The sequence below is a fragment of the Tasmannia lanceolata genome, unplaced genomic scaffold (assembly GCF_043159265.1).
Source record: "Tasmannia lanceolata isolate RefF3 unplaced genomic scaffold, GAP_Taslan_0.1 ptg000015l, whole genome shotgun sequence".
Taxonomy (NCBI): Eukaryota; Viridiplantae; Streptophyta; class Magnoliopsida; order Canellales; family Winteraceae; genus Tasmannia; species Tasmannia lanceolata.
The window spans coordinates 11,414,317-11,486,405 of record NW_027518692.1 but is presented as its reverse complement, the minus strand read 5'-3'; the positions used below and the strand labels follow the sequence as shown (position 1 = coordinate 11,486,405).

Here is a 72,089-nt window from a genome sequence, read left to right as displayed (position 1 = left end):
CATTTTTTTTATATTTTGAATGGTGAAGTAAAAAAACCTTTATTTCATGGGGTATTTTGGATATGCAAATTCGTCATCTTATCTGAATAGTGAGGGACATGAACATGATTGATCCATGCAATAGGTAGTATTGAAACTTGAAGTTTTATTTTCCACTTTGTATAAGTAGCCATCGACCGTATATCACATGGTCTTGCGAATTCCATTTCTATCCCTTCTTTATATGCACTATTGAATGAGGGCAAGAAGTGAAAAAACCTAATTGTGGACTGGACATTATACGTGAATAATCAGGGACATGGTCATCAGGTTTACCCTTTTTCTATAGAGTTTTAAATGATGTTTAATTAGACATCTGTATATACTCTCAGCATTACAAAATCATCATCATTATGAATATGATACAAACCTCAAGTAGTGATGCATTTAGAGTTAACGACATAAACCATTTCGTGTGGAATTGATCTTCATATTTGTTTTTCTTTTGTGCATACATTGCAGATATTGAAGAATACTACAAGGAGGGAACACTAGTGCTAATGAAGGGTTGATGTAAGAGAGAAATAAGAAATCCCAGTTCAGCCTTGTAAAGCTTGAGACAGAGAAAGCAACCTTATATCAAACCTCATCAAATAGATAACCATGTTAACCTTTCTCATGTTAATGGTTTTGTTTAGCTTTAGGTATCCTTTCTAATTGGTACAATTACTCTTACCTCTGGATTCCTTTCGTTTCTCGTGGGGAAGAGAAGGAATGCGGCTTTGGAGCCAGTGGATTGATGGTGGCTTAATCAAACTTAAATTTGATGGATCTTCTATAGATTAGGGGAAGCAAGTGCACGGATAGCATCACCAATCAATTCTCTGTTGGTCTGAAGTTATGAAATTGCAAACCTCAATTTGGTTGGCATACTATCTCGGGTTTTGTGTGATTTTTGGCTTCCATGTCAAATACCGTCTTTGGTTGCATGTTCACTTTCAAAGTACTAGGTCACTTGGCTTATCTCCTTGTGTACATGTTTGGTGACGCTGCATATCAGCAAACTGCTAAGCAAAATTTGGGCAATGCTAGTAAAATCTTGAGAATGATGCTTTTTTCTGTCATTTCTCTCTTTTTTCTTTTCCCTCTATGGGTAATGACACCCCCTGCTACTACTCTAGGAGGTTGACAACCGTACATTACTTACCACTACTCTACGAGGTAACTATGAGGTGACTATTGGCTTGTCTACTCCATGTTGACCACTTAAGTTTTAATTAACCACTACTCTATGTGGTAATCACCAGCAATTACACTGACCACAAAGCAGTATACATGGAAGGAAGGAAAACGTTGTGAACGTGTCTGGTTTATCATCGTCAAGAAATTGGATTTGAGGTGTGAAAAACAGTACCCTAAAACAGAATCTCCATCTTCTTCGTCTCTAGAATTTCATCATCTATATCTTTGATAACCACTTGGAGCACATGTTGAGTAGGTGGATGGATTGATTTGGTTGGGCAGCACTTGTTGGGACAGACCTTGACCAAATGATGCATACCCCTTCCCCTAGAGTGAAAATCATTGGCTTCTGTTTTTCACCATGGATTGTTTGCAAGCCTTCATCCCATCAACAACATTTGTTTGGATTGAGATAAATGAGAAATTATATGATGAACGGGCATACAAACACGTAAGAAGTGGTGCCGCCTTTGATATTTGATCCAACAGCATCTCTCTTTTTTTGAAACGGCTGTTGGATCAAATGTCAACGGCGGTACTTCCATTGTATAACCTTTTAAGTATTTGTAATTATTTTGATTGCCAAACCACGTCTTCTAATCCCTTCTAGACTCCATTAATCTTAGATCAGCTTCGGGAGTAGTTACGCAACAAATAGTTTATGACTGGAAACCAACGGCTTGCAATAAGTGTAAAGATTTCAGCCACAGGGCATAGATTATGCAGGTACTTTGCAGATCAGAAACCTCCTTTAACAAACAAAGAATGGAGGCCAGTTATGAGAAGTGAGGAGGCAGATAACCTTCAAATCATTATGACTGCGACACCCCAATGAGAGCTTACTCAAGGGAATACAAGTCTCACAGAGGGTGGGAAACAGGAAATCATCATGGCAAATCGTTTTTCGGTTCTTGAAAATTTTGAGGATGAACCGAACCGAACCTCAATGAGGGAAGCTTCCAAAATCGGCAAAAAATTATATCAATTGATTCGGAAAAGAGTCCACCTTATTCCATTGACGTAGGCGATGGTTCATGAGAAAAGATCCAAAGGAAAAAGGGGAAATGCGCCCCCCACCCCCGACCACCCCCGCGCTCTTTTTCCTATCCTCAATGGCGTGTGGGCTTCCTTCCTTCTCGATGTTTTCCTCCATGGATAAAAGTAGTAAAGGTGTAGATAACAAAGATCAAAGCAACAAAGCTTTGATGCCCGTTGCTGAAAAACCAAGATCAAAGCAAGAAAAAAAAAACCATACACAAACCAAGAAGGAGAATGAGAGAGAAAATTCTCTTTGAATTTTAATCAAAGGCACACAACCGTACAACCACTTCTCTTCTCTTCAATGTGTACACACATCTCACATTCACCACCTCTCTCTCTACTAAATCAATGAAAGACCTTTCATAAAAATGAAACAAAAGCTATATTATGTCCCTTTCCTACTCTAAAGTACTGCTATTAGAAATTAAAACTCTCAAAGTGGGTTTGTTGCTAAAGTTGCTCTCTTGGCGAAATAGAGACCAGCAACTTCTCAGCCTCTTTACACGTCCACTATGGAAATTTCCCATATGTTATCTGATTGAGAATAGCCGCAACAACTTATACCCTTATTAGAAACTAATCTTACTACAAAATTGACAATTCCTAGTTTAACTAGGAATCATCCGTGTGTGGGCCCACACTGGTCCGCGACATGTCCGCATCGGCCCGTCCCCTCTGGTGTCGTGGAGAGTCGGCGATGACTCTCAACACTCCCCCTTAGCGCTTACTCTCTATAGGTCACGCCAAGCTCCTTTGCAACCTTCTTCAAAGTTGTCGAATCTGCAATACCGACTTCACCATCTAATGTTTTTGCATATGCCGCATTCGCGAACTTTGGATTTAGCTTCCGTATCCATGAGGATTTTCTAGGCTTGATTGCTTCAACATCAGATTCTTCTAGCTGAGACGGTCTCATCTCTTCAGCTATTCTTGTCTCATGAACACCTATTTTCCATGGACTCTGTTGCTTTGGACTTTTAATGCTCTCTTGTCTAGGCATTACCTCCTCATGAGGTTTTGTCGATTCGGCACCATCTCCACTTGGAACATCAGCTTTAAATTTCTCTTGCAGATTAGTCTCTAGCTCTAAACTATCTGGAAGAATAACTCAATCGGATGAACACCATGATAAAGCTTTATCAAACACCATGTTTCTTGAAACGTGCACCCAACCAGTTTCTAGGTTCACACATCTCCAACCATTCGTTCCAGAATCATACCTAGTAAAGACACATCGAATTGCCTTTTTATCAAACTTGCTACGTAGATGGTCAGGCACAGACACATAGCAAACTGAACCAAAAAGTCTGAAATGACTTATAGCAGGTTTTGTCCCGTACAACTTTTCATATGATGAGATAAACCCAAGCTTCGGTTAGGGGAGACGATTCGTCATATAAGTAGCAGTTCTCACACACTCGGCCCAAAGCCGAGATGGTATATTCTTTGTATGGATCATACTCCGCAAAACTTCTACCAAGTGCCAATTCTTTCTCTTGGCCACCCCATTCTACTCAGGTGTGTCAGGACACATGAGCTGCCTACGAATCCCATACTTACGAAAGGAATTTGTGAATTCGTTCGATGTGTACTCGCCACTATTATTTGTTCATAGACATTCGATCTTGTAACCAAGATCACTCTCCACTTGTTCTTGGAACTCTTTGAACTTTTTAAAAACTTTTGATTTTTCTTTTAGAAAATAAACCCACACATAATGCGAAAAATCATCAATGAATGTCACTTAATAATTCATACCTCCAATGGATGGTATTCTCACTTTCCCAAAGACGTTAGAGTGCACTAGCTCAAGCAGCTTATTTGCTTGAAACGTTGAATCAGTGTAAGGAAGTTGATGCGCCTTTTCATATTGACATTCTGCATACACCATGTCATGCCGAATTTTTTATTTTGATTGACTGAATATTCAGGAGCTAAGACCATTCCAGTGCTCCTTTTCGCCATGCATAAACTTAACCAACAATTGGGATAAGCATGAAAATCAAAGCTTCTATAAATACAGATACACCCAATACATTGAAACTCATTGCCTGTGGATAAAGAAAGACCGTTTCAACATAAAAACACTCTAATCAGGAAGTCCCTTCACTAATTGCTTTTTCATCATCGACTTGAGCATTGCGTATCCAAAATATGCCTATCTTGCTTGCCACAAATCAATAGTTTCATTCTTTTGGGTTCTTTGTACATACGCTTCCTGAGCTGACATTACGTAGATCGAGTCTACTCTTTTTCCCTCCATAAGAGGAGTACCTGAAATATGTAACTCCTTATAGATCTTCACATCGTTGGGGCCAAAGAGAACATAATTTTCTACTCTCGTAAACAGAGATATAGACATTAAGTTCATCTTCATGTCTAGAACATGGTAGATGTCCTTCAATAAATCGAGCTCTCTACTAGATCTAGAAACATTGCCTATGTAGGTAATAGGCAATTTCGCATTATTCGTCGTTACCACCATCTGAATGCCTTTGTATTCGGTCTTTGTCACAAACTTTTTCCCATTCCCCGTCTATGGTGGCCCATTTCGAACAGCCACGTCACGCCGCTGTGGGCACGTGCGTGTGGGGGTGTTAGTGTGTGTCTTCGTTTTCTGTGAACTTAGGATTGGGATCCGAATTTCACAGAAGAGAGAATCTCAGAGTCACCATCTAGGTTAGGGTTTAGAATCCGTAATTTACTCTATTTTTAGGCGTGGTCTTGACAGAAATTTGAGTAAGGGATATGATTACATTCGGGAAGGTGTTAGGCACCCCTCATGCTCTGGTAAACCCGGTCTCTTGACTTGACTTGGCATTTTAAAAAAACTTCAGCAAAAACCTTAACTTTTTGGCCTTTATTATGATTAAACTTATCCCTGTTTTGAATTTAAAAATGAAATAATGAGGGAAAATCGGTTAGTATTACTCGAAATAGGGATGATTACTACATGATTTGGGTCCTCTAGGGATTAATCCCGAATCATATAGCGATCGCCTCAATCTGGATAATACGATAATTGTAACAAAAAAGGGATTTTAGTTCCCTCCGTTTGTCCAACACCGTCGGAGTACTAGGCTCTCACCTCTAACTCTTTTGTCTGTGGGTGGACTAGAGGTAGAGTGGTAGGATAAGGAGAGGGAACGAAATCATATTTACAAGAAGGTAGGGATTTATGCTATAGGGTTCAGGGCAAAAGGATCCCCAAACCCTATAGCTACCTACTAAAGAGTTTTATAATCGAAATACAGAAAGCTGGAAATTAATGTAAATATACCTAGTAAGTGGGTATTGTAGCTTCCTGAAATTCAGCGAATGCCCAGAGATGGCAAGCTCCTCGAGTATTTGTCTCTCTACTTCCTGTCTTTGGTGAAAATATTTTCTGGGGAAGACAAAAGCTAGAAGATCCATAGGGTTATGGTTGTTTTCTGATTCTGGTTAATTTATGATCTGGTTTCTGATCTTCTGATCTGATTCTGGTTATTTTGAGCTTTTCTTGTACTTTTTGGTCATGTTAGTTCTAGTAAGGGTAGGTTAGTCTTTTTACATGATTGGGCTGCCTATAAAAGGTCATAATCCCTCTCATTTGTAATGAGTTGTAGAGATTTGAATTGGAGATTGCATAGAGAGAGAGATTTTCTCTTCTATCTTTGTCTTTTCTATTGAAATTGGAAACTGAGAATAGGTTCTTCTAATCTTTGATCTACTTTCTTCATTTTCATCTTGTTTAATGTCAGACTTCTATCAATTTTGAGTGTTCTTGCATCCCTTTGCAACAATTGATATTTTTCCACTTGAGATCTGAATTTTCTGACGAATCCAACGGCGCTTCCACGGCCACCTGTATCAAGTGGTATCAGAGCTTAGGCTGCTGAAATTTCTTAATTTCAGCCGGTCTAGGAAGGGGAGATAAAAGATCTGATGCAAAATGAACACAGTTCTGTCCCGAAACATTACCTGTGGCAAACAAGAAGTTCTCAAGGTTTTGATTATGCATTTCTTCCTAATTTCATCAACAATGTAAGTGATTTTCTGTTCGGATTTGTTTTCATTTAGTTTTTCTCAAAATTGTTTAAGAATTTTCGAGAGAAAACCTTCAGATCTCCACTCTCGTCTGAATCTGGTTCAAGAGTTAAGGAATTTTAAGATCTGAACTATTTTGTGAGTTGAGAACATGAAAATTCAAAGAAAATCTTTGAGAGTGCAAGATCTATCAACATGGATGAATGACAAGATCTCTCATTTTATTCTTCATTTCTATAATGGATCTACCTTAATTTGGATACCTCGTTTTATTCTTCATTTCTGTAATGGATCTACCTTAAATTTGGTGGTCCACCCCTACGAAGCTTCATATTATAATATTTGAGCTCTCTACCATTACATTACTCTGTTTGAAGCTAATTCCATACCTCCAGATTGTATGCATTCACCTGAATTTTAAAATGCAATGAGTCTGAGCAGTTGCCTATTCTCGGCTTATGAAGGAAAATGATTGAATTGGACAGTAGATCTAGAATTATCTTTTTCTGAGATTTTACATCTCTCAAATCGATTTAGGATAATTGGATTTGTGCGTTTACACAGGTGTTTGAAATTGATCTTGTTACAGAAAATTCCCATGTTTCTGATTTGGAATTCCCGCCCATCTTACATGATCCGGCATTAAAGAGTAATTCTTGAATTCATTTGAAGCTCTTCTCCCATTCCTCAAAGTGATATTCTTTAAGAAGTCAAAATCTCTTGAGTCGTCTTTAGCACAATTTCCATAAATGGCATGATTTCTTTATTTTTTGTTGTGGAATGTCTATAAAGAGGCTTTTCTCTCTCTTGCGTGTTAGTTGTATGCTATTACATGTTTGATCTAGAGAATGTCAATGTCAAAACTTGAACGGTTCAAGGTAGACTTGTGCTCAGGTTGAAGAATTGCAAGAGAGAACAATCCACATATATTGGTTCATCTGGTTGTTTCTGCAACAAGCTGTTGATCATGTGGTTGTTCTTCATTGCTTTTGGCTCTATTCAACTTGAGTAGATTAAGGAGATTACATATAGAAACCTTGAACTTAAAACATTTCCTGCATGCTCTTGACGGCCATTTGTATTTAATGGGCAAAGCAAAGTGACACTTGTCATTGTTTTACATATTGCCAAAGCTAATTGACAAGTGTTGGATCAACCTTCTCACTTGGTTAAATTCATTTGTAGCATGTGTAACTTCTAAGTTTAGTGTCTCTGTTTTTGGAACCTACTACTTAAGAATTTTGTTTACAAGCTTTGTTGTTGAACTTCATATAGTTCCAACAATCCATTTGTTATCCTGTCGTGATTCTTTCACCATTAGAATCTTGGTTGCTAAATTTTCTCAATACTCCACATTTTGAAGACTTCCTTGTGGATCTCAAGGCTTGAAACATTGGCTATGATTGCGCATGTTTCTTGGTCATTTGCAAGCTCCAGTTAGCTTAAATATCCCACACTATTTTCTCATATGAGTTCTCTCCAAAATTGATATGAACCACAACCCTTAGAACTCAAATCTCTTGTATTTGGGCTGGGATCTTTTGAAGATAGAAACCGAGAGCGAAGAGTATGGTTACTATTAATGAATTGTTCCTATCAAATTGAGCTAGATCAGCGGCCGACTTTCTTTAAGAGTTTTGTAATTGAGCACATGCAGATTTAATGACATTTCATTTGCACAACCAAGAAAGACGAATACAAGCCTTCAGGAGTTCAGGCCTTCATGATTGTAAGGAGTTTTAGCGAAGTTCAGGTCTTCATTATTGATTAGACACTAATAGGCCAGCACTAAACTCTCTTGTCGAAATGTGAAATCCCAAAGGGCAACACACAAGAGGGGGTGAATTGGGTGTTTTAAAAATTTTCTACTTACAAAGCTAGGGCTTGTGAAATTAACCTAGTTAGTTCTAACCCTTGTTCAAGATTATATTCAAATAGAAAAAGGAAAGAGATTACCAATCACACCATAAGAGAGGAGAGGGAGCAAGGAGACTACACGATGATTTTCTATAGTGGTTCGGTCACAACTTGACCTATTCCACTACCCAAGTACTTGGTCTTTCCTTGGGATTTTCTCCACTACGGTACGGCTCCTCAACGCCGCCTCACAAAGCGTCACAAGCATACTCCACCTCCACAAGGGGACACGCCCTTGTATTACAATCTTCCTCCGAGGATGTTCTTCTTCGTTGCACCACCATCTTGAAGAAAGAAACACCTCTTTGCAACTCCAAATACAAGAAATAAAAGAAAATAATGAATGAAAAGCTCTCAAGCCTCTTTAAGGCATATACAACTCTCAAGCTCACAATATTCTCCCAATGATTGAAACTAAATGCTTAGGGGAGATTCTCTTGGCAAGAAGTGAATGCAAGTTTAAATACTCAAGAGATTTTGAAGAAGAATCCTTTTGATTTCAAAGAAAAAAGCTCTAGGGTTTGATAAATGTTCAAAATGTGTGAACTAAGGTCTTTGATGAGGTTTAAATAGCCCTAGTTCATTTGGGATCCTTCAAGGGCAAAACCGTAATAAAATTAGGTAGGTGCACCTACCCACTGCAGGCTCCAATGGCTCTTTCGCTGAACCGGCGCGGTAGACCGGGCCACGGCGGTCGCTCGCCCTTATCGAGCGCCCTTGTTTTATTTTTAAAATTCAAACCACCACGGTCGACCGGGGCATCTGCCGTTTGAACAATTTTGGCTCGAAAAATAAGGTGCGGTTGACCGGCTCATCGTGGTCGCCCTCCAAGGGCAATCTGTTTGAAAAAATTATTTTGCCTTTAAAACATTCCAGGGGGGTTGCAGTCGTCCGCCGAGACCAACCTGGATGTTTTCTGGATTTCCAGAAAACTGATCCGCGTCTACCGGATTGGCCTGGTCGACCGGCCCGCAAAAATTTGAGATGTCCTGGATTTTCATGTACCATCCCGCGGTCGCCCGGCATAGCCCGGTCGACTGGCCTTGCTTTAAAAAACTGTTTTAAAATATTTTGTGCAAGGGACTTTGGGCCTTGGGCTTTGGGCTTTAAACATGTGTTTTTAAATACATTAATACACTTAGAAAAATAGTTTTAAAGATTATTTGAAAACATGCAAATACTAAATGCCAAAAGGACTCCTATGCATTCTAAAAATATGAACCTTGAGTCTTCTTGATCTTCAATCTTCTTGGGTGCTTGCATGAGCTTCTCCTTGTCTTGAGATAGTCTTCAAATACGTTATTGCGCTTGTGGTTCCCTTGATTCTTCGATACACCATACGACTTGAAGGATGACCACCAAGATTTGACTTTCTCCAAGACTAGCTCTTGTTCTTCTAGCTTCAAGTGTTGACATGAATGAAACATATCTAAATCACAACACTAGAGAAGCCATTAACAAACTACCATCAATTTGGGTTTGTTGATCATCAAAACAAGAGAGGGATGTACCCTTGGGCTTACAAAATGCTTGCTGCTCTTTTCTTGTAATAACAATTATTTCTGTATTGTTGCTGAGACTGAAAGCATCACTAGTTGAGAAGGAAATCTGTCACTTAAGACTTCCTCCAAATAAAGTGAGAAGATCAGAGTCACACCATCAACCATTGCGACAACTCTTAAACTTCACAATATCAATTGGAGGCAAGGATTTGGGTAACTCGGTAAGGACAAAACTTGGCAATTACAAAGTTCATTTGAAGGGACATTTTGCTTGGTATTCTTATTTGGCTGATCCCAGAGGTTTAGTGAGTCGTATTTGAAGTTGTTTCAAAGGAAGCTTGGTATTGAAATACAAAGTATGAGGCGATGCCAAGAGCAACTTGATTCAAAGAACAACAAGTCCCTTCCCTTACGCACACTAGTTTTTCAAGAAGGTTAGTGGATTGGTTATGGAGAGGATGACTTTGATCGTGATTTTACATACAGATTAGTCCCTAGACACTCTTTGCATGCGTATGGTGATAGACGGATGGAGATCCCGGAGTTCTATTGGGCAATGGAAGATGTGGAGATCTTTGACTGGATGAACATTGTTGAGGAAGTTTTACAAGTCCAGGGAGTTCATCTAGATCATCAGGTACCTTTGGCCGCTTCCAGATTATGAGGCGAGGCTCGTACATGGTGGCGTTTCTTGTTACATTGTCGACGAGAGATTGAAAATCCTCCGATCTAGACACGGGAGGAGATGCGGAAGGTACTTGAGCTCGAGTTGATTCCATACTACTATCCGCGTTTGAGGCGACAGAGGTCTGGGATGCGGGAGTCTATTCCATCTCCATCACCACCAGTTCAGCATGCTGTCATTCCATCTACTACTATCAGAACACCAGTGAGATGTATTTAGTGTGGTATGCTTGGCCATGATATGTGGAGATTTCTGACTCGATGTAAACCTCCACATATTACTACTACTCCTGTTGATGACGATGACAGACAGACAGAGTATCAAGATACAGTGGAGGAGATTGTTATCTTAGAGCCAGAGACAGATGATATTGAGCTTAGTGCTGGCGAAGATGATGATGCTAGTGCATCCGCCTATTGATGGTGATGATGGACTGACAGTGGTACTTATATTTTGGTTATGTCAGAGCATACTTAGTCTGAGCCTATTGTTGAGATTGGAGATACATAGTCTATAGAGTTGACATAGATTTCCATGATATGTGATACATATGAGATGCCTGTGATATGTGATGCAAATGAGATGCCAATAGTTGCAGATGTTACACACGAGGGGCATGAGGATGTAGATGTTACATATGGCGATACAATTACTGAGGAGACATTGGGAGATGTAGTTCATGTTGAGATGATCCTGTCGGTAATCATTGTAGACGAGACCGTTGATGCGCATGTCACTACTTCTCCGCCATTGTCAACCGATCTTTGATTTGATATGGGATACTACTCTTCCATTCTACCACACTAGCCGGGATATGTCAGTTTTGCTTAGTTGCGCATGGCGGATTGACTTTGATGGCCTTCTCCTACTACGAAAGTGGGTCATTTACGTATTTGACCCAGGCGGACTACTGTGACACTAAGGCTGATGGAGAACTCGAGGACGATTTCTTTCAAGAAGGGGATTTTGATGCAGGAGCATCCCCTAGGATTTTCTATATCAGCTCTTGCTCGCTCACTTGGGAGGTTTAGTGTGGATTTTATTGTCTTCTTCGTTACTTGTATGTAGGGGTAGTTTGGTTATTTTGAGCTTTTCTTGTACTTTTTGGTCATTTTAGTTCTAGTAAGGGTAGGTTAGTCTTTTTACATGATTGTGCTGCCTATAAAAGGTCATCTTCCCTTTCATTTGTGATGAGTTTTAGAGATTTGGATCGAAGATTGTAGAGATTTCTCCTTGGGAGAAATTAGAGAGAGATTTTCTCTTCTTTTCTATCTTTGTCATTTATATTGAAATTGGAAATTGAGATTATGTTTTTCTAATCTTTGATCATCTTTCTTCTTTTTCATCTTGTTTAATGCAAGATTTCTATCAATTTTGAGTGTTCTTGCATCACCTTGCAAGAATTGATATTTTCCTCTGGAGATCCGAATTTTCCGATGAATCCAACGGTGCTTCCGCGGCCACTTGCATCAAACCCGACCCGACCCAACCCGAGTTTTTAAGCTTACAAAAAAAATTTGATAAAAAATGTCGGGTTTCACTCGGATCGGGTTGCCCAAACCCTCAACCCGAACCCGTCCTCATCTCAACCTGGGTTGGAAAAACTCGACCCGAACCCGAACCTGACCCGAGTTGCACCCTTATATCTCATTTTCGAACATTTGTAGTCTTGCGTTAATTGTTTTCTAAAACAAAGTGGCAAAGACGTCTCATGCTTCCTTCGGACTCTTGGCCTCCCGAATATAATCGAGAAAATCTCTCTGAGTGGTAGCCTTCAACACGAACATGGCTTTACTGACTTTGATCTTCCACTTTCTCAAAACCTTCGTGTTTTCAGCACCTCCGTTAGGAGAAGTGGTTTCCAAACCATTCACTTTCTCTCATAAATCTTGCCCTTAAAGATACGATTCTATGCAAGATTTCCAATACTAATACTTTGTGTTGTTTAGCTTCTCAATCCCGTTGATCGAATTAGCAAAATCCACCTCCTTGATCGAAGCTTTTGACAAGTGACAAACTTGAAGTCGGATCCTGGATCTACAACTTCGACGTTTGATCCCTAAGCACAGACGTGTGAGATCCAAAGATCAAAGCAGCGAAGCTTTGATACTGGTTGTTGAAAAACCAAGATCAAATATAGAAGAAGAAGAAAAAAAAACCAAGCACACTAACCAAGAAGGAGAATAAGAGAGAAAATTCTCTTTGAATTTTACTCAAAGGCACACAACCGTACAACCACTTCTCTTATCTTCAATGCGGACACACATCTCACGTTCACTACTTCTCTCTCTTTTAAATCAATGAAAGACCTTTACAAAAAGCAAACAAAAGCTATATCATATTCTTTTCCTAATCTAAAGTACTACAGTTAGAAATCAAATCTCTCAAAGTGGGTTTTGTTGCTAAAAACAAAACTGTCTAGAAAGGAAATATTGTGAAGCTTCATGTCCAAAAATGTTGTCTCTAGCCAAAATCGAAACCATCAGCTTCTCAGCCTCTTTACACGTCCACTACGGAAATTTTCCATATGCTATCCGATTGAGAATAGCAGCAACAACTTATACCCATATTAGAAACTAATCTTACTACAAAATTGACAATTCCCACTTTAACTAGGAATCATCCGTACGTGGGCCCGCACCGGCGTGCGTGTATTTGCGTCGTGTCCGCACTGGCCCATCCCCTCCGCTATCGAGAGTCGGCGATGACTCTCAACAGAAGGAAGTTAGTGAGTTCAGTTTGTGTCTTGGAGGATGTCCTGTTGGGTTTGTCATTGGTTGTTTCCTTTGTGCCCCCTATCTCTATCTCAAGATAGGGCTTGTTTCTTGATCTTCATGAAATACTTTTCCATTTTACTTTTAATCAAGGATTTAAATTTCGACCGAAATCCTAAATTTCGGACCGAAATTTAGGGGATTTCGTTCAACACCGAAATCGAAATACATGTTAATAGAAACGTTACATTATTTTGATTGAAATTTTGAAATTTCTTTTTCCTAAATTTTGGTCCAAATTTTAAGGGATTTTGCCAAAAAATATGGAATTTATTCTTTATCTAATATCTTCCCGAAATTTCAGCCGGAATTACCCACATTTCTTAATTCGGCCGAAATTTAAGGGGGGACAAAATAATACATTTTTATTTAGTGGGTGTTAAGCCTAAAATCGGTAACAGATATGACAGTGACGTAAGAGGACCCGAGAAACCGAGGTGAGGGAGCTGAGTAGCTGAGCCCTGCGTAAAGAGCAAACGAGGACAGAATGACCAACCCGGAGTGTTACTCTGGACAGGCCCTTCGACACTCAAGTCAGTATGAGCAGGAGTGCAGAGCGAGTTTAAGAGTGGTGGGTGAGAAGTTATTACCCTTTTATGAGCTTTGGAAGCCCTTTTATAGAGGGAAAACTGGGGTAGTTGGGGAGCTATTACTCCAGGACAGGTGTCGGCCAGCTATAGGTTCGAGCTCACCTACTCTGCTGTAATTACCAAACTACCCCTGCTGACACGGGGTCTGCGGTGGGCCATCCTCGGGCCACGTGTCGACAGCTAATAGGCTGCTGTTTTTATACCCCATCAGTTGCCCCCCAGTTCTCCAAGTCATTATGGTGACTTAGGGAAGTGTGGTGAGTTACATCTCTGATCGGTGGGAGTCTGTCCAGCCTGGGAATCAGTCCGAAAATTTGTCAGTCCGGCCTGGGAATCAGTCCGGAAATTTGTCAGTCCGGCCTGTGAGTCAGTCCTGCAATTTGTCAGTCCGGCCTGTGAGTCAGTCCAGAATTTTGTCAGTCCGGCCTGGGAATTAGTCCGGAAATTTGTCAATCCGGCCTGGGAGTCAGTCCGAAAATTGTCAGTCCGGCCTGTGAGTCAGTCCGGAAATTTGTCAGTCCGGCCTGGGAATCAGTCCGGAAACTTGTCAGTCCGGCCTGGGAATCAGTCCGGAAACTTGTAAGTCCGGCCTATTAATCAGTCCGAAAACTTGTAAGTCCGGCCTATGAATCAGTCCGAAAATTTGTCAGTCTGGCCTGGGAATCAGTCCGGAAATTTGTCAGTCCGGCTTGGGAATCAGTCCGGAAACTTGTCAGTCCAGCCTGGGAATCAGTCCGGAAACTTGTAAGTCCGGCCTATGAATCAGTCCGGAAACTTGTAAGTCCGGCCTATGAATCAGTCCGGAAATTTGTCAGTCCGGCCTGTGAGTCAGTCCGGAAATTTGTCAGTCCGGCCTGGGAATCAGTCCGGAAATTTGTCAGTCCGGCCTGGGAATCAGTTCGGAACTTGTAAGTCCGGCCTATGAATCAGTCCGGAAATTTGTCAGTCCGGCCTGGGAATCAGTCCGAAAATTTGTCAGACTGGCCTGTGAGTCAGTCCGGCTTGAATTTTGTCATGTAGCGAGACGCATGATATCCAGTCCGGCTTGAGATTGCCTGAATTTTATCCTGTAGCGCATTGCGCTATATCCAGGTCGGCTTCAGATGAACTGAATTTTGTCCTGTAGCGCATTGCGCTATATCCAGTTCGGCTTGAGATGACCTGAATTTTGTCCTGTAGCGCATTGTGCTATATCCAGGTTGGCTTCAGATGAACTGAATTTTGTCCTGTAGCGCTTTGCGCTATATCCAGTTCGACTTGAGATGAACTGAATTTTGTCCTGTAGCGCATTGCGATATATCCAGTTCGGCTTGAGATGACCTGAATATAGCGCAATCTGCTAAAAGACGAAATTGAATTTTGTCTTGTAGCGAATCACACCGAGTCCTGGTCGGGTTTAGATGACCAGAGTTTTGTCCTGTAGCGCACTGCGCTATATCCTGGTCGGCTGGAGATGACGGATGAACCTTCTTCAGGTTAAGTTTTTACCCACGCTTTATATCCAGTCTGGCTGGAGATGTTCTGAACGGCTTAGGATGACCAAGTTTTATTGAACTTGGGTTTTTGCAAGGGTTTGGTTTTCTGCCCGGGCCCGTTCCTGACTAGGAGTGCGCTCCCACTCTTGGTGGAGACGAGCCGTGGCGAACCAAGCAGCGAGTACCCAGTTTTAGCGAACTGGGTTTCCAAATAGCAAGTACCCGAGTTTTAGTGAACTGGGTTTCCAGAGTACCCGAGTTTTAGTGAACTGGGTTTCCAAGCGGCGTTGGTTTTTGCATCCGGACTGGTTCCGGACCAGGAGTGCGCTCCCGGTCTTTGCGGAGACAAGCCGTGGCGAACCAAGCGTCGAGTACCCTAGTTTTAGCGAACTGGGTTTCCAAATAGCAAGTACCCGAGTTTTAGTGAACTGGGTTTCCAGAGTACCCGATTTTTAGTAAACTGGGTTTCCAATTTGATGAGTACCCAAGTTTTAGCGAACTGGGTTTCCGAGGAGCTTTGGTTTTTGCATCCGGACTGGTTCCGGACCAGGAGTGCGCTCCCGGTCTTTGCGGAGACGAGCCGTGGCGAACCAAGCGTCGAGTACCCTAGTTTTAGTGAACTGTGTTTCCAATTTGATGAGTACCCAAGTTTTAGCGAACTGGGTTTCCGAGGAGCTTTGGTTTTTGCATTCGGACTGGTTCCGGACCAGGAGTGAGCTCCCGGTCTTTGCAGAGAGGAGCCGTGGCGAACCAAGCGTCGAGTACCCTAGTTTTAACGAACTGGGTTTCCAAATAGCAAGTACCTGAGTTTTAGTGAACTGGGTATCCAGAGTACCCAAGTTTTAGTGAACTGGGTTTCCAATTTGATGAGTACCCAAGTTTTAGCGAACTGGGTTTCCGAGGAGCTTTGGTTTTTACATCCGGACTGGTTCCGGACCAGGAGGGCGCTCCCGGTCTTTGCGGAGACGAGCCGTGGCGAACCAAGAGTCGAGTACCCTAGTTTTAGTGAACTGGGTTTCCAATTTGATGAGTACCCAAGTTTTAGCGAACTGGGTTTTCGAGGAGCTTTGGTTTTTGCATCCGGACTGGTTCCGGACCAGGAGTGCGCTCCCGGTCTTTGCGGAGTCGAGCCGTGGCGAACCAACCGTCGAGTACCCTAGTTTTAGTGAACTGGGTTTCCAATTTGATGAGTACCCAAGTTTTAGCGAACTGGATTTTCGAGGAGCTTTGGTTTTTACATCCGAACTGGTTTCGAACCAGGAGTGCGCTCCCGGTCTTTGCGGAGACGAGCCGTGGCGAACCAAGCGTCGAGTACCCTAGTTTCAGTAAACTGGGTTTCCAATTTGATGAGTACCCAAGTTTTAGCGAACTGGGTATCCGAGGAGCTTTGGTTTTTGCATCCAGACTGGTTCCGGACCAGGAGTGCGCTCCCGGTCTTTGCGGAGACGAGCCGTCGCGAACCAAGCGTCGAGTACCCTAGTTTTAGTGAACTGGGTTTCCAAGGAGTACGAAGAGATTTGCAAAAGAGCTTCTTTCATTCACATTCAGCAAATATTTACAAAGTCGCTTTCACGCCGGGTGGTCTACTTCTGATAGTATTCTCTGAGGTCTTCAGCGGGTTCAGTCACCTGTGCTTCGTCTCTCAGATCAAGTAGTTCAATCGGCAAGGATTCTGATGCATCTTTGCCTTTTGAGTGCCATGGCATAGCACTCCCTGGACTGCGGTTGATCTCCTCTGACCTCACCCACGCCGTTGGCGTTATGAACTTCATTTTCTGGTGACAAGCTGAAGCGACTGCGCGGATTAAGTTCTGCCCGGGTCATCCCAAGATAGCGTTATAGACCGAAGTGGCCCTCACTACCTGGAAGTTGACCATCGCGAAGGCTTGATAGGGCGGCTCTCTGACGAGGACTGAGAGTTCAATCTGTCCTTCCATTTTCACAACTTCCCCCGAGAAACCGAACAGATCAGAGTTTGCCGGCCTCAAACGGTCGTCTCCTATCATCATTTTCTGGAAAGCATGATAGTACAGGATATCTGCCGAACTCCCGCTGTCGACGATGATCTTCTTTACTTCCCAGTTCGCGACTAGCATGGTTATGACCAGGGCGTCGTCGTGAGGCAGTATCAGGTTGTCGAGATCCGCATATGAGAAGGAGATCTCATTCTTTGTCTTCATCTTCTTGCTGCATGTGTGCACAGCGTTGACTCCGCGTGCGTACGCTTTTCGAGCAGCAGACGATGTGCCCCCAGCGGCTGGTCCGCCCATAATTGTGCCAATGACTCCCCTTGGCTGGGATCGGTGTGCCTCTGGTTGCAGACTAGATGGCGGAGGGGATTGTCCCCTGGCAGGGCGCGGCTGCGACGGTCGAGAGCTCCGGCCCTGGGGACTCTTCTCTCTGCGCTCTCTTGAGTGGCCATCACCTCGGAGATATTTTTTCAAATAACCTCGGCCAATCAACAGCTCGATTTCTTCTTTGAGCTGCCAGCACTCGTCTGTGTCATGACCGTAGTCCCTGTGGAACCGACAGTACTTCGACTTGTCTCTCTTATTTCCCTTGGAGATCATTCTGGTTGGCCATCTTATGAATTCTTCTCCCTCGATTGCGGCCAGTATGCTTCTCCTTGATGTGTTGAGAGGGGTGAAGTTCTCTTCCCTCCTCTGGGGGGATTTCTCTCTTCTGGCGATCTTCTCATCCCTACGCTGTTTAGTAGGGTTCTTATCTTCAGAGGTTCTCCTCCGATTTGAGTCCAGGGCAGCCAGTGTCTCTTCCACTGATATATATTCCTCTGCCTCGGCCATTAGATCTGCTAGAGAGTGCGGATTCCGGCGGGCCACTACTCGGCGGAAATCATTAGATCTAGCACCTGCGAGAAGCACGTTTGTAGCGGCCGAGGGATCTAGATTTGGCACTTAGAGTGCCTCCCTGTTGAAGCGGCTGACGAAGGCTTTCAGAGGTTCATTATCCTCCTGCCGCAAGGCCATCAAGGATGCTGTTGTTTTCCTTGGCCTGCGGATGCTCATGAATTGGCGGACCAGATCGTCCCCGAAGTCGTCGAAGTTGCTGATGGAGTTCGGCTTTATCCTCGAGTACCAGTCACGGGCCGCACCAGTCAGTGTGGTCGGGAATGCTCTACAAAGGAAGCCGTCTGACGCGCCGTGGAGGAGCATCATTGGCCTGAATGTCTCCAAGTGGTCTACAGGGTCAGTGGTCCCGTCATGTTGCAGGACGGTTGGCATTTTAAATCCTCTGGGTGCTGGGGCACCCATAACGTCGTCGGTGAACGGCGTTCTGCTTGAGAATGCTCTTGAAGCAGGCCGGCTCTGATCCTTTGCCAGCTCTTCTATTCGGTGATCCATCTCTTCCATCCTCCGTAGCATCGGATCGGCTCTATGGTCTGGTCGGTCCAGTGACCTATTTCTCTCCACGGATTGGCTCGCCGCGGAGCCGGACTGGCTTTCCGGACTCCTACGATGAGGTCGGAGTTTTTCTTGTGGCGCGCGGTCTTCCTGGGCTCGATGCTTTCGTGCCGAGCGGGACCGTGATCTCCGGCGGTGGTGAGGTTCTGTGTGGGCGTGCCGGGCTCTGGAGTGCTGGACTTGTCTCGTGGAGTGGTGAGTTTGGTCCTTACCGTGGCGCGCTGACTCTCCCCGGTGGACATTTGACCTTTCCCGGACAGGTCATGGAGTCTCTGGAGGATGTTGGGGAGGCGCTTGGATCAACTGCTGGTACTGACCAACAAGGGTGGTCATCTGTTGGAAAAGAGCTCGCACCTGATCCGGAATAGGAGTAGGGTTGAGGTGGTCCGAACGAGCCGGGCTCTGTTCGGCTGTAGCGGAAGCAGCCACCACCTGTGAGGCGATTCGCTCACCCCGGGTCCTACGAGGTAGCACGGTGCGGGTAGACCGTGCAGTTGATACTCGAGCATTCCTCCGTCCTGCCATTTTGTATATAGGGGATTCGAACAGCCTTTAGTCCGTAGTCCCACGGATGGCGCCAATCTGTTAAGCCTAAAATCGGTAACAGATATGACAGTGACGTAAGAGCCGAGCTGGAGGACCCGAGAAACCGAGGTGAGGGAGCTGAGTAGCTGGGCGCCCGGTCTTCCTGGGCTCGATGCTTTCATGTAGAGCGGGACCGTGATCTCCGGCGGTGGTGAGGTTCTGTGTGGGCGTGCCGGGCTCTGGAGTGCTGGACTTGTCTCGTGGAGTGGTGAGTTTGGTCCTCACCGTGGCGCACTGACTCTCCCTGGTGGACATTTGACCTTTCCCGGACAGGTTGTGGAGTCTCTGGAGGATGTTGGGGAGGCCTTGGATCAACTGCTGGTACTGACCAACAAGGGTAGTCATCTGTTGGAAAAGAGTTTGCACCTGATCCGGAGTAGGAGTAGGGTTGAGGTGGTCCGAACGAGCCGGGCTCTGTTCGGCTGTAGCGGAAGCAACCACCACCTGTGAGGCGATTCGCTCACTCCGGGTCCTGCGAGGTAGCACGGCGCGGATAGTCCATGCAGTTGGTACTCGAGCATTCCTCCGTCCTGCCATTTTGTATATAGGGGATTCAAACAGCCTTTAGTCCATGGTCCCACGGATGGCGCCAATCTGTTAAGCCTAAAATCGGTAACAGATATGACAGTGACGTAAGAGCCGAGCTGGAGGACCCGAGAAACCAAGGTGAGGGAGCTGAGTAGCTGAGCCCTGCGTAAAGAGCAAACGAGGTCAAAATGACCAACCCGGAGTGTTACTCCGGACAGGCCCTTCGACACTCAAGTCAGTATGAGCAGGAGTGCAGAGCGAGTTTAAGAGTGGTGGGTGAGAAGTTATTATCCTTTTTATGAGCTTTGGAAGCCCTTTTATAGAGGGAAAATTGTGGTAGTTGGGGAGTTATTACTCCAGGACAGGTGTCGGCCAGCTATAGGTTCGAGCTCACCTACTCTGCTGTAATTACCAAACTACCCCTGCTAACGCGGGGTCTGCGGTGGGCCATCCTCGGGCCACGTGTCGACAGCTAATAGGCTGCTGTTTTTACACCCCATCAGTGGGGTTTCGAACCAAATTTTGAAATTTCGGCAAAAATTTCGATTTCGGTGAGTACTGAAAAGCATTCCGAGACCGAAATTTAAAACCTTGCTTTTAATAAACAGGTAGGGTTCCCTGCCAAACCCCAGCTTACCTACCAAAAAAACATATAAATAAATAAGTTCAATGGCATATATGAAAAGCAAATCTCATCTATAATATCCTTTCACAAAGCTATCTCTCTCAGCCTAAATTACAATTTTAATAGAATCATAGCTAAATTGTTAAGTATATAGGTAAACTTTCAAAAGGAATATAAGATATTGCTTCCCTTGGCATCACTCCTCCCATCAGTTTTTTTGGGTCTAGTGGGTTGTCACTAGTCTGTTCCATTTCCTTTCATTACACCATATTTGGATGATAACCTTGTATCACCGGGCAACACAATGTTACTCATCTTTGTTTGTAACAGTTTGTTGTTATCTTGTATGGCAGTCGAATATCATTTCCCTTCATAACTTTTTTTCACTGTGTATCATTCATGTGCATGTGGGTGTGGTTTTCATCTTGTGGGTCAACATGATACCGACTAAACTGGTTGATGTTTAACAGCACCGACGATAAATGGGACATGTATATGATTAGAAAAAGTGGAACTAAAATTATAAACTCATTAATGAACTCAGCAGCTAAAAAATTTCACCACAAAAATTCCTCTTTGATCATTACTTAGATTAAACTTAGCGCGCAAATTAATTAATTAATTAGCTTACCTGTCATTTGTGTCTTAGTCAAGTTTCATGAGGAGAGCATGCTAAGGCTGGAAAAAGCCTGTCATCAAAGGTGGGACATGTCTCTCATCCCATGTGAGGATTTTGAAGAAAAAAAAACAAACATCTCTCTCACACCGACACTCATCTAGAGAGGACTTAGCTCGCAATGCTAGCAAATTGACAATTTTAAAAACCTCACCCAACAATATTCAACTACCAGCTTCAAAAAGTCTCTTGAAATAATATAACAAGAAAAGAAAAGAATCCCATGAAAACAGAAAAGGCCTCTACTTTGCAAAAATTTACTAAAATATCCTTATTCACAATCCCTTAATATATATGAGAAGATATGATCAACACCTTTAAAAGGTCATAGAGCAACGTTGATGTGTTTAGGAAACTGTAGAAAATTGACGGGCCCAATCCAATCAATCAGGTGTAAAAGAAAAAAGAAAACAAGAATTTGCACAATTTTACCAGACAATTTGGTTTCATTGTGTGGAATTTTGGTTTCTGATTGTTGCTTCTGCTTCATCCAAAGGAATGCCTATCTTATGTAACAACATTGCCCTATTTTTCGAAGAGACCCATGTCCCACCAATTTAGATTTGGATTCGGAGAATCCGTCCTCTTGTTCCATTCCAGGGTCCTTGCCATGGTCGTGGCAATAACCGAGCCAACATGGGGTCTATTTGGTTGCACCATACCCCAAGTTTTGTAGGAGTTTTGTCTAGTTTTTGGCTTCCATGTGAGCAAAATACCCTCTTTTTTTTTGGTGAGTTAGTTTACGATGATCGGTACATGCTGCTTTTCAATGTCATCCTTACCTCAGTGCCTGTCATATCTTTGGGTGTCTTTGAGCAAGATGTTTCTTCCGAAGTTTGCTTACAGGTTTTCCTATACCCTTTATTTCTTCAGTCTCTGTTTCTTTAGACGCAAAATGGGCATAAACAAATTTTACGACCATTTTAAGTGGGAAAACAGGCATAAAACAAATTTTACGACCCTTTTAAGTGGGAAAATGAGCGTAAAACAAACTTTTCTCCCATTATTAAAGGGAAAAAATGGGTGTTAAATTTGTTTTATATCCATTTTACGTACAATGAAACAGAGCCTCACCCCACGTTTGGCAACCATGATATTTTTTTTTTCATGGAATATTAGCTTATCACCAGAACGACATCCCTCGGGGTCCCTTCCCAAGTCAGGTATCATATCTAACTTCAGATGACCCTCTCGGCTGTTGGAAACAATCTTCACCCAAGACTCGTTCTAATATTAGTATTTTCAAAAGCCCAAAAAACCGTCAGCGAGAGGTTTCCACTCAAGGACCTTTCAACAAGATTCTTCCGTGAAGGCTATACACCTAAGGACCTGATGTGAATCTTGCAAACCTATCATTAGTCCCCAGTAACAAAATTTGTTGTCTCCTTAATTTGGCATTCAGGCGCCTTGCACCCTCTACCAAAGAGGGGCATATGTAGACACCCAATTTTGTTAAGGTGGAAGTAATGATAGGTTGTCGCGAGCAAAAGTCTCATGACAAGTCCCAGAGCACCTGTAGTCTTTTTCTCAATCTCTCTAAGTTATGAAACTACAAAATTTTTTCAAAAAAGAACTTTAGCCCAGAGGTGTAACAAAAGCTCGTCTTTACACGGTATTCTGTCTTTTACGGCACGGCCAAAAAGCCCGTTTTCACACGGCCTTTCAACCAAGAAGTTAATTTTGAGTCGAAAACATCATTTTTTAATGCAAAAACACTTCGCAGTTCGAAAAACATCGATATTAGGTTCATTGGAATCTACTCAGAACGAGAAATCCAACGGATCTGATCGCGTGCGATTCGGAGTCCAAATGGAGGAGTTCCGGTCCGCCGAAACTCCCCGAAAATCCATCAAAAGAGACGAAAAATCACATTTTTAGAGACCAGAAAAGACGAATATGGGGGGGGGGGGGTAAGAGTAAAATCAGATTTTATAACTCTCTGAATTAGATTTTTAACTTTCTGGTTTTTAGTTTTTAATTTCCAGAGTTATTTTCAGAGGATTTCCTTCTGGTTTTCCTTTCTGAATATCAAAAAATCCTAGTTTCTTTACTGTAGAAGAGAGCAAGTAGAGAAACCCTTAAGTAGCTCAGACTGGGCGTGGACACTTTGCCGAATTTCCAAAGACTCGGAACGAGATCACCAGTTCTTGTGCTGTTGTCCATGAAATCTTCGAAGCTTGAACAAAATACTTAGTTTAGTGGCATGTAGAGTTTCATAGTATTAGAAACCACTTGGTTTGTCTCCACCTTGTTTGGTGAGAAGTCATCCCAACAAATTACTAGCAAAATCCTTGCAAAAGGTGGTTTTTTGCTAGAAGAATGGGGTTGATCCTGTCAGTCTATATATTTTTTGATAATGACACCCCCAACCACTACTTTACGATGTTGACTACTTTTAAAGTTTAAAGTCACCACTTATTCTACAAGTTAAATGCCTGTAACCAAACTGACTGGGTAACCGACTTAACCGGTAAAAGATTTGGAAATATAGAAAATGATAAAATGACAAGGTGGGGAGGAAACCTATTGAGATGACATCAAATGGGAGATTTCTGAAGAAGGAGAAATTCAGAAATCTTCCAGTGAGGAGGTGATTGTGTGATTTTTTCAGCATCTCTTCATAAAAAAAACAAAGAAAAATAAAGGTCTTAGTTTTGAAGGCATGGAGGCAAATGCCGGAATGGTGGCCGGTTCTCACCAGAGGAACGAGTTCGTCATGATTCGACACGAAGGGGAACAACTCGGGGTCTGTTTTTTCTCTTTTAAGATCTGATTGCATTTTTTTGGAGTGTTTAATGCCTGATAGTGGGAGATTGTTGTGTTTCATTATCGTGTTCTTTTGGATCTTCTTATCTTATCAGCTTTAGATAGATCAGCAAATTTTTTGAATGTTCATGTATAATTGCTGGTTTCTGTTTGTTTTTCCTTGTTCAAGCTGAGATTTTGCTACTGGGTGGATCTGTGGTTAACATGTTTTTTTCGGCCTAGATCTACTCGTAGTTGGTGCCTTTCTAGGGTTTTTATCTGAGATCTACTTGCTTTTGGTGCCGATCTGCACACACATGTTCACTACTTGTTTTCAGTGTTTGGGGATTTTTGCGTATCCTGGCTGGGCGTTGTGTGTGGAGTATTGTGTATGGTAAAATTGAGGGTTTTTTTTATGATTTCTGCTGAGATCTACTTGCAGTTGCTGTGATTGTCGGAGCTCTATTTTCTGCTTCTATAATTTGAGATGTAGTCGCATTTCATTATGTTGGATTTGACAATTTTCGCATTGATTTTCAGATTGTCTATGAAATTTGGTCCTTGTATATGATTTGAATTTTTCTGATGTCCTTCATCTCCCACTGTTTTAGTTGTTAGTGTGATTGAGCGATCTTGAGTCAGTTTGGTTTCTTGGAATTCAATTGCATTCTCTTGAGATGCGATGAATTACATCTGTTTAGTCCTTTCATCATTGGTCAGAGAATTACCTAGCTGGTTGTTTTTGGATGCACTGCTCATCTTTTTTGGAAACCTCGTTGCCTTATATTTATTTCTCACGGGTTTTGTTTCTGTGGACAATGCAGCCTAAGACCCTGAAACATTTGAATGGACAAGTTTGCCAGATCTGTGGAGATACTGTTGGGCTTACGGCTACAGGTGATACCTTTGTTGCTTGCAATGAGTGTGCCTTCCCAGTCTGTCGGCCTTGTTATGAATATGAGCGGAAAGATGGGAACCGGTCTTGTCCTCAGTGCAAGACTAGGTACAAAAGGCACAAAGGTAAGCTTATTGGGGTATTGGCTCTTTTGAATTCTACTGCTTTTACCATTCATAATATAGTGAGACTCCTGTTTACATCTGATTTAATTAGGCAGTTATCAGATTTGAAACAGAATAGCTATAAACCAAGTTAACTATGTAAAAAATTTCAGGGAGTCCTCGGGTGGAGGGAGATGATGAAGAGGATGATGTTGATGACCTGGAAAATGAGTTCAATTGCACACATGTCAATGGAAAGGAAGCACGTCAGTGGCAAGCACAAGGGCAGGGAGAAGATGTTGATCTGTCTTCTTCCTCTAGACACGACCCAATTCCACTTCTGACCAATGGGCAGCCGGTAGGATTGATCAATAATAAGAAAAATTTGAGTGTTATTTTTTGAAACCTTAATGTTTGAGTTCTCATCATCCCTTTTTAAAACCTATATGCACGAGTAGTGTGACTTCTCTACTTCAAATGATTGGATGCTGAAATGGAAGCCCCATATTTTGTTGGCTATATCAAACTCTAGAATGAATTTTGATATCCATCAGTTGCAGTATGCTTTACATATTGTATTTTTTGCATCCAGCTTTAAGCCTTTATGTCCAGGCTCTTTTTGTTTTCATTTTACCCTAGAATACCCTGCTCTCTTCTTTACTTAACCTGTTAGGAATACCTTTCCCTAGAATAAACACTGAAATAGGCAATAATCACCACAATTCTTTTTCTCTTTGCTTGAAAGATTTAAAGAAAGTGTTAGGACAAATTTGGGTTTCAAATTGCCTCTGTTTTTGGAGATCTATGCCAAAATCTGTCAGTGTTGTTAATGTCTTTGTAGGTGAATAGATTTTTGGAATATACTTCACCGTACCTTCTGATAATTGGAATTTCAGAATCTATGTTAATGGTGTCATACTCGGTGTTATGAATATGGGTGTACCAATGGTAAAAAATTCACTTACTGGCTTTGAAACTGTGTCTATTAATGGTGGCTCAGCTGATTTTGTTTTTCATTGACTTCCAATAGCCAAGTCAAACTCGGCAAGTGAAGATTGATTTTGAATCAGATCGTTGTTCTTGAAAAATTGATCATGAATTTTGATGATAGAGAAAACCGATAAAATTAAGGCTTTTCTCAGTAGTTCCCATTCACTAAAAGGCATTTATGATAGAAACTGGTCCTATTTTTAGGAAATGTTGACCTAGCATTCGTTATCAAGTTATTACCAACAGCAAATGTCAGACACATAGTTTTTCTTGAAGGAACGGTTTCACATTGGGTATGTTAAATGTAACGGTATAACACCAGGTCGTGCATTAGTTTGGCTTCATGAGTCATATACCATCTTTAAGCTACCGAGTTATCTTCTTCAACGATATTAAAACATCTGCTCAGAAGTCAAATTGTGATATTTCATGGCAATATTGCCTGTGATGCATGGTGATTCACACAAGGAAAAATGGCCAGTGGTTTTGCTTCAAAACACCTATCTTTGTCTAGTTTTGCTTATCAATTTCCATCCTTATCTCTAAATCCAACCTTTTCAGGTATCTGCGGAATTGCCTGATGCAACACCTGATCATCAGTCTATACGTACTCACCCTTTGGGGTCTGGTGAAAAACGTATGCAGTCACTTCCATACGTTGATCCAAGCCTGCCAGGTATCATGCAACTTGTATTTTCTCACACAATTTTTTTAATAGAAACTTACTTTCGAACCAGTTTGGCTTCTTTAACCTATCTTTTGAGTGTGCTCATGGTGATATGGTAACAGTTCCAGTGAGGATTGTGGATCCTTCAAAAGACTTGAATTCTTACGGGCTTGGAAATGTTGACTGGAAGGAAAGAGTTGAAGGATGGAAACTCAAACAGGAGAAAGATATGATGCAAATGACCAGCAGATATACTGATGGTAAAGGAGATTTGGAAGGAACTGGTTCGAATGGCGAAGAACTGCAAATGTAATGCACTGTCACATCCCATTTAAATTGTCTAGGCAGCTCGTCTGCCATGCTTAGCTTTACTTATCTTCCCTCAGTATTAATTGTTTAGGCTTGCTGATCCAGTGGGGAAAAATGTTGCTGGCTGAGTTGATTCAGTTTCAAACAGCTCTCCTTACTCAGTCCAATCAGCTTGGTTTTCTTCTCTTGAAATCTTAGCAAGTTCTTCACTGGTTTGGCTGAGTCAAAAATTTTCAAGATAGTTTGAATCAGATTTCTTAGATGTTGGAATGAACACTAAAAGACTAGTTTATGACATGAAAAGCATCCTAATGATATCAACTGTTTTCTAGTGTTACGTTCATTGTCTTTGTGGCAGGGATGTTGATGCTCGTCAACCTATGAGCCGAATTGTGCCTATTTCTTCTTCCCACCTCACCCCTTATCGTGTTGTGATCATACTTCGGCTTATTATATTAGGCTTCTTCCTCCAGTACCGTATTACCCACCCAGTGACTGACGCATATCCCTTGTGGCTAACATCCGTCATATGCGAGATCTGGTTTGCTTTGTCTTGGCTTCTGGATCAGTTCCCAAAATGGTACCCTATCAACCGTGAAACTTACCTTGACAGGCTTGCACTGAGGTTAGTTATATTTTATCCTTACCCCATTTCTGTTCCCGAATAATCGCATTTCTTTCTGTTGAGATTTATGAGGACTTCTTCATACTATTTTAATTGAAGTTTTCATTGCACAGATATGACAGGGAAGGAGAGCCTTCACAGTTAGCTCCTGTTGATGTCTTTGTTAGTACAGTGGATCCTCTCAAAGAGCCTCCTCTTGTGACAGCCAACACTGTGTTGTCCATCCTCGCTGTGGATTACCCCGTCGACAAAGTTTCATGCTATGTTTCAGATGATGGGTCGGCGATGTTAACCTTTGAGGCCCTCTCAGAGACTTCAGAGTTTGCAAGGAAATGGGTGCCCTTTTGCAAGAAGCACAATATTGAACCTAGGGCTCCAGAATTTTACTTTGCTCAAAAGATAGATTACTTGAAGGACAAAATACAACCATCTTTTGTGAAAGAACGCAGGGCAATGAAGGTATGTGATTTAAGAAGATTTTATTCAATAAAACTGCCGAGTTGATTTAGCTCCATCACGTCCTAGGTCAAGCGGGTAACATGGTTTCTGTAAAGCCTGTAAAAAATTCAGTTGAGCATTCAGAACTTGAAGAACTTGGGGTAATGCATAAATAATGTAGCACAAATCTACGATTGATGCTCTTTTACCAAATAATGTAGCTTATAACAGAACTACGATCGAAGAGTCAATGTACTGAATTCAAATATTCATAATATAATTCAAATCTGGAATCAACAAAGAAGTAAATTACTGATGAAAATCGCAGCAAGTCACCTTTCATCTGATAATAAACCTAATGAATAAAATTTGCAGTCAAAATAGATTAAATCAAGGTTGATTACAACTGTAGATCAATTGCTTCGAAAACCTTAAAGAAATCTGCAGCAAATGATCTTCAGAAATTGCAGTTTCTTCATGAAAACCCTATGAACAGAATGTGCAGAAAATTCTGAACGCAATCTCCCTTCTATGTTCTTCACGAAGTTCAAAAAAAAAAAGAAAAACTGCTTCAAAGAACCCTTCCAATTACATGTATGCTCGCCACATAATGGTCATCCAATTAGAGTTCTAATAAGATTCCACTTCTACTAAAAAAAAAAGATCGAAGAACATAAAAGACTAGCTAAAAAACGACACTTTTAAACACTAACAGTCATAATACATTTAAACAGAAATAAATCAACTTTAGTTCCAAACTAACTTTATGAATAGTGACATCAGACATGAACAATATCGTGAACAGTGATGTGAGCAATGACGTGAATAGTGTCGTGAGAGTGTAGTGTGTCCTCTTTTATATTAATTCACTTAAGTGACATTTTTTTTTGAATGCCAATTCACTTGAGTGACATAAGTAACTCTTTCTTGATTCTTGTAAAGGATGGACCCCATCGGCATCAAGCTGTATTGAAGTGGGTTCCATTTGCATTAGAAATGGGCTCCAATCTTGGGTCACAAATAGTAGTTTTTCCACTTATTTGGCTCATCCTTTGGCTCCAATCCTGATTCAAAATCTAGGTAAAAATTTAGGCTCCGATCAGTCTTCTTCTGCGATGAAAATCTAGCTGCAAAGTTGTACTATGCCAATAAGCTTTATAAACTTGAAAGATTGAGTGCTGGATTCAAATATTAAAAAAAAAATTAAAAAAGTCCTGGCTTGGGATTTGAGTTTTTAAACCTTGGAAAATATATGTGATATAACATCCTTCTTCCTCTTCTATTTCATAAATATTAAGGTGGTAATTGTTTGGTTTGTCAGAGAGAATATGAAGAATTTAAAGTACGAATCAATGCTCTTGTTGCCAAAGCACAAAAAACCCCTGAAGAAGGCTGGACGATGCAGGATGGAACTCCATGGCCTGGAAATAATCCTAGAGATCATCCTGGCATGATCCAGGTAACATACAACCTTTCCAGTGCACCTACATGCCATTATTCTGCTCATTATTTTTCTTTACTTTTTATTGTCTATCCTTTCTTTCTTCTTATGTGGTTTGAAATACAGGTGTTCTTAGGTCACAGTGGAGGGCTCGATACGGATGGCAATGAGCTACCTCGACTTGTTTATGTTTCCCGTGAGAAGCGACCAGGTTTCCAACACCATAAGAAAGCAGGGGCAATGAACGCATTGGTTTGTCATCCTCTGAATTTTTTTGTTATTCAATTTTCAGTATTGATTAAACCTATTCCAGAGTCATGCTTTATGTTCATTTATTGTCATCCAGATTCGTGTATCAGCTGTCCTAACCAACGGAGCCTATCTTCTGAATGTCGATTGTGATCATTACTTCAATAACAGCAAAGCTCTTCGGGAAGCAATGTGTTTCATGATGGATCCTGCCCTTGGAAGGAAAACGTGTTATGTCCAGTTCCCTCAGCGATTTGATGGCATTGATCTACACGACCGATATGCCAATCGCAACATTGTCTTTTTCGATGTATAATTTCGGGTTTAACAAAATCAATTACAGAATAGTCATCTGTGTGGGACAAGTTGTTTACTTTTCAATGACATATTTTGCAGATCAATTTGAAAGGCCTGGATGGCATCCAGGGTCCGGTGTACGTGGGAACCGGGTGCTGTTTCAACCGGCAAGCCTTATATGGGTATGATCCAATCCTAACTGAGGCTGACTTGGAACCCAACATAATCTTCAAGAACTGTTGTGGTTCAAGAAAGAAAGGAAGGAATGGTAACAAAAAGTATATCGATAAAAAGCGGGCAATGAAAAGAACTGAATCCACTATTCCCATCTTCAACATGGAAGACATTGAAGAGGGTGTAGAAGGTACGGGTGTGTCACACATTCTCATGGATTTTTTTAGACAAGTTTAACTTTTATTGCAGATCAGAGGTACATCGAGAACTGACACCACCTACTCATCTGTGGTATTGTGTGTTCATACCTGACTTTGAATATTTTAATTATGACTTTATTTAAGAAATTTCCATGAAGATGCCTAATTTCTCAGTTTATCAATGATCCATGACTTTTGGCACTCCGGACATCCTTTTTCTTCTGGAAATTACATAAATTATAAATGTGTCTGCTGAGAAGAAAAAAAATGGAAATTTCCTATAGTTGTGTATGTGGAATAGAATTGAAAATCAGCCATTTGCTGGCTCAGTAGACTTACAAAAGAAGCACCCTTGGTATTTCAAATATTGCAGACCAACAGACCAAAATAAATCTTTTGTACCTGTCAGGGCAGTGATGTTGATAATACCTCATGTTTTTTTTCATGGTACCTGACTGCTTGTTGGTTGCTTTTTTCTCATGGTACTTGATTATGTTTTGGTTGTTCTTGTCAGCTTTGAAAAACCTGTCTGTTGCTTAACGATCTGAATTTTTTACCCGGAGTGCCTCTGAGTCACCTGAATCTTCTCATTGGGATGCTATCTTAAATCTTTATTATCCTAGAAGCTTGTGGTCATATTTATTTTCTTCTTTCTGTTGCTTCTTCTGTTCCTGCTTCGAATGCTTCTGTTAATTAAATAGTATCTGTACCATAAAAAGGTGGGGTGGCACCAATGAGGAGAAGATGAGAGAGCACCGCTTAAGATGGTTTGGGCATATCCAATGTAGGCCTTTGGATGCTCCAGTTAGAAGAAGTGACTCGTGCCTAGTTGATGGAGTAAAAAGAGGTCGTGGCAGACCGAAAACAACTTGGGTAGAAACAGTGAGGAAAGACTTGAGGGCTAGGAACATAACAGAGAACATGACCATAGATAGGATAGAATGAAAGAAAGGGAAAAGTGAGCGTACTCGGTCGAGTAGATAAGCTTATCTACTCGGTCGGCTAAAAACAGTGGGGGCCCACATTCTTTGGGTGATCCAAACCATTCATTTGAAAGGCCCTTACCTACATAGGGTATCCACAAAAAATCAGATCCATAGGATCATCCTAACCCATCCAAATGTGGAGGGAAAAATGGATAGACACAGTTTGTCCACAAATCTGCCCATTTTTCCCTCCACGGTTGGATGGGTTAGGATGATCCTATGGGGCTGATTTTTTGTGGACACCCTATATAGGTTTGGACCTTTCAAATGAATGGTTTGGATCACCCAAAAAATGTGGGCCCCCACTGTTTTTAGCCGACCGAGTAGATAAGCTTATCTACTCGACCGAGTACTCTCACTTATATATATATATATATATATATATGAGGAAATGGTTTGTGTGCAGCTGCACAGATAAGCTTATTTGTGCATGGCTGCACAAACCATAGTGGGGGCCACATTTTTGGGGGGATCCAAAGCATTCATTTGGAAGGCCCTTCCCTGGATAGGGTGTGTACCAAAAATCAGCCCTTTAGGATCATCCTAACCCTGCCATTTGTGAAGGAAAAAATGGGCAGAAACAACGTCTGTCCATTTTCCCCTCCAACTTTGATTGGGTTAGGATGATCCTATAGGGCTGATTTTTGGTGCACACCGTCCCTATCCATGGAAGGGCCTTCCAAATGAATGCTTTGGATACCCCAAAAAATGTGGCCCCCCATCATGGTTTGTGCAGCCATGCACAGATAGCTTCTCTGTGCAGCTGCACACAAACCGTTTCCCCTCTCTCTCTCTCTCTCTATATATATATATATATATATATATATATATATATATATATATATATATGATGATGATAAATTCACAACCCCTGTAGGATGATTCACACCCCTTTTACACGTAAAAAAGCATAAGGTCTGCCACAATTCACGTTAAAAGGGGTGCAAATCATCCTATACGGGGTGCGAATTTATCATCTCCCCTATATATATATATTGCAGAAGAGAAAAGGCTGGAATTTTCTCATATCTTTCTAAATGCTGTGGATTTAATTAGTCGCCCACTTTCGTAAGGGTACTTTTGCCATTTTTTTTTGTCTCGACTTTCCGGGTGCATTCTCTCATCCGAAATTACCGCTTGGTCCCTCGCATGCCACTTATTTGTCATTTATAGTGGAGGAGAAAATCGGTAAATTATTTTTTCATTCCAAACTTTTTCTCAAAAGTAGATACCTATGCAGACAACTGTCCACTTTTTTTTCTAAGACGCCTCTCTTCTCTGTCTTCCCAAACCTAAACCTAGCATCCCTCTCTGTCTCTCTCTTGAACCTTATCCCCTGTTCTCTCTCTCTCTCTCTCTAAGTATTTTTTTATTTTCAGTTTTCTTCTTCTTCTTCTTTCTTCCACTGAAAACCCATTTTTCAAGGTTGGTGAGAATGAGCTCTCTAAGAGATGAATGGAGTTTTTCACTTCTGTGTCCATTCATGGATTCTCTTTATAACAGGTGGATCAACGCCTTTCTTTTTCTCTCTCTGGAGGTGCTATGGTTTATTTTTCATTTTTCTCACTAAGATTTATTTCACGGATTTCACCAGGGCCGCCAAAATTGGACCATTGACATTTTTTTGAAGAACGTTTGTTTTCAGTTGGTGTTGGGCATGTAGCTCAATGGTTGAGGCTTTTTTTCTTAACCTTGAGCTCACAGGTTCGATCCCAGCTTGGCTATAAAAAGAACGTTTGTTTCAGTTCTTTATGTTTTAGATTCTTCATTCTTCCCCTGTTTTTAGTTCTTCAATTTCAATATACTACAATCCCTAAATTTGTTATCTTTTCTTTTCTTTTTTTGTTTTTGTGAGGGATTTGTGGAATTTTTATTTTCTGGATTTTTGTATTATTCATTTTTATTTTAGGGTTTGATGTGATAGCATGGGATTGTTTTTACTATGTCACGGTTTTCTTGCCATGAATGCTCTGTAAAATGGGCAGAAGCTGTATTTGCATTGTTTGTTGTTTTATGGGCTTAATGTGGGTATTGATTTATTATATTTTGATTTATCCATATATATGCTTTTTTTGTTTGTTTGTTAGATAGTGCAAGCTCCGAAGCAATTACAATTTTTTAAGGTAATCTGTGATTGAACCTACGACCTTATGTGAAGAATAGTTAGTATTCTAACTGCAATCATGCCAACTTAAAGACGATAAAATATAAAATTATGTGGCCAACAAGTATTATTTTGGAAAAGAAAAATACTGTTGATTTTATAATTGAAACTGATTCAACCATTGTTACATTTTATTCTAGAGAATATAAAGCCTTGGCAATGAATATGCTTCAAAAATTAGATTATGAGTGACACCTTTTGATTCTCTTATTCAGCTTTTTGCATTGCAGATGTAAGTTCAAATGATTAATGGACATTTTTGATTGTTAAAAGGATGTGAGTTTAAGTACTTAATAGACCTTTTGATCCTGTTATTGTGTTTTATGCAGCGGTAGATTTTAATTCTGTTATTAGCAATGTTTTTGCATTGAATATGTTAGCAAGATTTCCGCCATCCAATCCCTCCAATCTTGCTTCCATTTTCTATCTGTTCTCTCCATGGGTACAGGGAAAACTGTACTTTAAATCTGTTATTTGCCTAAAGAAGTCGGTGCACTCAATTAGGTACTTTAAAAACTGTACAAGAAAACTAACCACAAATGTGATTTAAACCAATGCTTTTGATAAAAGCACTCCTTTCTTTCATAAACACTTTTTGCTTCTATGATTACTGCTTTTGAGGATTGCTATAACCTTGAAAAGCTAATAAGAGAAACTTAATTGTCATGATCAAATTTGTGAGTGCAAATAACATTTCCTTATGATTACTGTTGTTGTTATTATTCTTTCAAATGGATATCATTATTAGGTCGTCGTTGGTCTACCGGATGACCTAGCTACTGGACGCACATATGCTATATTCTTTACCTTTTGAACCCTCGCATCCAATACTTTGAAACTAGATTTACAATTTACGCGTGAGCAATCAACTATATCACCAATTTATGCCATCCTTTTTAATCATTTAAGGTATATTTTTATTATTCATTTTAGTTGCCTGTGCATCGCACAGGGTTTTTTACTATATATTTATATATGTGTGTGTTAACTGTGTCTGTTAATTTTTCAGGCTTCGATGATGAGAAATCATTGCTTATGTCCCAGAAGAGTTTAGAGAAGCGATTTGGGCAGTCACCTGTTTTCATTGCATCCACCTTCATGGAGCAGGGTGGAATACCACCATCAACAAATCCAGCTTCACTTCTTAAAGAAGCCATCCATGTCATTAGCTGTGGTTACGAGGACAAGTCGGAGTGGGGCAAAGAGGTGAGCAAAAATTCTTTTGATGCCATAGACTTCTTGTTTCTTTAGAAGTCTGAAACTCTGAATTTTAAACATGCGTCTGGGCAATTTTTTCTCCCACAAGCAGATTGGATGGATTTATGGCTCTGTGACAGAAGATATTCTAACCGGGTTTAAAATGCATGCTCGTGGATGGATATCAATTTATTGCATGCCTCCTCGCCCAGCATTTAAGGGATCTGCACCCATCAATCTTTCAGATCGTCTGAACCAAGTACTTCGATGGGCTTTAGGATCAATTGAGATTCTGCTGAGCAGGCATTGTCCCATTTGGTATGGTTATAGTGGAAGGTTGAAGATGCTGGAGAGACTGGCTTACATCAACACCATAGTTTATCCACTCACTTCGATCCCCCTGCTTGCTTACTGTATACTTCCAGCAGTCTGCCTTCTTACAGGGAAATTCATCATTCCTGAGGTGAGCCACATCTAATGCACTTTTTGATTTATCTCACAGTTGTCTCTTTTGATTTATATATCCATCCGTTTGCATATATCTTTTTTTTGAATGGACATATATCTTTCTTCTACATACAAATACATATGCCCCTGCATGTATGTGACTTATCTAAGCATTTTTTTATTTTATGTTTTTATTTATAAGAGTATGTATGCGTGTCTTGTATACTACTTCATTATGTGTTCTTTATTTTAATTTCCTATACTGTTCCTTCAACTTGGGAAGTTGTGGATTCAGTATTTTTTCTAAGTATATAACGTATTCACATCAAGGTTTTAAATTTCGACTGGTCGAGACCGAAATCGAAATTGAGTGAAGTCGAAACATTACAAAATTTCGGGCCGAAATTTAAGGAATATCTCCAAAAAATCAGTTTTTTATTCATTATTTAATATTATCCCGAAATTTCAGCCGCCGAAATTTCGGTAATTTGGCCGAAATTTTCTACGGGATAAAATATTGCTCTCCTTTATTTCGATAGACTTCGTCCGAAATTTTGAAATTTCGGCTGAAATTTCAGTTTCGTTGAGGGCCGAAAGGCATTCCAAAACCGAAATTTAAAACCTTGATTCACACAAACACACTCACATGTTTGTTCTCTATATTTACGTACCTATCCCTCTATTCATATACATTTTATGTACTTGTTAGAAGGGTCTTTATGTCTTTGTATGTAACCCTAAGTGAACACACACAGATATATATATATATATATATATATATATATATATATATATATATATATATATTGTGAGGGGTCTAGACAAACTGACTTTCTCACTCTGTTCTCTTCTCCATTTCTTCTCCTTCTCCATGGAAACTAGGTTACACCGAACATGGTATTAGAGCTCCGAGTTCTGATTCCGGAGTGGTGCAACAACAAAAAAAGGACCCTAACCCTAGCCGACCCAAACCCCAATCCTAAACCTAGCCAACCCTAACCCTAACCCCTACCTTCGACCGCCCTACCCCCTCCCACCGTACCTTTCCTTCACCATGGATGCTACCGTGTTAGCGTGGTGCAGTTCTTAGATTCCTTAGGGCCTGAGTTCCTCCCTATTCGTCAACAGATTATGGGCCTCGGCTCTCTTCCCTCCCTTGATGAGGTTTTCTCTTGTGTCCAACGCTCTGAGAGTTGAGGTATCGACTGATTCATCAGTTGAGAGCTCTGCTCTTGTCATGCAGTCTGGTTATGATCGCAACAGTCGTGGTGGCCGTCTACAGAGTGGCTTTGGTTGACGACCATGTGGTCATCGGGTTTAGTCGAGATTCAAGGGGAGGCCAAGGGTCTGGTGGCTGGGGCACATGCTTTTGTTCTCATTGTTGTTTGGAGGCTCACACTATTTATTATTGCTATGATCTTCATACTAAGCTATGTCCTCAGCTGGCAGGGCGGGCTTCTGTTGCGGCGTCTGATGGCAGTGTTCCATTCCGGTCCTCACTAGCTCTTCACTTGATTGTACAAGGAGCATGCCCGAGGGGGCTACTATGCGCACCGCGTTCAAGCCGTCTGTCTTAGTTGCACTGATCCCGGGGAAGCCATTGATGCTTTACTGGATATGGCTTGTACCCTTCTGTTTTAGATGAAGGTTCCCAAGCTATATTGGAATGATGCAGTGCTTATAGCTTGCTTTCTTGGTAACTATATTCCCACTTCTGTGTTGGATGGACATTCTCCTTTTTTTATTCTTAACCCATCGGGTGAACCCTTTCCTTTACTTCCCCTAGTCTTTGGCCGTGTTTGTTTTGTCCATAAGTTGGTGCCTGGCTTGGATAAGTTAGATGCCTATTCTGAAAAATGTGTATTTCTTGGTTATTCTCGCACACAGAAAGGGTATAGTGTTACAGTCCTACGTTACATCGTTTATTTGTCTCTGCTGATGTCACTTTTTTAGGATACCTCATATTTTCTCATTGTGCTACTGACCCTATCCCTGATGCTCCTGATGTTCCTCTCCCTACTCCTGTTGTGAGTGCGCCATCCTCCAAGTTGCAGGTTTATTCTCATGGTCCTCGCTAGAACAATCTCATTGATTAGACTGCCTCTACCACAGCTTCACCTCATCTTGATCCACCTCTTCTTCAGTCTGGCAGATCCCGCTCAGCTAATGCGCCCCTCTTTTCCTATTGAGTCTCCTATTGCTTCTTGGACTCGTTCACATGCTTCTGCTCACCCAACCTCATTTTGTCTCTTATGATTGTGTTTCTCCAGCCCACATGAGTTTTGTTTCGTTATTATCTGTTACAGATGCATTGCTCATCTAGGGTGGTGTTCTGCTACGGAGGCCGAGATGAAGACCCTTTGATCTAACCGCACAGGGGAGTTGGTTCCACTGACTAATGGTTCCAAACTTGTTGGATGTTGCTGGGCATTCTTTGTGAAGTATTTACCTGATGGTACCATGGATCGTTTGAAAGCTCGTTTGGTTGATAAGTGCTATACAGACTTTTGGAGCGGTCTATACAGAGATCTTTGTTGTGGCCAAGATACCCTCAGTGTTTATCTCCTTGGCAGTTAACCGGGGTTGGCCATTTCATCAATTAGATGTGAAGAATGGCTTCTTACATGGTGACCTTTCTGAAGAGGCCTATATGGAGCATAGTAGCCGGAAACTCGATGGGCAGGTTGGAAACTCGATTCCACTAAAACGCATTTCGGGAAGGTGGGAATCTTGTTTCTGAAATGCATGAGAAACATATAAGAAACTTATATAAAACATGTGAGAAACGTATGTAAAACCTGTAGAAAACCTATGTGAAACTTGTGGGAAATATGTGTGAAGCTTATGGAAATTATTTTTAAAAAACACACAAAAAAATTGTGGAATAGGTATTAAAAAGGAAAACAACTGCGTGTACCATAACCAAAACTGAAAGTAAGAAATATTCAAATAGCATATTGAAGTAGATTCACTTCATTCCTGAAAAGCTCCAAAGAGGAGAGTTTAACACTACCTTCACATGGTCTGGAGATCAACTGGCAGATGTATTTACTAAACTATTGGGGAAGTCCAAGTTGATAGATATGTGTAACAAGCTGGTCTTGTATGACATATACACTCAAGTTTGAGGGGGAGTGTTAGAAAGGTACTTACATCTTTGTATGTAACCCTAATATGTGTGTGTGTGTGTGTGTGTGTGTGTGTGTGTGTGTGATATATTGTGAGAGGTCTAGACTGGCTCTCACTTTCTCTCTCACTTCTCTCCTCTTCTTCTCCAGTTCTTCTCCTCCATGGAAACTAGGTTACACTAAACAGTACTAAACTGCCTGCCTACGTCATATATACATGCGGCCATGGTTTAAAGAACTGCGTTAAGATACTGAGATGTATTGCCTTCAAGACAATATAAAAGGCAATGCATGTGTATCATCCAAAACACACTATTCATCTAAACAAATGTATTGTGCCGTACAATATTTTGTCTTGGGTGATTTGGTATACACATCGGATATTATTGTTTCCAATACATAATGGAAATCCGATAGAGAAGGGACAATGTGTGTATCATCCATCGCACACTATTGTTTCAGTCAACCATATTTCCCAATACAATATTTTGTCTTGGGTGATAATACACCTGATATTAAAGTTTCTGATGCATACTGATATCCATTATAAAATACGGTGAGTAGTGCCATTATAAAATATGGTAGTGAGGACATTAGCACTATATATAATTTCAAACCGTCGTTGTTATTTGGATGTTCCCACGCAGGTCGGGTTCAACCCGAATTTGGGTTGGGTTGGGCTGTCGGGCAACCCGACCCGACCCGAAACCCGAATTTGGGTTCCATCTGAAGAAGTTCTGTATATGTGTGTTTTTCTTTTTCAACATTCAAATAGTCTCCACAGTCCACAATGGACGGTTTGGATAATCCTATGGTGCGGCCCATACTGTACTTAAATAAAGTGAGGAGTGTGATCATCAAAATATAGTAGTGCGGATAATATTTCCCTTTGTTAATTGTTAGTCCCTGTTTGGTTTGGATTTTGAGAGCCGATTGTGAGTTTAAACTGATTATTGGTGACACACTATTGGTTCTCAAAATCCAAAACAACTCGGCTTGAGTTGAGGTGGTCAACAATTGGTACCATATCAAATCGGGTCAGCCTGACCCAACCCAACCCGAATTGGGTCGGGTTGACACCCAAGTTGCACCCTTAACGATGACGGAATAACTGCTTTTCCTTATTCACTATGTGCGGGTCAAATTACATAAATGTTGATATTACGAATGCATGACACCTGTAAAAATATTGACGAATTCTGGGCACCTATAGAGGAACAACAATCATGGAAACCTCTATAGATTGGAGGGCTAGGATCAGCCTATGGAAATGATTTTACGGGCACAACCTATTGATGTTGTGTTCCATCACATGGACGGTTTAAATCAACCTATGATGTGGTCTGTACAATTTTAAATGGATTATTTAAATGGATAGCACGTGCATTTTTACTAGTAAGATTGAAAGTCGCTACACATACTGAGAGAGAGAGAGAGAGAGAGAGAGAGAGAGAGAGAGAGAGAGAGAGAGAGAGAGAGAGAGAGAGAGAGAGAGAGAGAGAGCTTGGACACCAAGATTTAAAGTGGTTTGGTCTTAAACCCAAGACCTACTCCACTTTTCTCAAGTTTTGTCTCTTGAGGAATCCACTAAATCTAATCCGCCGCGAAGGCCAAGTACAATCCGAGCTACACTGCTCTAAGGGACTTAAATACGACGCCCTTTCACCATTACAATGTTGAAGAATAATGAAGAAGATTCTAGCTCTCTTTGCCTCTTTGTAGGCTGATTGCACAAGTAGAAGCACTCACTTTCACTCTACAAGAATATTACAAGTTGATTCCTACGTCTCTCAAAGTAATTCCATGAGGCACAAGTTAGGAGGTGAAAGTGTAGTAATTGATTAAAAAAGATTCTCAGCTTTTATGATGATCAAGGAGTGTTAGATGAGTCATTAAGAGTACCATTTAATAGCCTAGAGACCCATATTTATAGTAGAAAGCAAAATATAGCCATTTTGGGGTCTTTAACAGCTAGTATGGAAGCACCACATGGAATTCCGTAGTGGCCGTAGGGGCCTAATTTTTTTCTCATCATATGCTCCGTGGAGCTCTATGGGAGTCCACGGAGTTCCGTGAAGGCTTCTAGATCTGTAGTTTTTTAATTCATTGCTGATTTGTTTTTGCCCTTCGGAACTTCATTCTAACTAATCAAATGGAATGCCATATGGGTCCTAATATACTTGGGCAACACCATGGTCATTCACTTGTCCAATTAAGTTCGATTAGGTTGATTTTAAGCCTCTTTTGCACCTTTGATCTTGAATTACGAATGAGAAAACATACATATTCTGCGTATTTCCTTTGATCTTCATTTAATGGAACTTCCATGGAGTCTTGCCTTGATGCCAATCATCTTCTTTGAATTGCATGGTCATTGCTTTGATCTTGAATCACTTATCTTCCTTGAATTTGCATTTTGCTCTTGCCTTTGGGAAATCTTGATTTTGCCTTGTTCTTGCTTTGTTCTTGCCTCTGAATTATCTTGATCTTGCCTTGTTCTTGCTTTGCTCGTGCCTTTGAATTATCTTGTTCTTGTCTTAGTAGTACACTCTTGTGTTTGATTCAAGGAAGCAGGATTCTTCCCTGGGAGCCTTCGATTCCCGTTTCGATTCCCGCTCTGGCAACCTTGAGCAGGATTCTTCCCTGGGAGCCTTCGATTCCCGCTCTGGCAACCTTGGTTTGATTCATCCTTTGAAGTACAATTTGAGAATCCTTGGAGTTGAATAGAATACACTTAAACATCAAAGAGCATTAGTCCAAATAATCTTTAATTGTCAAATTGAGTTTGTTGATCATCAAAACATAGGATTGGGAGTACTTGTTGAACCCTTGGGCTAACAAGGTGAAAGGATTTATCCCGCTCAAATTGACTAAGTCTAATCTTGACACTAGTTGGGTTCGTCTACATGGATCATTTTCTTGTATTCTATCATATCCATGGTCATGTTCTCTGTTATGTTCCGAGCCCTCAAGTCTTTCCGCTGTTTCTACCCAAGTTGTTTTCGGTCTGTCCCTACCTCTTTTTACTCCATCAACTTGGCACGAGTCATGTCTTCTAACTAGAGCATTCAAAGGCCTACGTTGGATATGCCCAAACCATCTTAAGCGATGCTCTCTCATATTCTCCTCAATTGGTGCCACCCCTACCTTTTTCCGGATGTCTTCATTTTTAATTCGATCTAAACTTGTGTGACCGCACATCCCTCTAAGCATTTGCATCTCCGCTACACTCATCCTATGCACATGCTGCTTCTTGGTGGCCTAACATTCTAAGCCATACAGCATGGCTGGCCTCACAGTTGTCTTATAAAACTTTCCCTTCAACTTGGTAGGTATTTTACGATCACACAAAACTCAAGCATGCTTCCACTTCAACCAACCTGCTCTTGTTCTGTGGTTAACATCATTTTTAATCTCTCCTTCCTTATGTAGGATTAAACCAAGATAGCAAAAGATATCCCTCTTAGGTACCTCCTGTCTAGTCATATTTACTATATCCTCTCCCCGTCTCCTTACATTACTAAAGTTGCACTCCATATACTCTGTCTTAGTCCTACTTAGTCTAAAACCTTTGGATTCCAAAGTAGTTCTCCATAACTCTAACTTAGCATTAACTCCTGCTTTGGTTTCATCAATTAATACTATGTCATATGCAAATAATATACACCACGGCACCTCGTCCTGGATACCCTTCGTAAGTTCATCCATAACTAGAGTAAAAAGATAAGGGCTTGGAGCTGATCCTTGGTGCAGTCCTATTGTAATTGGAAACTCCATAGACGTGCCATCCGTAGTTCAGACACTAGTTACTGCTCTATCGTACATATCCTTATTCATATCAACATATTTAGTAGGCACTTTTTTCCTTTCAAGGACCCACCACATAAAACTCCTGGGAACCTTATCTTACGCTTTCTCCAAATCAATGAAAACCATATGAAGGTCCTTTTTATTTTCTCTAAATCTCTCCATTAACCGCCTAATCACGAAGATAGCTTCCATAGTTGATCGTCCGGGTATGAAGCCAAACTGATTCTCTGACACCTTAGTCTCTTTTCTTAGTCTATGCTCAATTACCCTCTTCCAAAGCTTCATGGTTTGACTCATTAGCTTAATTCCTCGGTGATTGGTGCAACTCTGGATATCCCCTTTATTCTTACGATATGGTGCAAAATGTTCAACCGCAAAAGTTTGCTATTGATAAATCTTATACTGCCTGATCAAGATCAAATAGAAGTGGTCCACACTTTGCTACGGACCATCGCAGAAGGCATTTCACAGATGGTCTGCATGAGAAAGCAGCCACATAGGCCCACTTTTCAACAGATTTTGTCTTTATTAATGATGTGGCTGCTCTCTCATGCAACAAATCATCCGCAAAATGCCATCTGCGATGATCCCTAGCAAATCCCTATTTTTTATGGCATTGCTCTTTTCACATTTTATTGGCCATTAAAATCTGGAGCAGTTTAGAATTCACTGTTCCATCATACTTGGCCATGTTTTCTTTTCTTTTCGTGCCATCTCTCTTTGTAAGTGTTGCTTGAGAAACATATGAGTAGCTCACATGTTAGGATGATTTGTAGCCTCTTCTCACATGGAAATGTTACTTTGCAAAACACATGGGATGAACCCTCCTCTGACTTGTTTTCAAAAAAAAAAAAAAAGGCCTCCTCTGACTTGTAGGTGATACAGTGTTAAAATTCAAACGTTTATGAAAATGTAGTCATAAAACTTGAATGTGGAATTGTCCTTTTTTCTTAACTGCCTTTTGTAAGACATTGATCATGCTGTTTGTTTCATTGGTTGGAGTATTTTTGGGTCATGTCAGCTCCACGATAGGGCCTAAGCAAATGAATTGTCTGTAGTCTGTACATGCTAATATCATATCGTTGGGCCTGGACCAGGCTTCTAATGCATCTCTCATAATGTGATTTCCATATTTATTATTACTGTAAGTTTTTTTTGAATAGTGAGAAATTGTATTAAGAGCTGGGCAAAAACCCAATCACCGAGATCAGCAAGTACAAGCTAGAAGAAAGGAATAAGGACAAGAAAGGAGAGAAGACATCCGAGAGATCTATCAACAATACTACAAAAGCAAAAAGAAGAGGATAAACACTAGGAATCTATTCCACAAGTCAGCTAGGGTGGCACCCACTTAGAGGGGCTGATCTGTCAGGATGCTCAACTCTAGATGCCCCAGACCGGGCTAGAGCATCTGCCTCTGGGTTGGACGCACACCTCACGTGAGATATCTCTGTCCTATGACCCTCCAGTATATCATAGTCTCCTCAATGGCATCAGCGAATCTATGAGGGTGGCCAGCCATGCTTCTCAGCCATCTCAGTACATTGAGGGGACTTCCCCTGCATAATCATATGATCTGGTTGTGATGGGTCGTGCAACTTGACCCCAGAATATTGCCTGCACCTTCGCCTCCACCGCCTCTTACATCCCGATTGGACCCGAAAAGGCCAAACTGTATTGCACTTGGCCGATCGAAGGATGCACCTATTGGGGTGGGGTTCTCAAGAATTAAGCCATCAAAGTTCAGCTTCAGCTTTCCTCAAGGAAGGGGTGCTATCTGGGACGTGCTCCCTCGGAGAATGTACTCAACTGGATAAATTCCCACGACCTATAGAACAAAGTCACAGAGGTTCCTCACTTCCTCTAAAGGTCAGAAGGATCGATGCCCATTGGACCACCTTAAAAAAAAACAGCCTATGTAACCTACAAATAACCTTCAAAGCACCTTTAAACTCCTATCTCATTCTTTTCAGACTATCCGTAGGGTAGCAGCAAAGAAAAGGTTCAATAGGATCTTGCATCTTGGAAGGCCATGGCGTATACACCCATGACTCAACTAGGTCCACAATATGCCCACGGAGAACCCAATAGACTCCTAACGGATCGGAAATGAAGTACCATATCTCACGAGTGAACTGACAAAAATTTTCAGTAGTCTGGTAAAAAATTTCATAATTTGGTCTCAAATTATATTTTTTTTCATGTTGTCAGGCACCGGTCAACACACTGATGAACAGTCAACACAGGCATTTCAGCTGACTCATAGTAATTTAACTTTAAGTAAATGTTGGATCTTTTACATATGTGGTTCATTTAGTTTTTTCTTATATTTTTCTAACAATTTCTGATTTTTTGGATTTTTTTCCATATTTTTCACTATTAAAAAAAATTTACATCGTCGTAGTGGAACGAAAAGTTTCGAACGAAATCGGTTTTCCACTTATGTCAGTGGGTTGTATTTAATTAATTTGACTGGCTTACATTTAGGTCAAATTGACATGGGTAGAAATTATTCATTTTAAGTTACGAATATATAAATATTTTTGCTTTATTTTTTTTGTTGAGCATTACTGAAAAAAGGAATATTGGAGTACATAATTTTTTGTTGAGCATTACTGAAAAATGGAAATATTGGAATTCATTTTTTGTGCAGAATAGCAATTTAGCTATACAATTTTTTGTTGAGCATTACAGAAAAATGAGAATATTGGAATTTGTATTTTTGTGCAGATTAGCAATTATGCTAGTATGTGGTTCATTCTGCTGTTTATTTCCATTTTTGCAACTGGAATTCTGGAGCTTAGGTGGAGTGGAGTTGGGATTGATGATTGGTGGAGGAATGAACAATTCTGGGTGATTGGTGGTACCTCTGCCCATCTTTTTGCTGTTTTCCAAGGGCTGTTAAAGGTGCTCGCAGGAATCGATACCAACTTCACGGTCACGTCCAAGGCATCTGATGAGGATGGGGACTTCTCGGAGCTGTACGTGTTCAAGTGGACTACTCTCCTCATTCCTCCCACCACTGTCCTTGTAGTTAACCTGGTTGGCATAGTGGCTGGTGTTTCATATGCAATAAACAGTGGGTACCAGTCATGGGGTCCTCTTTTCGGCAAGCTCTTCTTTGCTATATGGGTCATTGTCCATCTGTATCCTTTCCTCAAAGGTCTGCTGGGTCGACAAAACCGCACTCCCACTATTGTTATTGTCTGGTCAATCCTCCTTGCTTCAATCTTCTCCTTGTTGTGGGTACGGATAGATCCTTTCACCTCATCGGCACAAAAAACTGCAGCAAGCCAATGCGGCATCAACTGCTAATTAATTCTTTTATTAATTAGCAGGTAACCTCTTCTCTTTCCCTTGCCTCCCTTGGTGTTCAATATGTAGAAATAACTAAATAGAGAAAATGCATATCAGGCAGGATCATGAATGTAATAGCTTTGTATTATTATTAGCAGCCAATTGAGTTTGAGTGCTTGAAAACAATTGGCAGACAGACCTTTCTTTTTTCTGTTGCTAGTGTTTGTGAGGACATTCCAATTTCTTTTTTTTCTCATTTTTTTGGCTAGTATGTTGTGTGTTGATTCAACTTGTGGACATATAGAAAAATTTCTTGCCTTCTGTTCATCTATAAACAGAGTCGGTATTGAAATTGGAGTTTTTATATGGGATAAGGTCTTACAACAATACGGTAGGGGTGCCACCCTTGATATTTGATCCAACAGCAGCTCACTTTTTAAGAAGCTGCTGTTGGATCAAATATCAAGGTTGGTACTTCCACCGTACAAGGGCCTTATTGTTGTTAGGCCTTGCACCATATAATTTCTCATTGGAATTGTACCTTTATGTAAAAGCTTGGATTTACAAATCAAACCCCCTTCCATGAAATAATGATTCGACATTGTTTTTTTTTTATGGCAATAGTAAAACTTGCATAGTATGAACAGGAAGAGTTTCATATTTGTTTAATGGTTCTAGGTTTAACTTTAGGGAGCTGATATCTGCACTTGTTTGTTTTGATACTGCCAGCCCTCTATTTATTTTCCACTTCTCTGGTTGGGTTTTACCATTCTCATCGAGCTATAAAAAACCAACCAAAGAATTTAAATAGAGGAACTGGAAATATGAAAGCTATAGGCATGAGTGCGAGCAATCTTTTGCTTGAATAAATAGAGGGCCCATCATCTGGGGTCACTCACCGGCCAATCTTTTGCAAATATGTATATGGTGTCATCTTATTTATCACTTTTTGGCTTGAAGTAGGTCTTTTAAAAATAAATTCTAACCATCATTTCCCTTTGGATGGAATGAAAAACCTTTCTCAACACTAATCGCTCGTGCGACAGCTTTGGAAGGAGCTCAATAACAGTCAATATCTATCTTCGTTGACAAAGTAGGTCGATTGGAAAATTTAACTTTGATTATCTTGGGTTATTAAAAGCAAAATGGCCGTTAAGGTAGTAAAGCCCAGTTGGAAGTCGATCATCTGTGAGGAAGAAGCTAAGCCAAAAGCTCTCCTCCACCTATAAATGTAACCAAAGTTAATTTTGCCCATAACAGTCCCTCTAGAATTGGAGGCACTAAAATTTGCTATTAAGTGTCCTGCTATAATTGGAGGTGGTATAAAATTTGCTATTAAGTGTGCAATGGAAAAATAGCGATATTCGATCTTCTTCATCACCCTTCTCAATCTCCCTTCTTCTCTCCCTTCTCAACAAATTTCTCCTCAGCTCAAAGATCCAATCGAGAAGTGCAGTGGTAGCAATTGGGGAAAAGAAGTGCAATCTTTGGTTGTGAAGAAGAACCAAAGCCTTGCTGTCCAAACTCTCCTAGAAGAAAGAACCCATCTTCAACTTTGATTCCAACTCCGGTTGATATTTTCCCTCAACAAAGATCAATTTCCCTTTCATTCTTCAGGGCCTGAAATTAACACTCACCTATTAGCAAGACTTCAGGCTTTGAAATCAGATTAATGGAATATTAGAATTCTGTATACAGAGGTCACATGTCCATGATTTCCTTCAGGTATTAGGTTAACTCCTTTAAAGTACAATCTTCAAGAAGCTCAACCTTTGAAATGGGGTATCGAATGATGAATTCCAGTTCTAGGAATGGATGTTGACAAAAAGTTTAGGTCCTTTTTTTTTATTCCACAACCTCTACATTTAATCACCAATTCCCCTACAAATATATTCCCCTGCCCTTCTCGGCAATAAATCTAGGAATCCAATAGGCTTAATGTTTAGGGAAAACCATATAAGATAGATGGCATATCCTTAGGTTTAAGGAAAACCATACAAGGTTAATGTTTTTAACCACTTTGATCCTGTCCATTGATCTTATATCTTGCAAAGGCCACAGTCACAGTTAGGATCATTTCATAAAATTTTGTTCCACGGAGTATTTGTTCACTCAATGGTGAGAGAATGGGGGAGGGAAGGAGCTAAGAGAGCAAGGATAGTAGTAGTTTACTCAATGGCTTCTCTAGAGATTTTTTATGGTGCTCGCCATGGCATGCTCATGTAAGGGGGGCAGCCACACTTGATACTTGATCCAACACCACCCCTAATGTGTGATTATCGACATTAGGGTGTGGTTGAATTGTCGATCACTTACCTTCTTATCGACATGGAAGGACTCTAATGTCTGATTATGTTACTTAACAACAGTATGATTGAGGCGGGCTTGGGCTTTGACATTTTTAGCATAGAATAATAAGCTGTTGAAGCGCAATAGTGAAGATGGTTTTGAGGGTGTTTGTGAGATTTTTTTATTCCAAAAGAAGAAGAGATTAATAAGGAACAAAAATGGGGCTTTTTTTTAAAACATGTACTGGTGTTTGGCTTAAAGTCATGGGTATGCTCACCAGTGATGCGAGTTTGAATCCCTGGGCTAGCCCGATGGGCACCACAATTTCAAAGAAATGATCAATCAAGATGAACAAAATGAATTTAAAATAAAGGGTTCAGGCCTTCCCTGTTTATAGAGATGACCGTCAAAGCTAGTGTCGGAAGCGAGTAAGGTGGAGATTTGCGTGGGTCATTGCGACCCTATTTGATGACCTTGGAGATGGCGCCCAATGTAATAAATGGTGGAAAATAGAAAATAACACAAAGAGATAGAGTGAAGAAATGTAGAAACTGAAGAAGATAGAAGGAGAGAGCTTGAGAGCTGTGGTATTCTCGTGTGAGAAATCGTTGTACCTTGAGAGGCTTCTAGGTTAGGTATTTATAGGGTAAAATGGGGGGAAATGACCATTGGGGAGAATCAATTAGGGATTTCAAGGGCCGTAAAAATCGGATTTGATTTGGGAATAACATTATTTTTGGTGAAAATCTCACTTGAGTTTGGAAAATAGTTGTCCAAAGGAGAGATTGCCGGTGGAATAAGGTGAAGAAGGCAACTTTACAAATTTGGTAGGATTTTGAGAGGATCTTCGTAGCTTGATTTGGGGGAAAGTGGCTGTTTTGATAAATTTTGGAAGAACCGAAAATGGAATCCTGTTACGAACCCAGATCGGTTCGTAACGGATTTGATCTTCTCTGAGGGAAGATCAGCCTCTTGACCCACTTCGAGGGAAGGGTCGTCCTCCTTTCTGTGCAAAACCACACTTTCTCAAACAATTTTCTTCATTAATTTAATAAAGATGCATACACTTATTTATAGGAAAAACCCTAATCTAGATAACCCTTACCTCTAAGAGTCCCTCTACTAAATAACTAAAATGCAAATCTGGAAATAACAAAATATCTAAACAAACTTATTTCAGCCACGTGGGCACCTAACATTCCTTCCTCATTGAAATCAACCTTGTCCCCAAGGTTGGATTATTGGTGAAAATAATTTATTCCACCAGGGTCCCAAATCATTTTTGGCATAAATTTGTAGAAAAACATTGGCCTTTCATTATCTTCAAAAATAGCGGACGCGATCATTTGAACACCGCCTTCAAAATCTGAGGCGATCCACATTGGAAAGAAATACGATTTTCATCGTTGCCGGCCGCAATTCTTCGACTCTTCTATACATGAACATCAACTTTATCAGATTTCAACCTTTCTTCTTCCTCGCACATTTCCTCGATTAGAATGCTGATTTTCTTCAGGCCTTCTGCAATTCACCAATGCCCTTCTATCATTTTCGAAATAGATGCTTCGAGCTTTTGAAAATCATCGCGCAAGTAGGGGTGTAAACGGATCAAATTCGAATCGGATATGGCTATATCCGAATTCAATTACAGTATACACTATCCGAATTCGGATTCGGATTTGATGGATATTTAATATCTATTATCGAATTCGTATCCATCGGATATTTTTTGAATTCAGATATTATCCGTATCCGTTTATCCGGTAATTTCGAATATTTTGTTGCAGCACTTTATCTTTCTTCTTATTCTTACTCCTCGAATAAATTTTCCAAACCCTAAAACCATACCTCTACCTTCTCTTCACAAAATTAACTCTCAAACCCTAAAATATATGAGATTCTCTTCTTTCTTTTAAAACAAAGGCAGAGAGAGAGAGGCGCTGGGGATGAATGATGGTAGTGGTAGTGGTCTTTGGGTTTTTTCTTTTTTTATGTATATGATGGAATGGGTTTGGGCTATTTTGAACAGTGGAAGTGAGAGTGCTGATTGTGGAAGATGAAGAGAAATGGGGATGTAGATGATGATTGGGTTAGAGATTGAGGTGATTGGCGGTGATGGAGGTGGCTGTGATGGAGGTGGCTGTGAGAAGGTGGAGAGGGGCGGTGGCGGATTTTGGTGGGATTGGAGGCACCAAGGAATGCCGAAGATGGTGTCTCAGCCTCCTCCTTTCTCTTGCTTCTCCTTACAAACCTTAGAAGTCCCCTCTTTTAATTGCATTTTGAGTTTTTATATAATCCTAAGTTGGAAAATTGATCTGAGCCGTCCATTTACCATCAATGACTATGGCCTTTTTGCTCTATAATTCTCTAGAAACTATGTCATCTTCTTTCAATCACCATCATCCATTTGTTTTTTTCATCCTATAACCCACATTTGTTGCTTCATAAAGAAGCCATGTCAAACTCCAAGAATGCCCTTAAAATGAGAGATTACTTCCTTTCCTACCCAAAACACTTTTTGTTTTTGTATTTTCTAAAAAGAAAATTTACTTTTCTTTTAGAAACAAAAGATAGTGTGTCATTACTAAAAATAAATATTAATGATATTATTAATAATAAATAAAAAGAATTTACTTCTCGGATTCGGATGTTAAACGGATCGGATATACCATTTACCAGAATCGCATCCGCTAAGAGCCGGATATCTCATAAACGGATTCGGATAATATCCGCTTGAAATGGATCCGGATAATATTCGCTTTAAACAGATTTGGATGCGGACGGATCGAATTTTCGAATATCCATTTACACCCCTACACGCAAGGAATCCAAAATCGATATATCCATGGCGCAGGACCGACTGCTTTGATACCACTTGTTACGAACCCAGATTGGTTCGTAACGGATTTGATCTTCTCAGAGGGAAGATCAGCTTCTTGACCCACTTCGAGGGAAGGGTCGTCCTCCTTTCTGTGCAAATCCACACTTTCTCAAACAATTTTCTTCATTAATTTAATAAAGATGCATACACTTATTTATAGGAAAAACCCTAATCTAGATAACCCTTATCTCTAAGAGTCCTCCTTCTACTAAATAACTAAAATGCAAATATGAAAATAACAAAATGCCTAAACAAACTTATTTCAGCCACGTGGGCACCTAACAAATCCCATCCTTTTTTTTAAAGAGACGGTGGCATATTTTGTAAATAGAATGTGATTTTTGCCCTTTTCTATACTTAATGAAGCCCTAAGGGCATACCTTGAAATTATGACTGAGTTTTGGGTGTTTTAGTTTAAAATGGGGAGGGGAATGGCTTGTAAATGATGGAAACATTATGGGTATTTTGGTGGCTGTTTGAAAGAGGAAACAACAAATTTTTTTTTTTGAAAAAGCACTCTGATAGTTTCATGCTAAATAAGGTAAGAACATATATCCAAACGTGACTCGGCCCAAAAAAAAAACAAAAAAAAAAAACGCGGTGGCAAAAATTTGAGTTTAATCAGTATTGGTTAAAAAAGCGTAATAAAAAAACGAACACCAGAAAATGAGTTTAGAATTTTGTCATTTACAAAATATGGTGTGGGGGGGTAAAATTGGAAAGTTGGCCAAAAAAATGTGTTTAAAAGTTTAAAATGCATTTTAAACACGTTTAAAAGTTTGCCCAAAAAAATGGATTTTTATTCGTCGTAAAAGTTTTAAACGGCACACCAATAAAACATGCCATTTAAAACGGAGTTTTGCTAACTATGCTAAAGACCAACATGTGCATGGGATAGGTGACAACAGCAGCAGCAACAACAAAAATGAATGTTATCTAAAACTTTCCCTTTATTATTTCTTTAATTTATATATAGAGCATTTTGAGCTTGACCTTTGGTCTTTTGTTTCTCAAACATCTTAGTTGATACAAAGACAAAAGAGGTCAAGATAGAAACAAGAAATAAAAGAAAGACAAAAACACCCAACAACACGCATAAAAGCCAATCAAATAAGCAACTAAAACAGTAGGGGGGAGACAGAAGAAGCACCCAGAAGCCATCCAATTCAAGACAAACTCCACGCTGACGTGGAGGCAATCTCCCTCTCTTGCCACATAAGCATCATTGACCCATGTTGTTGTGCCACCTGGAAGCCCTGTACTGGGGACCTCCGTACCAGGCACTCGACATCCCTGTGAGTAAATTCGCTAAACGGGATTGGTAACATTCCGGCATTGGAGATCAGCTCCCGCCATTTGAATGGCCGTTTCAAAGCCTCCATGACACACTGGAAGATCCTTGGCTGGAGTAGGAACCTCTCGATTCCCTGTGTCTTTTCGGTCGTGGCATCAGAAGCCACAGTGTCAAGGGATTCCATAAGTGATGAGTAGTATTTGAGCCCGGCGACGATGTTTTGATGGAACGACGTCCCGATGGCATGGTTGTAGCCACATCGACATTCCATGTCGACAAACACAATGATTCTAGGGGAGATCTGGCGCAGGTAGCGGAGGAATCCATATACGGATTCGACCTCTGCCATCCCCTCCCCTTCGAGTTTTCGAAAGATAGACTGAGAGAAATTCACGACAGTTGCCTCGCCATCGGCGATCCAGATTGCGCCGAAGGCGAGGGTTGCAAAAATATAAACACTAAGAAATTCGACCTGAATCTGTAGGCCGAGATCCCTTGCTAAGTTACGGAGGTTTTGCAGAGCTAGATCCGTCTCAAGTGATTCCTTCTCGACAATGGCTGTGATCCGGACCAATGGCAGCTGGCTCATGGCTGCTCTACATCTCTTCGAAATATCAAGCATGAATGACATCCATTGATCTCCGATTCCAATATCAAAATCGATCACATGTACCAACGTGAAACCGTCGACAGCTTCAATTATTGCCTGATTTGCAGTGAAATTTGTGAATTTTGAGATGGGCAAGATTTCGTAAAAGTCCTTGTAGGCGTCGATCTTATGAATGGCGTCGATCGAAGAAAGTGCATCTAAGTAACTCCCTATTGTGCCACACAGTAGAGACTCAAGAGCCTCCTTAAAGTAAAAAACAGCTCTTTGAAGCGGATTTCCAGCAGCAAGCGACAACTCCTGATTGAGCTGCTGCAATATCATATTCGCTTCCATGATATTGTCGGCTTCAACAAACTTTGCAGCTCGGATCAATTGCTCAACTTGTGAATGGCTTGGAGATAAATCGCCTCTTTCGATAACTGGGTCGATAAAAGAATCGTTCCTGATTGGAAATGAAGAGTGAGGAATCTGACTTGTGGAGGGAATATCAGAGAAGATGCAGTTGGGGAGGATAAAATGAGAAGAATCTTCGGATTCGGAAGGAGGGAAAGGAGGGATAATGGTGTTTAGTATTTCAGAGGGAGTGAGTTGAGAGATATTGTTATTGGAGAAGTTAAAATCGTCATCTTCCTTGGCGGAGTCCCAACATTCAGTATCCAAGTCTTCTAGGAACATTTGTGACTGACTGTCTGACGACATGCCGAGGACTATCGGAGTTTCTAAGACGGGGTTTGACCCATGGGTGAAGTTGGAGCTCGAACAAGGATCAACTGCAGAGGTCGATTCGTTGAAGAGGATGGATTTTGAGTCACCGGCAGTAGGATTTTCAGGGGTATTCTGAGAATAACCTGGGTTGGGAGTTGATTTTTGTCTGTTGGGATTGTTCTCGGAGGGCTCCATGATGGTAGTTATGGGTGGTTTCTCCTAATTAGAAGAAAAGAAGATAGAAGAGCAGTGAAAATACTGCCCTAATCGAAATTTCGCTCTCTCTTTTGATGCTTGGGAGAGATGAGAGATTGTGCTGAGGACGTTGTTGGTCTGTATCATTAGATGGCTATTTATATTTGCATTTGTGGGGCCGTTTATGTAAATGAGGATGACAAATATGGAATGTCATGCCTGGGCCAACCTTATCTTTCTCATGGCACAAGCAAACCTTTGTCTTTCTCATAAGAAGCTTCGACTTGAATACATTGCCTTTTTAAGGGCTTTTTGGACTCTGTGTGGTTGGCTTGGTTAGTGTGGTTTTGCTTGAAATATTTCCGTATTTGCAATTGCTTGGTCGGCTTGGTTAGTATGGTTTTCCTTGAGCATTTTCCTTATTTGAAAAGAAAATTGTAAACCTACAAGAGTAGTCGGCGTGGTCTTCTTGGTTAGCATGGTTTTCCTTGAAATATTTCCTTATTTGCAATGGTTTGGTCGGCTTGGTTAGTGCGGTTTTGCTTGAAAATTTTCCTTATTTGTAAAAAAAATTGTAAACCTACAAGAGGACTCGGCGTGGTCGGCTTGGTTAGCGTATGTGGTTTTCCTTGAAGTATTTCCTTATTTGCAACGGCTTAGTGGTTTTCCTTGAAAATTTTCCTTATTTGCAAAAAAAATTGTAAACCTACAAGAGAACTCGGCGCAGTCGGCTTGGTGTTATTTCCTTATTTGCAATGGCATCGTCGGCTTGGTTGGTGTGGTTATCCTTGAAAATTTTCCTTATTTGCAAAAAAAATAAATTGTAAACCTACTAGAGTATCTCGACGCATTACTTTTTTTCCTAAATTTTCCCCCATATTCACATGAAAGAGAACTTCAGAGCCGCCACCTAGGTTAGGACCTAGGACCCGTATCTGCTTTTCGATGAAACGAGGATAGGAATCCGAGTTTCATTGAAAGAGCAGTAACCGCAGTTGTACTCTAGGTAGGGTGCCTAGAACACATAAGTTTGCTCTGTTTGTTATGGCCTGGGTCCTTACAGAAATTCGAGTAAAGGTTATGGTTACATTCGGGGAAGGTGTTATGCACCCCTCATGCCTAGGGTAAACCTAGTCTCTTGGCTTTTCTTGGGGTTTTTGATGATCTACATCTCTATCCAAGATGAGTGATTCCTCGGTGTCGACGAACCAATCGGCCCTCGTCATGAGGTCCTGGAGAGTGCAAGGGGGCTCGACATGAAGTGAGAGCTTCAAATCTTGGTTCATGATGGCAGCTTTTGAGGTCGTTATCAAGATCAATGTTGGTGATTTGAACCACTTGAGCGTTAAATTGGCTCATGAAACTCCGTAGGGTCTCGCCTTTTGCTTGGCACAACGCAATCAAAGCGTCGGGACTGATCTACGTCGGGACCGCTTGTTTGCAAAATAGGAGGCAATTTGCCTACCTAGCTCATGAAATGACCCGATGGAATTAGGTTTCAAACTGGAATACCATGTACTGGCATTTCCTTTCAATAACGAAGGTAAATATTTGCACATGAAACCATCGGAATCACCCCAGAGATGCATTATCCTCTGGTAGATCTTGAGAAACTCCAACGGATCAACAGTTCTATCATATGACGTAAAATGGGCCAGATCGAATGTTGGATCTACTGGAGCAGACATTATTTCTCACGTAAAAGGTGAGATTGCTTCCTTCTCTCACTCATCGAGGAGATTGATGTTGTAAGGAGCTTTATCCTCTTGCCTAACTTCCCAGAGCTGGCTCTCTAGTCTAGCGATTTGATCGTAGTTCAATTCCACTACCGGAACAACTGGATCTACAGCAATCTGTCTATCTAAGGTTGTAGGTGCACTATCTGGGAGTCTGGTAGGGAAGTGATGTTGTCTATTGGAGTTTCAATGATATTTGGTAGATCACTGGAGTAATTAGTTTGCACCAGGCGTGTGATGGAAACGGAGGCCGGCGCTCTCGATGACGTCTTCCACGGGGGTGACAATCCTCTTGAGAGTCTTCACTATCGTCCAGATCTGCTCTAGGCAGAGATCGAGTAACTAGAGGTTCCGCTTCCCTTGGAATATCTAGTGAGGGCGGTAATTGGCGAAGGATCTCAGTGACTTACCGGGAGATATCATTATACTTCTCTATGGTTGAGAAATTGTTATAGTGATTGGATCCCGCCGGAGATTCCTCCGTCGAAGGGAGATGTTGCTTGTTTGGTGGGGGAGATGAACATTAGTGGTGGAGCCGTGACTAACTTGACTTCTCGTCATTACTCTGTCATCTTGCTTGGAGATCGGATTCTTCATTGCTGTAGGAAACTTTCTAGAGAACGATGAGGTCCCAGGGATGGCGCCAATTTGTTAACACTAATTTCCATCTTGATGATCGTACGGTTGGTAGAGTTCAGCCGTTAACTTCTTGTACTTACAGAAAAAGGTGAAAGATCCCGAAGATCTAGCTGCAAAAGATCTCAACTAGCTCACAACTAAAAATTAATGTTTACAAAAGAAAGCTAAGACTAGAAACATGACAAGAAGTAGGAATTGAACTAAGAACATAAACCTTTTACCGATCAGAGATCCTCACGGAGAAAAATGGAGATGAAGATCCAAGAGCTTACATCAAAGAAAGCTCTTGATCACCTCTAGAATTCTGGAGAGTGTTTATGTTCTCTTCTCCTCATCTGAGTGGGAGAGTCCTCTTTTAAAGGGAGTCATACATATTAACCTCGTGTAAGGCCTATGTGTCTCTTCTCAATTGGTTACGAAGTTAACAGAACTATATTTGGTGTATGTGTTAGTTGAAGCCCAATGTCTTAATCACAAGATTGTGAGATCCGATCTCTAACAACTTCGGCGGACGTGGCAAGTGAGATCGTGGAGTCCGTTATCAAAGGAAAGTGAAAGATGCATGATTTACTATGAGCCATCTTATGGTTCCATGACACTTGTCTAGATCTGAAGAGCGGGTTCCAATTTTACCCCTAACAGATGGTTGGTTGATGTGACGACTCGTGTCCTGTGAAGTGGCGTGTGCCGGTGAGGTGGCGGACAAGCATCGTGTACGGCTTTGAGGGAGATGGACGTCAAGGGGTTGACAGGCGATGATTACCCAATATACTTTATGGGGGCCAAGTGTAATAGATCGGACGGCCGCTCTAGCGGAGGATGGGGATGGGCTTGCACCTGTCTGGGATTGATGCACCTGGTCGCAACTTTGGGCCGCGGGGGACACCTTCAAGCGGATGCTAAGGGAGTGTCATGATGTTATCATCTATCCACCTTTTACTCCCATCACGATGCTATGGGGGAACCATCAAATCACTGCTTGCCACATAGCGTAAAGAGCAAGTGTGTTTCATTCATTTTGAAAAATAAAAGGGTAATTTTAGTAATTTTGGCAGCAAAAGGAGATAGAACGGTCAAGTTCTCTGATTTCTCATCTCCACGCTTCAAGTTTTTCAGTTTTTGAATTGGTTATACAACCTTTTTGAATTTCTCATCTCCACGCTTCAAGTTTTTAAATGAATTCGACCAGCTAGACAATCTCAGTCTCCTTGAAAAGGGAAAACGACCATGATTCATTTTACTTGTAGCAATGAGTTTGGTGATCAGGACCGTTGATCTGATGGGCTATGTTGTGGTAAAAAACAGTCAATGTGATGTGGCAGTTCAGGAGAAGCGAACCTAGCTGGGATATGATCGGGTATTGGAGTTGATGTTGATCCGATCGTCTGATAGAGAGGGTCCTGTGCTCAGATGAGTCCTGTACAAGGTAGCACCCGGTCAGAAGGCCAACCCGGGGTATAGTCCCCGGGCAGGCCCTTCGACACTCAAGTCAGTATTGGGCACCAATAAAGAAACCAAAGCTGTGAATAATGATTTCTTGGGATTTTGGCTGCTTTTCCTTTTAAGTAGTCTTGCTACTCTTTGTGTGGTGGATGTTTTACTACTTCGTACTTGGTAAATACAGAACTTTCTCATGCTTGGAAATTTCATTGCTCTGTTGTCGTACATGTAGTTTTTCTTGCTTTTATGGTTAGTGAAGCAATTTTGTCTAATTGCAGGGGGTGGTCCTAATTGGACCAACTGTGCTTTGATAGGCTAAGGTTGATTGGATTAAGACTCCTGTGCTGACTTTTTGAGAGCCAGTAGCTGTTAGATTTCCCCTACCTTTTTTCGGGGTTCATAACTTTTTCTATTCCACCTAACTCGGTCTTTGGCATCCCTCATAGGTAGTTCCTAGAATTTGGATGGACGACCAGGTTAGGTGTTTTGGTTTGACCTGAGTTTAGAAACTTGGGTTTTCTATTTACGTAACCTATCATCATGCCTTTATCTCTCCCAACCTGAGGTTGTCCTCTGGTTTTCGAGAGGTTGGCAAGTGATTGGTTTTTTTGGCTACCTTGAATGCTCTTTTCAAATTTTATCTCTTTGGAAGCTTAACCCATCATCATGCCTTTTTATCCCAACCCGAGTTTGTTCTTCGGCTTTCGGGAGTATTAGCAAGTGATCAGTTTTCACTCATCCGAATTGGAATATTCAGATTATTTTCTTGAAGTTGATAGTGGCTGATTCGGCTTCGCTTGGATCACTGGGTCCTTCGAGGTTCGGTGCCTGTTTCTCATGCTCTTGCCCCCCGAGAGTAGTTGTATTATCCCCACTCGGAGGTTGTTGTGAGCTCTCCGCATCGTTCACACGCTCTTGTTCCCCAGGTGTAGTTGTATTATCCCCACCTGGGGGCTGCTGTGAATTTTCCTGCTTCTCCTCCGATTGCTTGGGCTGAGTACACTCTACCACGAAGTTAGCAAGGATCTGAGCCTTTATTGCCTACCGAGGTAAGTATCTAATTTCAAACTCACTAAATTCTACCGATCTCCTGACTAGTCATCCGGATGTGTCGGGTTTGTGTAGAATCTGCCTTAGCGGTTGGTCGGTCAGTACTTTGATTGTGTGCTTGGAAGTATGGTCTTAGCTTCCATGCTGCCATTATTAGAGCATATGCCAACTTCTCCATTCGATTATACCTTGTCTCAGCTTCGTGCAACACTTTGCTGACGTAGTATATCAGCTTCTATAAATGGAGCCTTGCTGTTGAAGACTTCGAGATCAGGATTCTTACGACCTTTGGCTAGTTCTTCAATCTGATGATCAATTGCTTCAACTTTGCGCTTCATGCGCTCGCCCTTTTTGTCTTCTTTTCTTTCCCTATGCCTTTATGTTCTTGTAGAGGATTAGAAGCAGAGTTTGATCGACTCTCGGATCTTTTCTTCTGCTCTTGGTGCTTTCTCTGGCCTACGATATTCTTTGGGCCTTGTTGTCGGTACCGATCTCGATCGATCCCGATGGCAATCGTGGCTTGGTGATGGAGATCATTCTCGACGTCTGTTTCGAGTCATCGAAGGAGACCGATCATGATTGTGGTAGGAATATCGATTGGACGAGCACGAACGAGATTTGAGACAGTCGCGTGGCTCTTCGCGCCTGTGAGACACTCCCTCTTTTTGCATGTGTAGCCCTGGGGACAATGGACAAACCGGATGAGGGTTGGTGAGGATCTTGACTTGGTTAGTCAGATCGGCCACTTGTTGCATCATGTGATTGAACTGCTCCACTGGGAGCTGCATAATGGGCGCGGCCGATCGATGCTCTTCTAGTCCTTGATCCTCTGGATGAATTTCAGCTACGATTTGTGAAGCTAGGTGCCTGCTCTTTGGAGGAACCTTGGAAAGCGGAGGGTCCCTAGGTGGCTGCGGGGAGTGGGCACCTCGCCCCGATCCTGCACCTTGACCTGAACCCGTGCGGTTGCTTTTCTTGCCTGCCATGTGGGAGATTGGGGACAACTTTTCGTTCGTGCCCCACAGATGGCGCCAAACTGTTGTGGTAAAAAACAGTCAATGTGATGTGGCAGTTCAGGAGAAGCGAACCTGGCTGGGATATTGTAGACACCCCATTTTGACCGGGCCCTATCCCCTTGTTTAAGTACAAACCCCATCAAATCATTGATCTAAAGCTCCAAATTTCACCCTAGGCTAGCTTAGGGTCTTAGTTAGATCCCTGCAAAATTTCGTCGAAATCGGACAAGATCTCTCTAATAAGAGGAGCGTAGTTCGTAGTATAGTGTAGCATAGTATAGAAAAAGGGGAGTGGTTTAATCAGTTTGGGTGTGGTCTAGGTAGAATAACTTGCAGTAAGGAGTTGTTCCTGGGTAATTAAAAGGGCTGGAATTTGTCTCTTTAATTTTCATTAATCATTTTCCAGAGATGACCATATTCTATTTACACAAAGTGAAAACCAAGTACAAGGGGGTTGTCCATAAGCAAGTACAAGGGGGATAAAAAGAATTGTCAAAAATCTATAAAAAAGTGAGAGAGGCTTCATTTTCAAGGAGGTAAGGTTTTCTAGAAAACCCTAGCAGAGCCATTTTGGAGAGGATTTTCCTCAATTTTAAACCCTAGCCCAAAGACCTTCTCCGGGCAAATTCCCGGTGGGATTCCGAGCTCCGGCTGATTTTAAGCTTCTTTTCCACTATTAATTTTCAGAAATTCATCAGATCAGAGCTTCTTCTTCTTCATTTGCCAAACAAAAATCAGCAGAGAGAGAGAGAGAGAGAGAGAGAGAGAGAGAGAGAGAGAGAGAGAGCGAGAGAGATTTTTCCCCAAACTTTCCCCTCTTTTCCGATCGTCTTCTCCGGTGAATCTACCGGCGGATTCGAGCTCCGGCTGACCTTCGATCAAGCTTTCCTTATAATAATCTTGCTGTTTTAACCTTTATTTGAGCTCTAGAATCTCTAATCTCCTTTGGAAATCCTCATCTTCTCATCTCATGCCCTAGATCCGATCCTTTTTTTTACTTAGATCCGATCATTCCTAATCCTAATTTCTAACTTAGAAATTCCATTTCTTGAATCATTTCCATTAGTGTTGCAAATTGTAATATCGAAGCTTCGAATCAAGTTGAGAGTAAGCCTCTCTGCTGCTAATCCTCAAAGAAAGATCTTTGGAAAAGGCAACTTGACCGAGCAGCAGATATAGACTTTAATTTTTCTTTTATCCTTAATATATGATGGTTAATTGATCTCTGTTTTCCTATCATTTTTTTTATTGTATCTGAAATCTAGAATTATGAGCTTGATTTTCCTAGTTCTTCCCGTCTTGAATGATTTTTGTTATTATGTTTGTGACTGTGAATTTTTTACTTTTTATTTATTTATTTATCAGAGTTTGGTATAGGTGTTTTTATCAGAGCTTTATATATATATATATATATATACACACACATATAAAAGATAAATCTTTGAGTTCTTGTTGAGATATATGTTGATGTTCAGACATGTCAATGCTCCTAACAGCTCTTTCCTTGTGGATAATGAGAATATCAGCATAACTTATTGATAGTATATGTTTTGGTTTATCCCTTTGACTGAAGTGCGGCTTTATGTGAATCCATTTTGGCTGTTGATCCTAATGTATGCACAAAGTTGTTGATTAGGATATGTTATTAGTGTCATTTCTATTTTATCATATAGCTAGCATTTGATCCTTTGCATATTCAAGGAGTATTGTGAGGGAAAGCATAGAAAATAGAAAGTGTTGCTGCTATCATGAGTATTCATAATTTTTAGTGCTCATTCGTAGTTGACCAGGGAGTGTATGTCAACCCTGTTGGCATACCCTTTGTGATTAGCTGCTTCAGACCCTCTCTATATATCTATTGTGCTCCCAAATGCCTTGAGTTTGGTCACTATCCTTTAGACTCATTGACAAATTTTATGTGTGTATCTTACCCTTTTCTCCCTGCATAGCCGTTATGCTGTTGAATTCTCTCCAAATACCTTGGTTTAGTCGTTATCTTTTAGACTTTGAAATACTCAAGAGGGGGGGGGGGTGAATTGAATTTAACTCAATATTAGGCCTTTTGAAAATTATCTATAAACCCTAATTGGAATTTTTCTTCACTTAATTAAATATTTGGTTAGTGCAAATATAATTGAAAGAACAAAGTGAAATGCCAAGCCAAAACAATAATGGAAATGCAAGAGTGAGAAATGACACACCGATATATAGTGGTTCGGCCAACGGCCTACTCCACTCTACTCAAGGTCGCACTTGAGGGATTCCACTATTGGAGACCTCCACGATGCCCGGCTCCGAGGCGGTTACAATTTCAAGGGATATTAAACAAGGATGCCCTTACACCTTTACAAAGACTCTCCTTCTCCGCCGAGTTCTAAGCGGTTGCTCTCTAGGGAATTAAAAAAGGAATGCCCTAGCCACCTATACAAGATATGGAAGATTTGATAGCTTGGCTTCTTCTTGAAAGCTTGATGCCCTTTGTAGTTCCTTGATTGCTCTTCAACAAAGATTGCAAGTGATAGCTCTAAATCCAAACTCAATAGGTTCACAAGTGAAAGGCAAGTTTGGGAAAAACCAAAAATCTTAAGCTTGAAAGGGTTGCAAGTTTGCTTGAGTGCTTAAGAGGGTTTTTCAAAACATCAAGAGAGAGGAAATAATCCTCTAGATATTGTATAAATAGTCTCTCCTCAAAATATGACCGTTTGGGGGTGTAGATAACAAAAAAACAAATTTTAATTCAAAACCCAACGGCTCTTTTTTGAGCTGTCGCAAGGTTCTCGGAGTTCCGAGAACCATTCTCGGAGTTCCGAGAATTCTCGGAGTTCCGAGAATTCTCGGAGTTCCGAGAAATATTCTCGGAGTTCCGAGACAACGGCCAGAAGAAATAAAATTTCTACTGGACCATTTCTCGGAGCTCCGAGAAATTTTCTCGGAGTTCCGAGAAGCCTAAAAATCCGCAGTTTTTGATTTTTATTGCTTGTTTGATTTTTAGCTTTTGGAACTCAACTCCTATGGTTATTTTGGAATGTTTATGAGGGTCCCAACATGTTGGTCCACCACATAACCATTCACTAATGCATTTTAAGTTCTTAAGTGTTCTTTGAAAACCAAGTTGAAAACACTTTGAAAAACGTTTTGCCTTGACTTGAAAATCTAAAGAGAAAGGATGTACAATGATACCTATGTAGCTTTCAACTTCTCTTTAGTCTTGGTCTTCAATTGATCTTCCATCTTGTGTATGCTTGCTTGAGAGATGAGGTGAGCTTCACTTATCTCCTTTGACTCTTGTATGGGATATCTCCAAGCATGACCATGTTGTGTGTGTTGGTTTCTTCAATGATCAATCCTATCTCAAACACAACACTTCAAAGCAAATTGATTAGTATTCAAAAACACAATCAATTATGTTTAGAATCATCAAAACACGATAGGAGAGTAGACCCTTGGGCTTACAGACTTGTTGACAAACTCTATGTGCTTATCTTACCATATGTCTTTGCATAGATGTTATGCTGCCGGATTTTATCCATGGGAAAGATATATTCACATAATCTCTTGTCTCAACTTGCATATGGGATTTTCATTTGATTACCCTATACTGAACTCAAGTGTTTGTCAATTCCATGGCAGGAGTCTGACCTTGTTGGCTTCACTCATTTGCTTTACCTATTTCCTTTTACCTACTTCAAACTAGATGGCTGAATCCGGAAATACCCTGGCCGAGATGAATGAATTGATGAAGTCTATGCTCCAACAGATGAATAATATGAATGAGGAGATAACCTGTCTGAAAAATGATAGGGGTTCTACTTTCAAAGAACATGTTCCTCAGCAACCCCCAAGTATACCTCCTGCACCTCCTGTGGTGACTAGATCTGCAGTATTCGATGTGGAAGATGACTTCGATGATGAACAGTATGCAGAAGAGAACTATCTTCCCCATCTTGATAGACTAGACAAGAGTAAAGGGATAGCTGACAGATTGGACAAGCTGACTCAAGAAGTAGAAAATATGAGATTCTAGGGTCCTAAGAAGTTGAACATGTCTGACTTCATGATAGCCCCAGGTGTTGTTCTTCCTCCTAATCACAGTACCTGATCTTGATAAGTATGATGGGACGGGATGCCCCACAAGTCATCTGGAATCCGTCATTTCTCTTCTGCAGCAGCATGGCCTCTCTCCAGAGCAGATTGCTCTCCTATTCCCCAGGTCTCTAGTCGGAACTGCTAAGAAATGGTTTTTGAGCTTAAAATCTGAAGAGATCAGAACTTTGGAAGACATTGCCAACAAGTTTGTGGAACATTTTTCCATGGAAGAGGGAATCGATGTAACCAAAAGGGATTTGAAAATGTTGAAACAAGGACATGATGAAACCTTCACTTCCTTCATCCGCAGATGGAGAAGGAAAGCTGCGCAGATGACTCATCATCTGTCAGATGAGGACCAGATTAAAATTGTGGTGAAGAATCTGTTTTCACAATACTACCATCATATGGCTATCCAATACTTTCTCGATTTCAATCACCTCATCAAGACGGGAACCCAAGTAGAGGATGCACTGACCAAAGGCCTAAAGACAAGGACCTCAACTGATGTTGGAGACGGAAAGAGGACTATGGTAGCAGCTAAAGAGGTCAGCAATGTGGAGACCTCTCGTCAACCTTTCAAGAAGGTGGCCCAGAAAGGAAACAAGCATATTCAAAAGCCAAATAAAGAGATTCCTCCATTGCCAAAGAATCTTGAAAAAGCTTTGAGAGAATTGGTCGAAGTGGGTAAACTTGAACTTCCTGAACCTTCCCCTCCTCCAAATCCACTTCCTGGCAACTTTTATGAACAAGACTACTGTGAATATGATCGAGATCATGGACATTCAACCAACAGTTGCCAAGCCTTGAAACACAAGATCCTAAAAGTTATCAAGGATGGTACGGTAGTTGTTGGAGAACCTAGTGCTAGCAGAAAAACAGTGCAAAGGTCAGTTGGCCCTTTACCGATGGTAGGAGCTATCTCTATGGATGAACCATTATTGGATCCTGCATCCCTTATTCGTCCTATTTTAGATACGCCACCTGTTCCATCAAACTCTCGACCAATGGAGAATTTTTCGGAAGGTCAGCCCTCATCAGAATGGAAAACTGGATGGTTAAACTCTTTGGTTAGATGGCCATGCTAACTGAAGAAGTGAGGGAGATGAAAACTCAGATACGATATATGTTCATCGGATGTGATTCAGCTCCTAAGCAGTTTGCCGATATGGGTACTATGACAGAAGAAACATCAGTTCAGAGTTTAATTCTTGACAGATATATTGATTTGCATAGTGGGACAAAGCCTGTCATTGTTCCCAGTGAAGTTAAGAATGCTGGACCCTATCGTCAACCCTTTATGCTCTGTTTGGATGCTGAGTTTTTTTTTCCTGGGATTTATGTGGGTAAAGGTAGGAGACAAAAGAGGGGACAAGCATTAATTAGAGAAAGATATTATGATGAGTGGAGAGAGAGGGTAGAGAGAGAAAGAGAGAACACCCTTTTCAAGATAAGATTTTGCTGATGTCAGCAAGAAAAAGGTGATGTGACCACTAAACCTTTACCCACATAAATCCTGGGAACAAAAAAACCCAGCAACCAAACAAAGCATTAAGAAGCCAATAATAGAAGTGGAAGAAAGGATGGGTCAGAGACTGAGGAGGGAATTCACTTACCTACCTTGTTCTCAGGAAGTTATCATGAAGAAATGGGTCACTGAAGGTCGTTTGACACTTTTAGATCCGAAGCCTCTTCCTAACCCACTCCCCAAACACTGGAGAAGAGATCGATATTGCGAGTACCATGGAGGTATTGGTCATTCAACAGAAAAGTGCCTGGCATTGAAACACAAAATTCAGGACGAGATAGACAGAGACTCTTCCCTTCTTCTTGAACTCCATGCTTTCGTGAATTATGCACCGGTTAGACCCATTCAACCCTTCAAAGGTTCCACCACCTTTGCTTATGCCACCTCAGAGCAGGAAAATGAATCGAAAGAAAAAGGACAGATGTCAGAATTTGAGCCTCTGAAGAATGTCAGGGCAGAGAGTATGAGGTCATCAACAAGTTTTCAAGGGCAGTTTGGGTCAGGTAGACAGAACTACATGGGACCGCCTCTTCTAAGGTTCCTAAACCAGGGTCGAACTCCTTAGCCGACAACATCATGGAGGAAGGTGTATCACTCGTGAACTTCAGTGCCAGTTCCTTGCCTCTGCATAAGTGTCATGATCCAAGCATCATGTTTCAAGTGTTATGTTCTAAGTGTCATGTTTCTAGATTTATTTTCTATCAAGTGTATACCAACTCTTGTGTTTGAAAGTTGGTGAGTCATAATGTTAATGTCAAAAAAAAAGAGAAGAAAAAAAAGTGTGTCATGTCTGTCAGTCTTTTCATTGAGTCAGAGTCCAGTCTTCTGTCACAGCAGATGTAAAGCCCATAGAGGCATGTCCATGAGTCAACGATGTACTTGAAAGTTTTCAATTCAATAAAGCGTTTGATTCTATATCTTCAATATTCTATGATTCACTCTTAGATCTAATATTTAAATAACTAAAGACACCCTTCTCGGATGAGAATGCAGACAAAATTCCTCTCGAGATCTGCAAGATGATCAAACGAGAGGAAGAGCATCGCATAGCCACTCAAAGAGAAAATTGAAGCTGTTGATAGTGGTATCGAAATCCGAAACCTGGAAAAGATGGATTGGCAAAACTTTATCTCCCGAGGAGAGCGAGAAATTGATAAACCTGTTTATAGGAGTTCGAGGCGGTCTTGCTTGATCCTATGAGGATAAACCAGGTGAATGCCTTGTTGTGATGAAAAGCGAAGACTCCGTCAGCCTTAGATATCAGTCAAAAAGTAAAATTCAAGAGAGTGAAGCATCAGACATCCAGTCGAGCTGATGAAAAGCTTAGAGAAGACTTTCAGAAAATGAAGTCATCAATTTGAGCCCGAAAAGAGCACTTGGGCTACATGTTTTCAATGAGATTCCGAGGTGGAATACTTCAAGAGTAAGGACATTCCTAATGTCTAAAAGCAAAAAAGAATAGAAGGAGAAGGGAATGTGTCCCTAAGACAAATCCTTAAGAATATCAAAGACTCATATGATGGAGTCAATGAGATAAACTGAATATGGAATTGTCTTCAGCATTTGGAGACTAATGAGAGCTGAAGAATCTTGAGCATGAATTCAAGATCTCTGAGTCAAGTGCAAATTCAAGTGGAGCATCGTGATGAAAGTCTTGCCCAAGAATACCGCCAGACTCCTCGACAAAAATATTCAAAGCTGTTGAACCTTATTCCTCAAGAGCTTACACATCAAAACACCAGGAGGCCATCCTTGGATGTTTGAGCCTTTATAGCCAAAATCCCAACGCTTAAAAAACTCTTTTGTGAGCCATTTGAGCCAACACTTTAAAACCAAACAATTATTTCAACCACATTATAAACCAGGGGCATTTTATGCACCCGAACTACGCGGACCTGATCCCCACCTCTTCAGGGGTACGTAGGCAACCTGATCAACTCAGGTTCGGTCAACCTTTGGGATAAAAGCTAAATCATTCCCCTTTGAAAATTTTGAAGCTAAAAAGGTAAACCATTCTTTGAACCCCAAAACGAACTACGCGGATCTGATCCTCCATTTTTGGGGTACGTAGGTAGTCTGGCAAGACCAGATTCGATTCAAATCGTTTGAACTTTTGATATCTAACCCTTTTGAACCCGAGCCCACCTAGAAAGTCCTTCTGGTGAAACAATCAAAGGTTCAAGGCAAATTAGAACAAAAAACATAAAGAAAAGAAAAGAACGAGAGTCTGAAGATCCACTAAGTTGAAAACCTGAAAGGGCGGCCTAGAGAAAAGAGATTTATGTATTTGCTAAGTTAAAGAGTTAGCTTATTGTAGACACCCCATTTTGACCGAACCCCAATATCTTGTTTTAAATAAAAACCCTAGGAAATTAGTGTTTTATAGTTCCAAATTTCTTCCTAGGGTAGTTTAGTGTCCCAAGTAGGTCCCATTAAAATTTTAGGAAAATCCGATAAAAATTGTTTAATTAGACAAGCTGAGTTGGTAGTGTAGTGTAGTGCAATAAGGGGGTGTGATTTGTCAAGGTTGGGTGTGCTAATGTTTTATGTGGGTCACCACCTTTGTAGGTTAAAAGAGTAGTCATAAATGCACCATAGGGTCTGTCCGTGGAATATGGAGGGTAAAGTATATCATTTCCCATGTAAAAGGAGGGTAGTTTATCAAATCATGGGTGTGCCAACACCAATTCCTGCAATTATATAACCAAAAGAGAAAAGACAAGTTGGGCGGGTGCTATTACCAAGACTTGGGGGGTGCAAGTATCAGCCCTCGCACTCTCTTTTTAAAGGGTAATCGACTAGGGTTTTGGGAGGTTCTTCTTCATTTTCGTTCTCCCCAACAGGGGACCTTATCGGCAGCCGCAAGACAAAAAGCAGAGAGGGAGAGAGATGCCGAGAGAGAGGGAGATATACAGAGGGAGACCTCCTCATTTGGGCGAGAATTGCAAAGGGAGAAAGAGAGAGAGAGAGAGATATAGAAAAGAGGAGCCGGTCATCTTCTCCGGCACTCTTCGTTGCCGCCGGCCATCGCGCGCAAGACCTGATCCCCACCTCCATTTCCATTAAATCCAACCCACCTCCACCATCCCCACCTCTTTTATCCACCAAACCCTCTTCTATTTTTCTGCAAACCCATTTCAAAGCCCATTCTCGCCGGCCAACCCACCTTGAAACCCATCTTCATCTTCGTCAACCTCCATTGAAACCCTTCTCCACCATCTAGCTCCCCTACAGCCACCGAAACCCACTACCAAACCCCTTTTCTCCGATCACTCTTCAGCCACCTCTACCATTAACCCATCTTCTCCGACCGGATTGCCCGAATCCGGCGAGAAGCCACCAGCCGAGCCGCCCAAACCCACCACCATTTTCTACCTCTATCCCACCACCAAAACCCCCTTCTCATTTACCCATTCAATTCCAACCTCCATGGATTCCAGTGGCTTTGCCGGAATCCCACCGGAATCCGGTCATTCCCCTCTACAGAACCCTCAATCTAACCTAAACCCCATCTCTTTCTCTCCCCAAACCCACGCCAGTTGGATCTACCCAAACCACCTCTTCTTCATCTCAGATTTTAGGGGGATTTCTGATCTCATTTGGGGGGTTTCTCTAGCAGAGGGAGAAGGAGATAAATGGAGATTTGCAGAAGGCTCGAGAGAGAGGAAGAAAAGAGCCGTCGTTACCATCTTCTTCTCCCTTGATTAATTTCCACCTCCATTTCCATCGTTTGTAACCCAAACCCATTTTTCACCACCAATCAACACCACCACCATCTGCCATTTTCTTTTACCCTAATCCAAACCTTGGATTTACCCAATAATCAAACCCTTCTTCTCCGACCGCACCTCATCGGAATCCGTCCTCATCTCCGGCAAGCCAGCCACCGGCCAGCCACCACCACTTTCTTCGCATCTCGTCACCCTCTGCACCATCATTCTCAAATCTCTCTCATCTCTATCTCCCTCTATGGTTTTTTAGATGTTTGAGCTGCTAAGCAGTTAGGATTTGGGTTTCAAAAAGTTGGAAGAGAAGAGTCGTATAGGATCGATTTGGGGACTTCCTAATTTGGAGTTTGTAGCAAGGGTTTTAATAGTTGAGGAAGGGGCAGAGAAGAGGGTTTCTAAAGGAGTTGGGTCTAGAAGCAGAAGAAGAGGAAGGAGAAGGTTTGAGAATATTTCATTGTTTGTTGAACGGAAGAAGGGTCGTCACCACCATTACAACCGCGAGCGTACACCGTCGTTTCTATAGCTGCCGATCGCTTCTCATTACCGTCCCTGTGAGAACACCTTGATTTATCTTCTTTCTTTACTTTTTCTATATGTGTTCTGTTTCGAGTTGGAATTGAATTGGTCGCTTCTCTCGATTTGATTTTTATTATTTGGGCACTTTGCATTATCTCGTTTGATTAAAAGTGTTTTGATCTGCATTTCTTTTTGTCTATTTGGGGCTTTGATGACATTATAAGAATGAACGTGTTGCTTTTTGAATTGTCTCTTCGTTAGGTCTAGTAAGAGAATGTGTGTTGTAATCCCTGCAATTTGTCCCCCCTCTCTTTATTAATCTCTTCAATTCACAAGACAAAGTGCAGGAATGACATTTTACTGATTCTCTTGCTTTAAATCTCATTTCCATTTCTGTTTTGTGTTCCTGAGCCATGCCGACTAAAGATTCAACCTCTAATTTAGTCCCATTTCAATTTCTTGTACAAAATGCATCCCTGAACTATGCAAACATAAGAGCTGATTTTCTAATCTTGCTTTTGTACTCAAGAGTATCAAGAAGTGTAGGCCGTATTTGGATTATTAAGATCCTTTTATCCCTTTGTAACCCTCTTATTAATTCTTGTGAGAATCACCATCAAATATGTTTTGGCATGCTACAAATTTGCTTGATCTAAATCTTTCATGCACTTACAATTTATTTTTGGAAGCTCGCAGGCATAGTTGTAAGTATAATTTCTTATGATCGAAGCAGCATTTGGCCTAGAAGTTTACTCTCTTCGTTTTAATCACGATGCAAGTCATGTGCATGTCTATAAGAGTCTTCGTTGGTTGAGCTTGCTTAATTGGCAACCATATTTTTATCCTCTCATCCGTTTGTATTGGCCTTATGAATGCATGAGTCAAATCCTTGAATTTTCATACAAAATGCAATTTCTTAGTTCCGAATCAATTCATCTGATGGGTACCCTTGTGGACGCAAAGGAAGGAATTCAATTAGACTCATCCTTGAACTTCAATTCTTCCTTGAAGTGCCTTTTGATTGTGTCTCATTTCTTAGAATTGCAGACCCACTTACTGGGTTATTGGCCGTTAAGCATCTCGATATTCGCTTTCTTCATGGATGCAGTCTGTCTTCATCAGATGACTATTCTTTGCACGTTCCTCGGGATCCTTTTCGAGTTTCAGGATCTCATCGATTTTGGGAACACCTCTCTCGGGTTCAGGTGGCGATGACTGAATGTTTCTTGAGCCAACCCCTTGCCCTTCTTATCATTTTTCCCATCTTAGGGCCTTCACAGGGTTTGAGGGATTTCCTTTCTTTCCGGGACTATTCTTTGCACGTTCCTCGGGATTCTTTTCGAGTTTCGGGATTCCATCGATTCTGGGAACACTTCTCTCGGGTTTAGGTGGCGACGATGGAACATTTCTTGAGCCAGCCTCTACCCTTCCTACCTTAGAGTTTTCGCAGGTTAAGGATTCTCTCCTCTTAGAGTATTTAGCCAGTTAGGACTGTTCCTAAGTGACTGATCGTTTAGTGGATCTTCTTGTAGAGTTTTTATCAGTCTCCTTTTGTTTAGAAGTTTCCACTTTGGGTTAGAGGTTTTTCATCTCTCGTTTGTTTAGGATTTTCTCTCGCAGATTAGATATCGTCTCCTTTGGAGATTGATTAGGGCTCATTAGTTTTGTTTTCGTCTCTTCGAGATTGTTCTTTTCTTTGGGATTTTAGTCCCCCCTATTTTGATTTCTTTCCCCTTAGGCTTTAGGGATCCCGTTTTCCTCTAAATTACTCTACCGCGATATGGTGGGTAAGGAGGCTCTTCTATCGGATCCCCTTTAGCTGAAGGGTGTTAACACACCTTTTTTTTAAAAAAAACGTCAAAAATATAAAAGCACTCCAAAAACATTTGAAAACATAAAAAACCTTTAAAAAAATCTAAAGTGTTGAGTTTTATAGCGTATTAGGAAAGTTCGTTTCGAACTACGTTGGCTTGATCCTCTCTCACAAGGTACGTAGTGCAGCTTGGGATCTTTATCCCAAGTCCAGCCAAACTTTTGTAAATAAACTTTGAAAATCTTTCAAAAACCTTTGAAAACCTTGTTTTCCAAATATCTTCCTCTAGAGTTAGGAGTTTGTCCTAGATAGAGAGTTCTAGAGTTAGGGGTTTGTCCTAGAGTTATAGGAGCGCCTCCGTCCGGTCAGATGGCGATTCACATCGCCGACTGATGACTAGGTCTTGGATACGTTAGTCCACCCTTTTTTTTCCTTAGGAAACATAGCCTAGTTACACATAGGTTGTAGGAACCACCTGCATTAGCTTAGGGCTAATCTGCATTTAGTTAGGGCATATAGGGTGTCCTAAAATCTACAATTCACTGGAATTTAAATAATCGTACAAGAAGTTTTAATAACTAGCCCGGTCTTTTAGATCGAGTCTAGGATAGAGGTCTAGGTGTCTTAGACATCATAGTTTAGAATAGGTGCGAAGAACTACGTTGCCTTGATTCTCGTGGAGGCGGAGATACGTAGGCTTCTTTGGATGAACATCAGACCATCTAAGGACTCGGGCTAATCGTTTAGAGTCTTAGGATTTGTTGTGCTGTTATCGTATGTTTTGATGTGTTTTCTTACTTTCTTGTACTGATCCTATACCTTTAGCTGTAGCATGTATGTGTTTGTTCACCAGAACTTAGACACCAGTTATGTATGTCACTCATAACCTAGCTATCATTAGGCGACACATCTTTCATTTTATTTTATGGGTGCTTATTATCTTTATCCTCAGGAAATGCATGTTTAGGTAGACGACTCCTGAGGATTGTTCCCATTTCATATGATTTTTGCCCGAAACTCTTCGAGGTTAATGAAAAATGGCATAAGAGACCAAGTGTTCGCACTCGGGCGAATTGGGGGCGCTCTTCGGACCTTCTCCATTCGTCATCAGGCACGGACCTTTTGTATCTCTGGTTATCCATTGCAAACAGAGCATTTGTTTTGGTTCCATGGCGCATCCATGGATGGTGACTCTGAGTTATTTTTAGATATATCTTGGTTTCGAGCCCTGGCTCCGGATCAGGATGTATCTCTTTCTTTTTATATCGCCACTCATGTTATGCTGTGAGGGTGGCAACAGTTTCGAGAGTTCCCTGGTAGAGCTCTCCTTCAC

At 41.1% G+C, this 72,089-nt stretch overlaps 2 protein-coding genes and 1 pseudogene across 3 annotated transcripts in view; 2 read left to right on the top strand and 1 right to left on the bottom strand.

Moving 5' to 3' along the window:
- LOC143845847 (transcription factor HY5-like) overlaps positions 1–1,118 on the top strand; it is a 3,385-nt pseudogene extending 2,267 nt beyond the window's left edge. Inside the window, exon 4 of the transcript XR_013234545.1 lies at positions 502–1,118. The product of XR_013234545.1 is annotated as a transcription factor HY5-like (transcript). The remainder of the gene's footprint in view (positions 1–501) is intronic.
- Positions 1,119–23,580: 22,462 nt separating this feature from the next.
- On the top strand, positions 23,581–45,486 carry LOC143893113 (putative cellulose synthase A catalytic subunit 1 [UDP-forming]). The gene is made up of 14 exons (XM_077398080.1): positions 23,581–23,813; positions 24,637–24,832; positions 24,985–25,169; positions 26,363–26,477; positions 26,591–26,777; positions 27,136–27,402; positions 27,516–27,861; positions 29,162–29,299; positions 29,408–29,533; positions 29,628–29,840; positions 29,927–30,191; positions 34,361–34,557; positions 34,661–35,011; positions 44,664–45,486. Exons 1-14 carry the CDS (start codon positions 23,730–23,732, stop codon positions 45,246–45,248), a joined length of 3,255 nt encoding a protein of 1,084 aa, XP_077254195.1. The 5' UTR covers positions 23,581–23,729; the 3' UTR covers positions 45,249–45,486.
- A 6,080-nt stretch (positions 45,487–51,566) lies between these two features.
- LOC143891715 (scarecrow-like protein 15) lies at positions 51,567–53,204 on the bottom strand. The gene has a single exon (XM_077396253.1). The coding sequence runs from the start codon at positions 53,202–53,204 to the stop codon at positions 51,567–51,569; it is 1,638 nt and encodes a 545-aa protein (XP_077252368.1).
- Positions 53,205–72,089: the final 18,885 nt, after the last annotated feature.

Coding starts and splice junctions, on each gene's coding strand:
- LOC143891715 (XM_077396253.1), bottom strand. CDS start 53,204: ATGGAGCCCTCCGAGAACAATCCCAACAGACAAAAATCAACTCCCAAC.
- LOC143893113 (XM_077398080.1), top strand. CDS start 23,730: ATGGAGGCAAATGCCGGAATGGTGGCCGGTTCTCACCAGAGGAACGAG. Junction 23,814..24,636: donor ACGAAGGGGAACAACTCGGG/GTCTGTTTTTTC, acceptor TGGACAATGCAG/CCTAAGACCCTGAAACATTT. Junction 30,192..34,360: donor CATTGAAGAGGGTGTAGAAG/GTACGGGTGTGT, acceptor TTAATTTTTCAG/GCTTCGATGATGAGAAATCA.